The sequence below is a fragment of the Neofelis nebulosa genome, chromosome 8 (genome assembly GCF_028018385.1).
Source record: "Neofelis nebulosa isolate mNeoNeb1 chromosome 8, mNeoNeb1.pri, whole genome shotgun sequence".
Classification (NCBI taxonomy): domain Eukaryota; kingdom Metazoa; phylum Chordata; class Mammalia; order Carnivora; family Felidae; genus Neofelis; species Neofelis nebulosa.
In genome coordinates, this window is record NC_080789.1 from 115,697,512 (window position 1) to 115,755,808 (window position 58,297).

Genomic DNA, 58,297 nt, shown 5'->3' on the forward strand with positions numbered 1-58,297 from the left:
CGATTCTGTGTCTCCCTCTCTCTCTGCCCCTCCCCCGTTCATGCTCTGTCTCTCTCTGTCTCAAAAATAAAAAAATGTTAAAAAAAATTAAAAAAAAAAAAAAAAAAAGGTAATTTGCCAAAGACCACCAGGCCTGAACCCAGATTCAGTATTGGTCTCTAAGAACAGCAAATGCCTGGAGAGCGGCTCTCAGATGGCGACCCCAATAAATGAAGCCACCATTCTGGCTTTTCTAATGCACACAAACTGCATCAAGGAACAATGCAGTGTTGCAACACATACCCCACCAAACATATACCTGTGTGCCTTTTTGTGATGTGCAAACTGTGCTTAGGAACCTGAGAGACATAGGAACTAATTGTGCTGGACGCTTGATATTAGTCGCACACCTTCTGTAACAGCTCGGTAATAGCACATGATTACTCCGTTCTTACACACAAAAAAACTGAGGCTCATAAAACAGGTCATTAAGCTGCAAGAAACGGCAAACCATGAGTTCCAACCCTGGTTGGTCTGATCTGATTCAAAGTCTTGGCTTACTGTAGGGCCCATTGCCTGCCCCTGCCTCTGTTTCCCCAAATGCCATGTGCAAAAATGCCACTTCTCCTTTGATCCTTGATGAGGCTGCTATATGAAGCCTATGAAGCATCTTAAACCCTTCAGAGGAAAAGAACGTTAAAAACATAAAGCCATGTGGAATGAGGCCAAAGAACCAAAGGATGACCACCTGGTTTGATCTGGGATCCCATGAGAACTGAGGAATGAATGTCAAAGAACAGACCTTTCTCTCTGGCACCCATGGGTGTCACAAAAATTGTGGAAACGCTAGATAAATCCCAGGTTTTTGTAACCACAGCATTTAAGTGCTACAGTGGGGCCCGCCATTGTGGTGGTTACAGTGCTAACGCCAGTGCCCATAAAGGAGCTCTGAGCACAGGCGGGAGTGGGGCATGGAAAGCCCTTTCCTCCTATCCTAGGATCCACAGTTCCAAGCACAGCACACTGTGAGCACTGCACTGACCAGTGAATGTAACACTTGGAGCTCCTAGGGGAACCCTCAATGAACTGCTTTAGAACTTATACCTTCCATTTCTCAGATCCCTCAGAGCAGTTCCAGGAGTTGTGTCCTAAAACCTTTATTGCCCCAAGGGGCGCCTGGGTGGCTCAGTCGGTTAAGCGTCTGACTTTTAAGCTCAGGTCATGATCTCACGGTGCATGAGTCCAAACCCTGCGTCAGGCTCTGTGCTGACAGCTCAGAGCCTGGAGCCTGCTTTGGATTCTGTGTCTCCCTCTCTCTCTCTGTCCCTCCCCCATTTGTGCTCTCTCTCTCTCTCTCTCTCTCTCTCTCAAAAATAAGTAAACATTAAAAAAATATTAAAACATTTACCACCCCTTCAAAGAGAATTTTTATGCTCCTCTTTTTCTAATAAAGCTCCAATTCTTCCCCCTTCTTTTGGTTTCCTATTCCCCTTCTATACTGATATTATTAATGCTGGTCTTTTTAATTTCTTACCTATGCCGTGCTCTGTCTCCCCCATCACCAAGCCTTTGCACAAGCTGTTTGCTCTGCCTGGAACACTGGGAATACCTGCCTGCCCCCAGGTCCTCTCCTTGGCTTTGACTTCCAGGCAGTTTTTCTAGTTTAGTTAAGTCACTTCTGAGAAGGCCTTTTGACTTCCTTAGGGAGTTGGGCCTCTGTTATGGAGCTCTGCTATAGCTCTGTATGGTTCTTTAACTTACATGACTATATGATTATTTATTGTCTGTCTCTTCCTTTAGACTCATAAGGGCAGGTACCACATCTTCACTGGTTGCTGCTTAAACTCTAAACAATGCTTGGCACAGAGCAGATGCTCAGTAAGCGTCTGATGAACAAATGAGTGAATCTCTCCTAAAGAAAGAAGACCTAACTCAGACTAATGCCATCCCAATGATAACAATAAAATATCCTCAGATTTATGCAGCTCTTCAGAGTTTAAAAAGTGTTTCCAACAGCTTTATGAGAACAAATCTAATAATCTAGATCAAATGAGTCAATTCCTTTAAAGACACAATTTGCCAAAAGTAATACAAGAAGAAGTAGACAATCTAACTAATCTAATCTAATCTAGATAGACAATCTAACTATCTATTAAAGATAGTGAGTCAATAATTCATAACCTCCCAAAACAGAAAGCACCAGGCCCAGGTGGGTTCACTGCTGAATTCCACAAAACATGAGGAAGAAATAATACCAATTCTCTATAATCTCTTCAGAGGATAGAAACCGATGGGATGCTCCCTAACTCATTCTATGATATCAGCATTACTCTAATACCAAAACCAGACAAAGACATCATAAGAGAAAAAAAATCACAGACCAATATCTCTCATGAACATAACAAACAAAATATTAGCAAATCAAGCCCACCAGTGTATAAGAGGAATTGTAACACACCATTACCAAGTGGGATTTATCCTAGCTATGCAAGGCTGGTTCAACAACCAAAAATAAATTAACGTAATTCAGCACATCAACGGGATAAAAAAGAGAATTTTCATAATTGTATCACTACATGCAGAAAAATCATTTCAAAAAATCCAACGCCCATTTAAGATTTAAAAAAAACTCTCAGTAAACTAGGAACAGGGGTAACTTCCTTAACTTGATAAAGACTATCTACAAAAAAACAATCCTTACATCATAATTAATGGTCATAAACAAAAAGAAGCTTATTTGCTAAGATCAGGAACAAGGCAAGGATGTATTCCCTCACCACATTGTCACAGTATCATAGTGGAAGTCCTAGCTAATGCAAGAAGACAAGAAAAGAAAATAAAAGGCATAAAGAAATAAATAGAAAGAATAGAAATAAAACTATCTTTGTTTTCACATGACATTATCATTTATCAGAAAACGTAAAAGAATCAACAAAAAACTCTTGGAACTAAAAAGCGAATATAATAAGTTGCAGGATATAAATTTCATATAAAAATGTATTGTTTTCTTATATACCAGCAATGAACAAGTGGGATTTTATATTAAAACACAATACCGGGGCGCCTGGGTGGCGCAGTCGGTTAAGCGTCCGACTTCAGCCAGGTCACGATCTCCCGGTCTGTGGGTTCGAGCCCCGCGTCAGGCTCTGGGCTGATGGCTCGGAGCCTGGAGCTTGTTTCCGATTCTGTGTCTCCCTCTCTCTCTGCCCCTCCCCTGTTCATGCTCTCTCTCTGTCCCAAAAATAAATAAAAAACGTTGAAAAAAAAAATTTAAAAAAAAAAAAAAAAAAAAAAAAAAAAAAAAAAAAACACAATACCATTCACATTAGTACACACTCCCAAAGTTTTTATACAAAATATGTCTGAGATTTATATGAGGAAAACTACAAAACTTTGCTAAAAAAAATCAAAGAACAAGATAAATGGAGAGATATTCCATGTTCACGAATAGGAAGAATCAGTATTGTTAAGATGGCAGTTCTTTTCAACTTGATCTACAAATTCAATGCAATCTCAATCAAAATCCCAGCCAGTTGTTTTGTGGATATCAAAAAACCAATCCTAAAGTTTATATAGAAAAGGAAAAGATGAGGAATAGCCAAAACAATACTGAAGGAAAAGACGAAAGTTGGAAGACTAATCCTGCACAACTTCACTATTTACTATAAAGCTACAATAATCAATTCGGTGTGATATTGGCAAAAGAATAGCCAAATAAATCGGTGGAACAGAATAGAGAGCCCAGAAATAGGCCCACCTAAATACAGTCAAATGATCTTTGACAAAAGAACAAAGGCAGTACAAAATAGCAAACACAAATACTTTTTTTCCCCCCAAAAAATGGTGCCGGAACAACTGGACATTCACATGCAAAAAAAAGTGAATCTAAGCACAGACCTTACACCCTTCACAAAAATTAACTCAAAGTGGCTTATAAACCCCAATGTAAAATACAAAACTATAAAATTCCTAGAAGATAACATAGTAGAAACCCTAGATGAACTTGTTATGGCAATGACTTTTTTGATATAACACCAAAGGCGCAATCCATGATACAAAGAATTTATAAGCTGAACTTTATTAAAATTGAAAACTTCTGCTCTGCAAAAGACAATGTCAAGAAAATGAAAAGACAAGCTACAAAAGAGGAGAAATATTTGCCAGACACACATCTGATAAGACACATTTGGACTGGTATCCAAAATATACAAAGAACTCTTAAAACTCAGCAATAAGAAAACAAACAACCCAATTAAAAATGGGCAAAAGGTCTTAACAGACCCCTCATCAAATAACATATACAGGTGGTAGACAAACATATGGAAAGATGCTCCACATCATATGTCATCAGGGAAATGTAAACTAAAATAACAATGAGAGGGGTGCCCGGGTGGCTCCCTCAGTTGAGCATCTGACTTCGGCTCATGTCATGATCTCACAGCTCGTGGGTTCGAGCCCCGCGTCGGGCTCTGTGCTGACAGCTCAGAGCCTGGAGCCTGCTTCGGATTCTGTGTCTCCCTCGCTCTCTACCCCTTCCCCGCTCATGCTCTGTCTCTCTCTGTCTCTCAAAAATGAATAAACATTAAAAAACAATAAAAAACAATAACAATGAGATACCACTACATGCCTATTAGAATGGCCCAACAGCAAAACCACTGAGAACACTAAGTGTTGACAAGGATGCAGAACAACAGGAGCTCTCATTCACTGCTTGTAGAAATGAAACCTGGCACACTTGGGAAGGCACCATGGCAGTTTCTTACAAAGTTAAACATATTCTTACCATATGATCCAGCAATTATGCTCTTAGGAGCTGAAAACTTGTTTCCACATAAAAACCTTCACGTGGATGTTTATAGCAGTTTTATTCATAATTGCCCAAACCTGGAAGCAATCAAAATATCCTTCGGTAGGTGAATGCATAAACGAATTGTGGTACATCCAGACAATGCAGCATTATTCAGCAGTAGAAAAACAAAATTGATCTATCAAGCCACTAAAAGACACATGGAGGACACTCAAATGCATATTACTAAGTGAAAGAAGCTAATCTTAAAAGGCTACATACCGTATTATTTCAGTTATATGACATTCTGGAAAAGGCAAAGCTATGGACACAGTACGATGATCAGTGGTTGCCAGGGATTGAAATGGGGAGAGATGAACTGACAGAGTGCACTGAATTTTTAGGACAGTGAAAATATTGTGTTTGATACTATACATTTTTTTTAACGTTTATTTATTACTGAGAGACAGAGAGAGACAGAGCATGAGCAGGGGAGGGGCAGAGAGAGGAGGAGACACAGAATCTGAAGCAGGCTCCAGGCTCTGAGCTGTCAGCACAGAGCCCGACGCGGGGCTCGAACTCGCAAACCGACCAAGATCGTGACCTGAGCGGAAGTCAGACGCTTAACCCACTGAGCCACCCAGGCGCCCTTATATTTGATACTATAGTGACAGTTCCATGTTGTTATACACTTTCCAAATCCATAGAAAGTACAACACCAAGAATGAACCCTAATGTGAACCATGAACTTTAGGCAATAATGATGTGTCAGTGTAGGTTCATGATTTGTAATAAATAGATCACTCTGATGTGGGATGTGGATAATGGGGAAGGCTATACATGTGTGGGGGCAGGGAATATATGGGAACTCTTTATATTTTCTCAGTTTTGCTGTGAACCTAAAACTGCTCTAAAAATAGCCTTTTTTTAAAAAAAAGTGCTTTTGCATACATTATTTTTATAACCCTGTAAAATGTCTGTTTCTTATAGAAGGCTTTTTTTTTTTTTAAATCTTTTAAATACTCATTCTTATGAGTATATTTTTGCTCCGTAAGTGGTAGCAATTCCACACTCGTGTCTCCCTATAATTTTTCTTTCAGATAACTAACATTTATTTGGCCTTAATGGTATACTAGGCACTTTACCTAAGTCTTATTAAAAACTCAAAAAAAAAGGTCTTATGATCTCAACTTCACCTTCTGGCTGGGCAACCCCAGGGCAAGATGCTGGCTTCTCCATTTGTCCCCCAGTGCTCCCCCTTCCAGCCCTTCCACATGGCCTCTATTTCTACACCTGATCCTGATGCCCCTCTCTCTTGCCTTCTAGCTTCTGTCTCCTGTCTCAGCAGAGTGCTCATACCTTGAGATCTAGCACAGGAGACGTCCCAGCTCTGATACTGGCCTGGCTCTCCTCTCAGACCTCCCTCCCAGTCCTCAGGGAGCTTGAGGCAAGGAGCTGCACCGCCCCCCAGTCCCCTCCCTACCACCGGCCCCTCTCCATTGGCTTCATTTAGCCCTTTCTGAAAGCAAATCTGACCCCGGAGTACTTTCCTCACTAGAGTCAAGTAAGCCACACATTGAGCAATTCAAGAGGGCGCCGCAAGGCAGGACTGGGAAAGCAGAAAGAGGAATGTGGGTCATGAGTTTGAAATGAGCTGCTGATGGGGGTCCACTCCCAGAAAACAAGAAGGACTTTGCTAAACTGCTGCCAGATTCAGAGCCTGTTTCCTCCCCAAGTGGATGCTAACTGAAAATATACTGGCTATCAGAAGGGACAGGAAAAACAAAGCAAAACAAATGCCCAGCATGGGTGTTAGACCCTAGAGGCAGGAGCTGGCCAGTCTATGTCAGATGGCCAGAACGCACACAACTCCAACTCACAAACTCAAGATTTGCCCGGGCTGAGGGTGATGAAAATGCAGTGGGTCCTGGGCTTAAGAACTACTCCTACCTTCATGAAAAGTTGGGGGCAAGAGTGGGAGACCTGGGAGGGGAGGGGAGAGGAGGGGAGGGGAGGGGAAGGGAAGGGAGGGGAGGGGAGGGGAGGGGGAGGGGAGAGGAGGGGAGGGGAGGGGAAGGGAAGGGAGGGGAGGGGAGGGGAGGGGAAGGGAGGAGGCCTCTGAGGCCACAGGCTGAAAGGGAGTCTGGCGCTTTCCAGGACTGGCTGGGAGGCTCACATTTAAAATCTACTACATCATTTATATGCTTGGATAGTAAATTTATCTCTTTCCTTCTTTTTTTGTTGTTGTTGTTTTTTTTTTTCAGGGTGGGAGAAGTGGGAAGAGAAGGGAGGCCAGTAATAAATAATCTGATGCCCTGATAATATTTGACAACACTTGAATTAGGTGTCTGCACTGTATTGGAAGAAAATATTTGGCTATTGGATTAAAACCTAAAAACCCTTAGAACAATAATAAATAAAGTACAATGCTGACAACCCAAAGCACAGCGAATGAGTATCCCAGGGGAGGCCTGAACACTTGATCCAGAACTGCAAATGCAAGCTTGAAATCTCTTTGAAGTTTTATGCTTCGTCTTTGAAATTCATCCAAATGCATCCAGTGGGCATTCTTCCCATTAATGTTTATTTTAATATGAAAATAATATTCTTTCTCCTCCAAAATTTCAAATAAAACCCAGTGTTCCAGAAAGGTGTGGCAGGGAACACATAGCCCAGTTTCATATGTCCAGGGGTATAAATAATCAGGTATCCAAAATCTGTGTACATTTAGAGCAACCGTTGGCTGATGATCTTGCTGCCCTGTGTGACAAAGGCAGGAAGTGCAGATCTCAGGCTCTGGGTGGCAAAGGGACAGCAGAGAACCTCTCTCCAAAAGCGTATGGTAGAGACACTACACAGCACCTTTCATAAGTCACAATAGGGAAGAAGCATTGTATCTGGGAGTACACACACAGGAGTCTCCTGGGGTGCTAATATCCTTGGGGTCCTTGTTATGGTCCGCATTAGTTTAGGTAGGTGAGCCTGCGCTACCAAAACAGACACAAACGTGCAATGGCTCTACACAACAGAAATAGAACATTCCTGAAGGTTCGGGTAGGGGGTTCTGCTCCATGGAGACATACAAGAATCCAGGCTGAGTGTGGCTCTGCCACCTTTAACACGTGACTTCCAAGGCCACCTGGGGGTTGCCACCTCAGTGACCCAGAAGAGGAAAAGAGCACGTCGTCTGTTGGAGAAAGGAATGCAAAGTTTTTATAGGCGAGGCCTGAAAGGACACCCACATACTCCTGCTCATATTCCACTCATTGTCCCTCAGTCATATGATCAGAGTGAATTGCCAGGGGCCTGGGAAAGGGAATCTATGTATGTTCAGGAAGAAAAGGGGAACAGATTTTGTAGAATAGCACTTAAAAAAAAATGTTTATTTATTTTTGAAAGAGAGAGAGAGCAGGGGAGGGGCAGAGAGAGAGAAGGGGGACAGAGGATCCGAAGCAGGCTCCACGCTGTCAGTGACCAGAGCCAGACATGGGGCTCGAACTCATGAAACATGAGATCATGACCCCAGCCAGTCGGATGCTTAGCTAACTGAATCACCCAGGTGCCCCTAGAATAGCACGTTTTGCCACAACACCCGCGAAGCTGTGTCCATTAATTTCAGATAGATTATGTAATGAGATAGTTGCTACATGGGGCACCAGCACATTTCTGGGTGATTCTAGACCCTCTTCAATATTCTAGCTATGCTAAGGAGATTCTGCCCCGAATCAATGAGCTATAAGAAAGTTTACTGGCACTTTTTCAGAATATTAGTTTTTCCAAAGCTTTGATCTGATCAGTTAATTCCAGTTAATTCTGCAATGCAATTAACAAAAATACTTGTCACATTAAGACCTAATTTTTTTTCCTAAAACTGTCTTCATTTTAACCTTTTAAGGTCAACTCCCAATAAGCATTTCTCTGGAGCTCAGGAAGTACCTATGAGACCAATTCAAAATAGCAAATAATCCCATATTCCTTTACTTATGATCTTTTCTCACACTAAGTTTGCCTTCCTCACCTCATTGGTTGGAGTATGGCTTGTGTGGTTTGTGGCTATGCAAGTTAAAATAACCATGTGCAAAAACCTTTTTTCTTTTTGCAAAGTACAGTTACCCCTTGAGCAATACAGTTTTGAGCTGTGTGGGTCTGCTCATACATGGATTTCAATAAATGCAGTGCAGTACTGAAAATATATTTTCTCTTCCTTGTAATTTTCTTAATAACATTTTAATTCTCTAGATCGCTTTGTTATAAGAAAACCGTATATAATACGGATAACATAAATATATGTGTTAATCAGCTGTTTATGTTCTCAGAAAGACTTCTGGTCGACAGTAGGCTACTGGTACTTAAGTTTGGGGGGAGTCAAAAGTTACACACGGATTTCCAACAGTGACCGTGGTCAGTGTCCCTAAGCCCCATGTTGTTCAAACGTACATAACAAATATGTGGGTCAAATGTATAACAACAGCATGACAGATTAATGACAGATCTTTCTCTGCAATGGAACCCTTTGTACTCAGAGTCAGAGCCAGGACTAATGAGACCTGTTAGAGCAACCCCTGACCAGGTGAGTGTCCTCTACCTGCATTTATCAAGCAGTGTCCTTCACCAGGCAGATTATATAAGCTCCCCTGCCCAAGGCCTAGGGACACCTTGGATTTGCACAGTTTCCTCACGGGAATCGGTTTCCGGAAGGATAGCACTCCTTTCAAAGAGCTGGAGCTCAGAAGAGTCTGTCTTGTCACTGCTTTTTCCTTCCTCCTAGCAACTTAGCACCACAGAAAGTCCTGAGTGGCATCTTTTGATCTTCATTCAAGGCTACCACGTTGTACAACTCCAGAGTACGCGATTTGCTCTCCGTGCCGTGGTAAGGGCCCTCTTCATCATAAAAATTCCAAAAGACGGCATGTGAATTCGGGCTTTCTGGTCTTTGGAGGGCATGCACAGGTGGTTCTTCGAGCTCCAGTTACATCCAACAGGTAAAGTGCTGTCAGCTGCAACTGAACAGTAAATGAGGGGACTTCCATTTTTAACGAAATGGTTTAGAAACCAAGCCATTTAAAATATTTGGTAATGCCAGACAAAAGAGGACAAATATGATTTTAAATGCAGCTTGAAAAAAAAAAGCAAAGGAAATCCCAGAAGTCAGAAATGAAGAGTAAATAAGTAGAACCAAAGCAATGAGCGTGTGAGCTGACGCCGTGACTTCCCCAGAGGAAGAGTTGTCAGTCTCCATAAACTCGAGGCTTGAATTTCAATACTCCTGCCAAAACGGGAGGCAGAGTTTGGGTCCCATAAGAGTAAGGAAGATCAAGACTCTTATAGCAAGTGGGGGCCCTTAAAGAACAACACCCTCAATAAAAGATGAAACTAGATAAATATCCACACAAGATCACAGAGACGGGGGTGTGGGGGGGGGGAGGAGGGAAGGAGAAGGAGGGAGGCTGGGGGGGAGCGTGTAAAGCTTGTGTGTCCCTTACTGCCCTGGCAATCAGAAAAACAAAATCCTTCCTGGGAATTCATTACTTATTCTTCAGGCAGATTTTTTGGATTCTACTTCACACTAACAGCATGGTTCAGGAAAACCCAACTGAAGAAAAAAATACGAAAATTGTTCTAGCCAATAACCCCCCAGGGAACTGAATTCAGGCTGCACAATATTTTCATTTAAAAAAAAGTTTTTAATGTTTATTTATTTTTGAGAGAGAGAGAGAGAGAGAGAGAGACAGAGCATGAGTGGGGGAGGGGCAGAGGGAGAGAAGGAGACACAGAATCTGAAGCAGGCTCCAGGCTCTGAGCTGTCAGCGCAGAGCCTGACGTGGGGCTCAAACTCACATGAGATAATGACCTGAGCTGAAGTCGGACACTTAACGGGACACTTAACTGACTGAGCCACTCAGGCTCCCCCTTGGCTACAGAATATTTCAGAGGATGAGCTCACAATCAGAACTTGTAAAATGCTTGAGGAAATAATCTTCTATGGTTAAGAGCCAGCAGACATAATGAGCAAAAGTATTACAACCCAAGAACTTCAGGTAATTGGATAATCTTATACATTAAAAAATAAGAATATTTGACATAAACAAAACATAAGAAAAGAATAAAACATTATCAAAACTGAAAAATAACCAAATAAAAATTTTAGAAATAAAAATCTAGTAATTGAAATTAAAAACTCAGAGGCTAGGTTTCATCTGATTAAACACAGCCGATCAGAGAATCTGTGGACTGGAAAGCAAATGTAAGGAAATTATGCAAATACACAGATTGAGAGATGAAAAATATCGGGGGTGCCTGGGTGGCTCAGTCGGTTAAGCATGCGACTTCTGCTCAGGTCATGATCTCCCAGTTCATGAGTTGGAACACTGTGCTCAGCTCTGTGCTGCAGCTTGGAGCCTCGAACCTGCTTCAGATTCTATGTCTCCCTCACTCTCTGCCCCTCCCCTGCTCACACTCTGTCTCTCTCTGTCTCTCTCTCTTTCAAACATAAATAAACATTAAAAATATTTTTTAATGATGAAAAAATCAAAGAGAAGTTAAGAGATATTCAAATAAAATTAAAACAACCAAATATATCTAATAGAAGTTTCAGAAAGAAGCAAGAGACTGAGAAGAACCATATTCATTGAGAGAAAGGCTGAATATTTTCCAGAATTCATAAAAAAAAAAAAAACCATGAATCTGTAGATATAAGTGCAAATATTCTAAGCGAAATAAAACAAGTCCACACTTGAACACATCATGGTAAAACTACAAATCAGAAGGCAAAGAGAAAATCTTAACACAACCAGTGAGATCATCCTTTAGACTAAGAGCAGATATACTATAATAGTACAATAAAAAACAAGGTAATGGAATAATAGCTTCAAAATGCTGATAAAATGTAACTCCCAATTTTTTACATCGATTGAAACGTTCAAGAGTGAGAATGAATTCAAAACATTTTCAGGCAAACCAAGACAGAGAGCAGTGATTTCATTAACTCTCACTGAACGGATCACTAAAGGATTTTCTTCAAGAAGTAATCAACCCCAGAAGAAACGAATATGATGTAAGATATAACGATAAGCAATGATATTGGTAAGCATGCAGGTAAACCTAAACAAGAATCAGCTGTATAAAAAACAAAGACAGATTTTAGGAAAGAGGCATAGAGAGTGGAACAAAGTACTAAACAATGACGTTGGATTGAGGAGAGTCAGGGGAGTGAGAAAGTGAAACATTCCAAGGACCATGAATGATGCAAGAAGGCAGGAAGAATGAGCACAGACTTTGTTAACTGAGGTACACGTTCAAAATTGAAAGGTAATCACTAAAAGAATAGAAATAGATTGTGTTACTTCTAAAGCAATAGCAGCAAAATAGGAAAGGGAATTAAGAAAACTCAATCATTCCAGCAGAAAGCAGGAAAAACTCGTAAAAACAAATTTACATATAACATGTACATATATTGTAAGCCGAAAACACAAAATAATATGGTGGGAATAAAGATTTCAAGTCACAGTAAATATGGGATATATAAAATACGAATTAAAATATAACAATAAGTAAATATGAATGGATTAAACTTAGATTTAATTCAATCCATGGAAAAAGATGCAACCCACAAAAGAGTCAATACAACTTACTATAAACATATGGAAAGAATTCTCAGCTTCGCTAGTAAAGAAAAAATGCATTCACATATGGATTTTAAAATGACAATCCTTACTGCTGAAGGGAGTGGGTAAATTGACATTCTTTTAAACTGTTGACTGTAAATGAATTGGAACAAATTTTCCGGAGTACAGTTTGTGACATATACCAAAAGGCTTACAAGTACACACACCTACCAATCACACTTTGAGGAAATAATCAGACAATGTGTGCAAAAATTATCTACAAGGATGTTCTCATGAATTATGTATAATATCCAAAAAGTGAAATCTAAATATCCAACAATTAAGAATTGTTACATTACTACCCCTTTGGCAGCTACTACTACTAGTAATAAAAGATCATACTTATTAAGAGTTTACTATGGGGGTGCCTGAATGGCTCAGTCAGTTGAGCGCCCGACTCTTGATTCTGGCTCAGGTCACGGTCCCAGGGTCATGAGATTGAGCCCCACATAGGGCACTGTGCTGAGCGAGGAGCCTGCTAACGATTTTCCCTCTGCCCCTCCCCCGCCTGAGCACATCTCTCTCTCTCTCTCTCTCTCTCTCTCTCTCTCTCTCTCTCTCTCTCTCTCTCTCAAAGAAAAAAAAGAGAGAAAGAGTTTACTGTGTGCCAGGCATTGTTCTAAATGCCTTACCAGCACTTTTAATCTTCATTGTAACTACATGGGCTAGGTCTTTTTATCATCCTCATTTTATAGATATGGAAACCCAGGCACAGATAATTAATTTAGCGACTTGCCTAAAGTCACTCAGCAATCAAAGAGCCTCCCTCTTTTTAAATTTCTTTTTCTTCCTTTTTTTTTTTTTTAGAAAAAGGTTTTAATTTTAGTGGTTTGTCCCTTCCAACTTGAAAAATGACTTTTTGGGACACTCATCACAGTTGAAGCCAAAGGCCATGGGCAGAGATGACAACGGTGAAAATTTGGTAATCACCGCCACGGCATGCATGGAAGCTCTCTGGGTTCCATTCCTTAGTCTAAACCTGGCTTCTCTATTTTCATCTCCTGTGTTTAATCTTACATCATTCTGCTGATTAACTTTTTATAGAAGACAAAAGGAAATTGGAAAACAGGTAAGATTATGCATCAGGTGTGACAGCGCATCTAAGGAGTGAACATTGCCTGGGGCAGATTTTCCATAAATGGCCACCACCATGTTTTTCTACCTCAATCGTTCTTCCAGAACCTTGCCAATTTCCCTATTAAGAGGAGAAATCCATGTCCTCTCTTCATGAATTTGGGTGGGTTCTCCAGAGCCACCATGGCACATGTTTGTTACATTATGTGGTCAGTAAAACACGTGTTCTAGGGAATATTTTATTTTAATAACGCTAACCATACGAAACAGCATATATCCTAATATTGTGAACACACACACATATGTATGTTAGTACAAAAATCATTCATACACAGGCATATTTAGCTGCAGGAACAAGCAGGGATGCATTATACAGTGAAATATTAGCGATCTATAATCTCAGGATTATAGAAAACTGTTTTTGCTTACTCTTCATATTTCTACAAGGAACATATATTTCTCATGCAATTTGAAACCAAAGAAGAGTAATTCCGAAGATAAAGATATCGATGCAGCTGATGGGGTGGGTGGGGGTCGGAGAGAGAAGACATCTGCCTGTCCAGTAGGAAGCTTCTTTGTTTCTGAGGCTTCCTGGTCCCGCCTAACCTGTTGCCACACTTCCCCAGCACCCAAGCCAGCCTCGTTCTTTCCTATCACCCCCACCCCAGCATCTCCAGCTGTGTGACTTGGCAGCTGTCATCCTGGGTCAGCTGCCGAGCCTCTCGTAGGTCCAATCCAAGAAGACACGAAATTACTTGGGGAGTCACAGGGGTATTTCCTTTATGTCGTCAGAGGAAATGGGCCCAGGTGTAAACAGTCCACAGTGGGAGACAATAGCAATTCATTAAATACAGTCAACAAACGTGTGTTGAACTCCTACCACATGACTGACACCACCTTTCAGGTTGAGCAACCTTGAATTCAAGGAAGTACCCTACATCAGCCTCTTCTAATGCACTCCTCTGATGCTTTTTTTTTTTTTTTTTTTGTTTGTTTTTTAAATTTTTTTTTTCAACGTTTTTTATTTATTTTTGGGACAGAGAGAGACAGAGCATGAACGGGGGAGGGGCAGAGAGAGAGGGAGACACAGAATCGGAAACAGGCTCCAGGCTCCGAGCCATCAGCCCAGAGCCTGACGCGGGGCTCGAACTCACGGACCGCGAGATCGTGACCTGGCTGAAGTCGGACGCTTAACCCACTGCGCCACCCAGGCGCCCCGCTTTTTGTTTTTTAATAAAGATCACAACAATAAAGTTGCCTTTGACATAGATAAATACCATTATCTCCTTCTTTGGCAAGAGTATAAAAGTTCTATGTCTGAGAGTAAGACATCTCTGATCCATAGATAAGCTCGCGCATGCTAACAAATGGCCAAGTAATTATTTGACTGCAACTCATTTCGATTCTTAATTAAGTTCCTCCGTCTTTAATTAAGGTCTACAGCACCTATTCCTATCACTAAAATGGAATAAAGTCTGGGGCACATAGAAACTGTTCACCTACAGTTTTATTTTCTAGTCTTAGTTTTGTTTTTGTTTTTGTTTTTTAATGTAAATTCAAGTTAGTTAACATTCAGCGCAGTCTTGGCTTCAGGAGTAGAACCTAGTGATTCATCTCCTACATATGACACCCTGTACCTATCCCAAAAAGTGCCCTCTTTAATGTCCATCACCCATTTAACCTACCCCCTACCCGCCTCCCCCTCCAGCAACCCTCAGTGTGTTCTCTGTATTTAAGAGTCTCTTATGGTTTGCCTCCTTCTCTGTTTTTGTCTTATTTTCCCTTCCCTTCCCCTGTGTTCCTCTGTTGAGTTTCTCAAATTCCACATATGAGTGAAACCGTAGGATGTCTAGTCTCACTTTTTCAGCAGTGAACTGTTAGTGTCGTTTGGATGGAAATACCTTGTATAATGGAAGTTTAGAAAATGCTTCCTGCTGAAAGCACATTTTTCATCTCCCACTCACCCGAGTCTGAACTGGCAGCCTGAAGGAGGCTGACAGACCTTTCGGCTTCAACCACACACACCCTCAGCCTGTTTGGATGCAAACCTGAGGACGTTCTTCAGAGCATCACACTTTTTTTTTTTTTAAACCTTTTCTGGCTCATCCAGGACCTCATAGCAGTTCTTACAAAAGCAGTGGATGGATCAAGAGCATCCACAGCTCTTTACAATCGGGGTTCTTCTCCTGGAATTAAAATGCTTCTCTTAAAATGGAGTTTAGCTTTTCGGCTGGTATGAATTCTATCACTCTTAATTGCTGAGATGCTAGGCAGACCTCATTTAGTAAAGCAGCGAAGCATTTCGACAAGAAACCAATCCGAGAAGATGCAAACAAATCTATTAAATTTTTCCCCTTTTCCTTTGGCCTGTGTCCCACACTAATTTTTAAATACTATTTGTTTATATTTATTGGCTGATTTCATTTAATTAATTTAGAAAGCATCTAAGTCATCGTAAACTTTACTTTGTGAGAACCCCAAACACTGGTCTAAACTAAACTAACATAACTGAGTAGATTATTGCTTTTCTGGGGTTTTTTTTTGGGGGGGCGGAAGAATGGGGTTCCCTATAGTGATTAAAGATTCATATAAAGTGGTTTTAACTAAAAAAAAAAATGTATATATATATATATATATATACTTTTTTTTTTTTTCTTACACAGCAAATACTGAATGAAGCCCCATAAAGTCAAGTCCCCTACAGCATTTAACTGGGCTAAAGGATCAAGGAGCTTGATCACTGCTGACGTCTGTCTCCCTGTCTACATTAATCCATCATATAAAGAAAGAGCCATCCTGCTCGCTGTGGGCTAAGGGTCCGTTCCCTCACAGCTAGAAGCCTAGTAAGCATCAGGTCACAAATGTAACGGGACTGGGGGGCTTATGCATGTATTTCAGTTCTCACGAGGGGACCATGGTGCTCAATTATTTTCTGACCTCTAGTGTCCGAGGCAAAGAGATCTCTCCTCTCTGAGAAAAGTGGGTAACAAGTTTGTTTTCTGAAAGTTCACATTGTTCTCCCCAGAGACGTTAGCAAGCGCCAGCGCTAGTCTCCACCCTGTTTACCTCCTCCAGATACACAAGGGTAGACGGGTTGCATGGTACCGTGAGCAGGCGCGGTGGGTTGGGTCCCATGTGCAGTTCCCAACGCAACATCCCTTGCGTCAAAAGTGAGGTGTGGCCTGCCATGGCACATGGGATCTCAGGATCGTGACCAGAACTGTTCTTTGTCATCACAGAGGCAGCGTTAAGATCGAGAACTGGACTTTTAACATCTGGGTAGGACAGTCTGGGAAACTGAGCCACAGCACCCTGATAGCAAATCACTTACCTCAGATCATCAGCTGAATTCAGGACACTGAGAGAGGTTTTTATTTTCAGTTAGGGTGGGTTCCAATTGCAGAACCTTCTGCGGATGTCGAGCCATTCCTACCCTGACCCTCCCCAGCTCAGGAAGTTGTCCTGACATGAATGTCAGGGGGAAAATGCTCATGAATTTTCAAGTAAAAATTGCTCAGCCTAAAATGTTTTAGGCAGCAGGGCTCTCTATAAAGAGACTGGAAGGAAATACATTAACAAGGGGGTAGCTCTGGGTTGGATCTTATGAGTGACTTTTTTTCTCCTACTTCTGTAATGTGTTTTCAATTTTCAAAACTGTCTACAGTGAGCATGTATTACATGTATAATTTTTAAAAACTAACTTAAAGGGCACATGGCAAACTATAAGAAAAAGGCAACGGCTCTTCCTACAGACCCTCAAAATGCCCAGGTCTCGAGAAGCCAGACTTCTTGTGGCCTATTCCTCGAAAGATTTTCTAGAGCCTTTCAGAAACTCCAAAAGCCTCTGGAGCGCATTTGTCTAAAACCCTTTTGTACCGACCCCCACTCCCAGGGTGGTAATCCGTTACCTAGGGAAGCAGTAGGTAAAGGAAAGACTACCTTCACTCTCTAAAAATATATAGTTCATAAGACACTGTGTGATAGATATACAGCTCTCGAATCTTCTTCGTTAACCAATACAATGGACAAAAAAAAAAACAACAAAAAACAGTGAGCTCCCTCTGCAGGTCAATGATAGCATTAACTCTCCAGCTTTCCGTTCTTGGCCTCCTTGAAAGAATCTGAGACTCTGGTCAACAAAGCTGTGGTTATCTTATTTATTATTAATTAATTAATTTATTTATTAATGTTTATTTATTTTTGATATATAGAGAGACACAGAGCGTGAGCAGGGCAGGGGTAGAGAGAGGGGAAGACACAGAATCTGAAGTAGGCTCCAGGCTCTGAGCTGTCAGCACAGAGCCCGACGTGGGGCTCGAACTCACAAACTGTGAGATCATGACCTGAGCCGAAGTCGGTCGCCTAACCAGCTGAGCCACCCAGGCACCCCAAAGCTGTGGTTATTTTAGAATGAAATGAAATAGACTGATGCCAAACAACAACGAAGACAAAAATATGAAAAATCTTTCTCTTGTGCATTCTATGGCAACAGAGCAAAACAGCATTTAAACACGTATAGGAAATAGGGCCAGCTCTTGTCATTTCAGTTCCATGAAAAAAATTCAGTAGGGGGTGATTTAAATAGAATTACCAATTAGAAAGCGAAAATCAGGCCTGCAAGAAAACCTTTCCACCTCTTACGGACAAAGGCCTCCGTCATGGTCTCAAGCCGCTTCGCAGAAAAGGAATCGGTAAGACAGAAGTGGCCGAATCATGTGGAATCCTTTTCTCTTTCTTTCACCCGTAAATTTTAGCCAGCTCTTTGAGAGCGTGGCATCACTCTCCTCCAATAAAATGACAGTTGTGCTAGGTCATATCTTGAGATTCCACTAAGCACTAACAGAGAAAAACAAACCCATGATAGCAATAAGGTATCCCAAGGTATACTAAAGAACTGAATTATATTAAAAGGGGTATATCTTCAAGCTCATTTCAGCGGAAGCATTAGAGGTGATAATTTATATAAAGTACATAACACACAGAAGGTACTCAACAAATAGTTGTTGAGTAAGCATTGCCGTCTGGGATGGGAACTCTGTCTCTGGTCACAGTGGCTGGCCTCAACACCTCTGGCCCCTTCTCTCCCTAGAAGACATCCTTCAGAAACTCAGCAAGGCCTCGGTCTGGCCTTCCTCACTATTCTTTCAATACATCTGAATCCTACATTAAACATGACTTTGGATCAAACTCAAATGATGACCTGTATATTCAGAAAATTGAGGGGCGCCTGGATGGCTCAGTCAGTTAAGTGTCGGACTTTGGCTCAGATCATGATCTCACAGCTCATGAGTTCAAGCCCCATGTTGGGCTCTGTGCTGACAGCTCAGAGCCCGGGGCCTGCTTTGGATTCTGTGTGTGTGTGTGTCTCTCTCTCTCTGCCCCTCCCCCGCTCCTGCTCTGTCTCTGTCTCTCAAAAATAAATAAACATTAAAAAAAATTTGTTTAAATAAAAGAAAATTGAAACCCTTCTCTTATGGAGTTCACGCTAAGAAAATTGAGAGGGGGGAAATGCCTTTGAGAGAGTGTCTACAAGACTTAAAAAACGAAAACCAAACACATCAACCCAGACTCGAGAGACACTTTATGCAGGAAGTAACACAATTGGTTAGAGGCCAAGCGAGCCCCACTGCACTCTAGACCAGGGTCCCCACAGACGGGCCAGTCTATGAACTACGTATTTGTGGCCCATGGCAAGGAAGTACAGAAATGGAAAGTGAGAGTATGCGATATTATGTCTACTGAATATGACACTTAAAAATTAAGCTTGCACTTTACATTTCCGTTTTTATTTTATTTTTACCCTTCCCTTCCGGTAGTGCTTTATTTTACTTTACAAGCGCGTCCATCCAAAATAGATTGGAAATTTTAAAAACAGAAACATTGGTCCTACACTAGGTGAAGTTTGAGAAGCACTGTTCTCGTCTGTATTTTCTTCTAGCCGGAGAGTATGAAGTGCCACTGGATCCACGTGCCACTAACCACATATGGTTATGAAGCACTGGAAACGTGGCCGGTCTAAATGGGGATGTATTGTAAGGATAAGACACACACGGGATTTCAGGTCCTAGTAAAAAAAAAAAAAAAAAAGTGTACAATATCTCAATGTTTTAAAAAGGTGTTGAAATGATAATATTTTGGACCTATTGGGCTAAAAATATATTATGAAAATGAATTTGATATGTTTCTTTTTAATTTTTTTTTAAAGTTATTTTTTTCTTTTTCTTTTTCTTTTTTTTTTTTTTTTGAGACAGAGGGAGACAGAGCATGAATGGGGGAGGGGCAGAGAGAGAGGGAGACACAGAATCGGAAGCAGGCTCCAGGCTCTGAGCCATCAGCCCAGAGCCCGACGCGGGGCTCGAACTCACAGACCGTGAGATCGTGACCTGAGCTGAAGTCGGACGCTTAACCGACTGAGCCACCCAGACGCCCTATGTTTCTTTTTAATTTTTAATGTGACTACTAGAAAATGTAAAGGTAAATACATGTGGCTTGTGCTTGTGATTCACAGATTTCCATACTTCTATCGGGTAAGTGCTGAGTGTTGCTTTAGACTTTCCTCCTCCTGCTATCTTCAAACCAGTTTTGTGGTGTCCCATCTTATCATTACGTAGTCAGCTCGAATGAACCCCTCCGGTAAAGCCTTTCATGAGCCATAAAAAAGCTCCCAACACACCCGCCTCTTCCACTGTGCACATATAGTGCTTAGTACAGACCCTCGTCTATAGATACATACATACATATATGGTGATGTGCTAACAGTGAAAACAGTTGAGTGGATAACTTAGATTTGGTGGTCAGGAATGGCCTTTCTGAGGTGATATTTAAGCTGAAAGATGACCAGAAGGCGTGAGATCCACAAAACTCCAGATGAATATATTAGGCAGAGAAAACAGTTCATGCAAGTTTCCTAAATAGAAACAAGTTTGGTATTTTGAAGTAAGGAAAATGGCAGCAATAAGAAGAGGAATTGAAGAAGAATTTCTGTTTCAAGCAATATGGTAGAGAGCCTGAACAGCCCTTTCAACTGAAAAATTTAACTCTCGGTAAAATTAAGGATTCTTTTAAATGAGTGAAAGTATTCATCAAAAGTAAAAAAATCTATAATGAAACAGGCATTTAACCTGAATGTTTTTCCTGAGCCTTAGAGACTTGAATTTCTGCTTCAGTGACCATATGGGCCTGGGGGACAGGAGATATAATGGTTAATTTTACATGTCAGTGTGGCTGAACCACATTGCCCAGATATTTGGTCAATCATTATTGTGGATGTTTCTGTTAGGATGTTTTTGGATGAGATTTACATTTACATCAGTGGACTATGGGTAAACCAGATTGGCCTCTACAATGTGGGTGGGCCTCATCCAATCAGTTGAAGGCCTGAATAAAACAAGAGGTTGACCTCCCTCAAGTAGAAGGTAATTCTGCCATTAGACTGCCTTTAGACTTCATCTGCCACATCAACTCTTTCTGATTTTTTCAGAAGACTGCCTTTGGAATTGAATGGTAATCTTTTCCTGAGTCTCCAATCTGCTGGGTTAGCGCATCAGATTTTGGACTCATCAAGCCTTCACACACACACACACCGCACACACACACACACACACACACACACACACACACACACACATCCTGTTGGTTCTGTTTTCCTGGAGAACCCCAACTAATACCAAAGGTAAAACCTAAATGGAGAGTCTAGTAGGAAACCCATTACATAAACCTGAAATCTCAGAGAGGGCTTATAACCTCAATATGCAGACAATCAAGAAACAAACTCACTATAAAAAATTAATTCAACTTTGACACCAGGTGGTAGTGGTGAAAAAAAAAGTAACCAGAGAAATCACAATCATAAATCACTTCTTGTATGGGTTTGCAATCCAAATTCATATCACTCATATGATCCAAAGAAACCTTTAAGGGCAGATTTTTTTTCATGAGTAATTTTTAAAGTTTCTCATAAATGTCAATACAGTAAAATTCAGTCTTTGTGATATATAGGCCTACAGGTATAGTGTTATCCACAACTATAACCATGATACTAAGAAGTTCTATCCCCCCCTCCAAAAAAAATTCCTTTGTAGTGAAACACTTCCCCCAGCCACCAAATACTTACAACCACTGATTTATTCTCCATTGAGATAGCTTTGCCTTCTCTGGAATATCATACAAACTGAATAATAATAGAGTATGGAATCTTTTTGATAATCCATCATCTTTGATGATTACTATCATTCATTCCAGTTAGGCAATTCATTTTAAAGATTCTCAAAATATTTTAAATATTAAAATGCATTTGAGATTCATACATGTTGTTACATCTATCAGTCGCTCATTGTTTAGTATTATTCCACTGTATGAATGTACATACACTTGTTTATCCACTCACCAGCTAAAGGGTAATCGGGTTTTCAGGTTCTGGTGATTATGAACAAAGCTAGTTCTAGTTCTCTAATTCCTCAAAGATGAGGAATCTTTGCCCGCACTGGATATTCTTTGATTTTTTAAAAAATAAACCATTCTTGGGGTACCTGGGTGGCTCAGTCAGTTAAGTTTCTGACTCTTGATTTTGGCTCAGGTCATAATCTCAGGGTTAATGAGTTGGAGCCCCAACTCGGGCTCTGTGCTAACAACACAGAGCTTGCTTAGGATTCTCTCTCTCCCTCTCTCTCTGCCCCTCCCCTGCCTGCTCTCTCTCTCTCTCTCTCTCTCTCAAAACAAATTAACATTTAAAATAAAAAAACATTCTTTTTTTCAAAGTGCCACAAAATTTAATAAACAGGCAACTTCATTTTTAATAACATTCTTAAATCTGTAGATCATGATCATAGTAGATAAACATTTAAAAACGTTTATTTTATTAGTGAAATTAGATTTTTACATAAAAAGTCAAATATATAATTTTATTTTCAATAAAAACTAGGGGTACCTGACTGGCTTAGTTGGTGGAGCATGCAACTCTTAATCTTGGAGTTGTGAGTTCGAGCCCCACATTGAGTGTAGAGATTACTTAAAAATAAAATCTTTAAAACACACACACACACACACACACACACACACACACACACACACACAAATAAGCAATTAAAAACTGTTTTTATTTACTGTGGAAAAATAAGAACCATTTTGATAAATGAAAAAATTAATGTGAACAAGACAGAATGATTTCCTTTTTATTTGCTTGGTTGTCTCTATTTTTATTCTTACAAGTTAAGAAAGTCAGACTGATTTTATTTGCTTCATTGTCTAATATTGTGTCTATTGAAACAAATGTGGATAAATTGGTATCTGCTGAAACATAAATGATAAGATTCTTAAAGATGGAATAGAACATTAAGCTGGGTGTTCAATATTTTGAAAGCTGAATAAACAAAACTAATTGGAGTTTGTGGTAACAGAGAGTTTGTCATTTTTCTTCTTTTGCCCATATGAAAATACATTAACAGAAAATTACCAATGGAAAAACATTTTTAAATTTATGTTACATTCCTATCAACTTTAACAATAATGCTTAATCAGCAATCACATTAATTTCTTTCACTCAGTATTAATACTTTGTATAGAATTAGAGGCCGACTGATAATTTACATTCAAACATTTTGAAACACAGAGTTTTAAATGCCACATAAAAATTATATAAGATAGTACTTTAAAAAATGTTTATTTAGGGGCACGTGGGTGGCTCAGTCAGTTGAGCGTCTGACTTTGGCTCAGGTCATGGTCTCACCGTCCGTGAGTTCAAGCCCCGCGTTGGGCTCTGTGCTGACAGCTCGGAGCCTGGAAACTGCTTCGGATTCTGTGTCTCCCTCTTTCTCTGCCCCTCCCCTGCCCATGCTCTGTCTCTCTCTGTCTCAAAAATAAATAAAAACATTAACAACATTTTTTAAAATAAATTTTAAAAACTGTTTACTTACAGGGCGCCTGGGTGGCTCAGTTAGTTGAGTGTCTGACTTTGGCTCAGGTCATGGTCTCACAGCTTGTGAGTTCGAGCCCCGTATCGGGCTGTGTGCTGACAACTCAGAGCCTGGGGCCTGCTTCAGATTCTGTGTCTCCCTCTCTTTATGCCCCTAACCCACTCACATTCTGTCTCTGTCTCTCCCAAAAATAAATAAACATTAAAAAAATATATTAAAAATGTTTATTTACTTATTTTTTGATAGAGACAGAGTATGGGTGCATGAACGCCCACACAAGCCGGGGTTGGAGGGGGGAGCACAGGGAGAGAGAGGGAGCGAGAGAATCCCAAGCAGCCTCTGCATTGTCAGTACTTAATGTGGGACTTGATCCCTCAAATTGTGAGATCATAACCTGAGCTGTAATCAAGAGTTGAATGCCACCCTGTAATTTTTTGATATTTGAGATTTAACTTACTATTATTTTCAAAATAAATTTCTTTTTGATATATAATAAATTGTTGCTTAAAACTCATTTGGTTGAAATTATTACTCCAAGGAATTATTTCAGTTACTTTTTACTATAAATAGTCTTTAGAAAACAAGAATACCTATTTTCCTATAGGGATTTTCATTTAAAAAAAAAAAAGTTGCAACGCGTTTAAAAATCCTCCTACAACAAAGAATTAATTGCCAGAGTGACCACTTTTATAAAAAATAACATTTAGAAATGCAAATTGGGTTAAAGAGAAATACTTGTATTATATTTTTTAGTTATTCTAATGTTATAATGCAACTTATACCTATTAAGAAGTAGCTTTTATTATTATTATTTTTTTTTTTTTGTCTCACTCTTGTTAGCATGTTGTTTTAGAATAGAGCACAGCAATGTATGGGCTCCTCTGGTATTCTTCTGCACCTATGAAGGCTTCCCTGAAATCCCTCAATCACATAAAAGTTCACTTTTATACCAGAAATAAGAACAAGAGCTTAGTTATAAATTTGTTTTGCAAATTTCTCAATTTTAGGATTAAAACATCCTCTACTAATTTCAAAATACACGATTTTTGAGGAGAGAGTAAAGTTGGCAGAGGCAGTATGGAGACCCTGAGCTTGTCTCATCCCTAAAACACAGCTAGATCAGCATCAGGCCATTTTGAACACCGAGGAAATTGATCTGAGGATTAACGCAACAATCTGCATAATATGAACCACAGAACTCGGCAGGTATGCAGTGCCGAGAGGTGAATCCGGAGAGAGAAAAGCCATGGAATGGGTAGCGAATCGTTTTTGCGGCGAGAGGGCAGAGAGAGAAAAAGGACGGGGGAGAGTGTGGTGCATCGGGATTGTGCAAGAAAAGCACTCCCCTGAAAGTAGCTGGAGAGAAAGAGAAAGAGTGAAAACACTAGCAGGGGATTGGACAAGAAATCTGCTCCCCAAAACCATTGATGGGGAGAAAGGAGAGGGTTTCAATACCATCAAGATTCTATAAACGGTGGAGCACAGTCTAAAGTTCCAGAGCTCATTGCCTGGTGGTGCTCTGGTGAGGAAGTAGGACGAATCCCTAGAAGCAGGCAGCGGGTATGAGGGGTCCATGTGCCACATGGGGAGAAGTGGTTCCCCTGCTTGGAGTGCATTTCATAGAGGCCATATGGCCTCTCCACAGGCAAAGGTCCCAGCAGACCCCAGAGAGCAGCTATTTGCAGGTATTGGGACAAAGATGTCAAAGTGCAGCAAAACCTGGCACCTTCTGTGTGTTGTGATTTGCCATAATGTCTGAACCTCTGCCGCTGCACAATTGCACAAACGTTTTCTGCGGCAAGCCAGCACCTGGCCATTGCTCAGCGAGACCCTCCCCCAGAGAGCTGGCACAGGTCCAAGCCACAGGGGTCTCTGAAGTGTGGGGTTTTTGAAACACAACCCTATGTGAGATAAAACTCTGGAGGGAGGTGCTGCTCGTCAGGCAGACAACTTGGGCCACACACAGGGGAGAGGTGGGTAGTGGACAGAGGCCCGAGACAAAGGAGAGGTGCTTGACCAACGATGGGTAAGAGTGCGAAATTCTTGCACCAAAGACTAGGGAGCTGGATGAAGCTATTCTCACCTCTCCCGTGCGGGTGCATGTGCGCAGGCACACGGATCCACCCCAGTAAGCTAATCAGCGCCACCTAGTGGATAACGGAGCCATTACATCCTGCCCAACTGCACCCTCCAAGTACACCCCCAAGAAGACCAACACAAATATTTCCACCTGCTTAATATAGGGAGTATAGAGTGCTTCATAGTTTCAGTTCTAGCGGAAACTGGATGTAACTTCATTCGGGTTTCATTCTGTTTTCTGGTTTATTTATCAGTTCGTTTTCTTTGCTTCTGTTTTTGCTTAAATTGTTTTATTTTTTCTTTCTCTTTCTTGGATAGAGAAAGAAAATTTTATTTTTATTTTTTTACTTTATTTTTAATTTTATATTTTATTTTGCTTTATCCTGTTTCCTTATATAAATTTTTTAATTTATAAAATTCTTTCTTACCTTTTTTTTTTCCTTTCCCTTTTTTCTCTATTTTATCAAGCTTCTTTCAATAAGCAAACCGAAACACACCTTGGATCTAGCTTCCTTTATTTGATTTTGTTTTGTTTTTAATTTTTTTAATTTTAATTTTTAATTTTATTAATTTTCTTCTTCTTCCAAAATGACAAGATGAAGGAATTCACTCCCAAAAAAAAGAGAACAGGAAGAGGGGCGCCTGGGTGGCTCCGTCAGTTAAGCTTCCAACTTCAGCTCAGGTCATGATCTCATGGTCTATGGTCTCAAGCCCCACATCAGGCTCTGTGCTGACAGCTCAGAGCCTGGAGCCTGCTTTGGGTTCTGTGTCTCCCTCTCTCTCTGTCCCTCCCCTGCTTGCCCTCTGTCTCTTTCTCTCTCAAAAATAAAGATTAAAAAAATTTTTTTTAAATCTTCAATCTCATGTTGGAACATAAAAGTGATCTCTGGTTTCTTCTTCCCAGTGTGAGATGACTCATCATCACTATCATCTTTTCTTGCTTTCTTCTTGATTTTTAAAATTGTGTACTTTCTGGCATTGCTGCTACCTCCTCTCACACTTCCATTCCCCTCTGTTGCTTTTCTCTTTCATCTTTTTTTATCCTTTGTACTTGTATTAATGCATTCTAAAATGGAGACTTGTTTCAGATCTTCTTCAGTGATTAAGTGAACAGATTATTTTTCAGTTCCTTTTCAGCTTCCTGGTGCATCAGTTCACTGAATAGTTCTATGCAGTTATTCAGAAATTTTCCACTGACTACAATGGTGTCACTAAAGACTACAGCTGAAACCTGCTTGCAGAATGCTCTCATCACCCTGTTGAAGCAATATCACAGCATCCTCAACTGATAAAGAACTGAGAAACAGGGGTACAATATCAACCATGTTCCAGAGCTAATGGTTTCCTCTACTGATGCTTCCACGTGATCTGCAAATCATTGGCCACACAGCTGCTTTCGAAGACAAGACTTGTGTAGGTCTTCTATCTTTTCTTTATGTAGGTCACAGCATCTGGGATTCCAAGTCTGGACAAAGCATCAAATTCTAGATAGCCATTCTGCCTGATGTGTTCTGGAGTGAATGTCAGGAATGAACACTGCCTCGTCCTGTCTTCCACCAACCACAGAGCCCCATAAACACCCATTGTTAACAAGTTCCTCAAACACAGAGTAAAGTAGCTGCTCTTGACATCCGGATTTTAAAATCAGAGAATTCACTGCTGTAGGCTGGGTAATAGCACTGAACAGTCCACGATGCGTGCTTTATGTCAAGCTATAAAAGCTTCAGTAAATATTGCTCCTCTGTTATTAAGAGAGCCATGTGGCCATTAATAAGTCTATCTAGTCTTTGAGTTACTGCCTGTGTCAGAAAGTTTCCAAAAGATCATAGGTTTTACACAGTTGGGATATGGTGACTTGATCACTTTCTTGCAATTTGTCATTTACCTCCTATAACAGATACAAATAGTTCTCATCTATCAGTTATCCCAATATGAGCTGAACGTGCTTTTCTGATTTAACAATGTCACCAATTCTATTTTCAGCAAGAATCAGATCCACATTGATTACCTGTTGCAGATCAACGTTTACTCAACAGCCTCAGACACATAGCTCATCTCTCATTTCTTTGCTAATTTGAGCTGTAATAATATATTCCTTTCCATCGAGTGTGCAAACTACTTCCAGCTCTTTCTGAGCAATCAATTTATTTACAATCTCAATGCAGTTCCACTCTGACAACCTCTGCATAACTGTGGTGAGCTGTGCCCACTGGAAGTCAGCTGCCAACCACCACAGGTGTCCTTTCCCTACTTACCCAGCCACCAAAGAACTGCCCACACGTCAGCCTAAAAAATAAACCATTCTAATTAATGAGTAGTGATATCCAATGTGTTTTTAACTTTGCATTTTCCTAAAGACTAAGGATGCTGAACATCTTATTTGCTAACTGTACACTTTCTTTGATGAAATATCCATTCAAATCTTTTGCCAACTTGTTTTTTGAGTTGTTTTCTTATTGCTGAGTTTTGAGAGTATACATATTCTGGATACTATTTATCTGTCAGATATGTGATTTACAAATATTTTCTCCCAGTCCGTGGCTTGTCTTTTCTTCCTCTTAATAGCATAGTTTTCAATTTTGATAAAGTCTGACTTATCCTATTTTCCTATGGATAATGTTTTTGTTGTCATGTCTAAGAACTCTTTTCCTTATTCAAGGTCACAAAGATTTTCTTATATGCTTTCTTCTAGAAGTTTTATACTTTTATGCTTTACATTTAGGTCTATGATCCATTCTGAATTAAAAATCTAAACTATAATTGACAAATTGCTGGAGCCTCAATGTGGACAAAACTGAGAATTTAAAACTCCATAGGAATCCAGTCATCGAAGAAGCCCCTCACATCTTGGTGATTTTTTAACCTCCAGGAAACTCTACAGGTTCTTGTAGGGAATATCAAAGGAAAAAAACCCTCCTGTTTCTGACAGGGATGAGGGAAGGGAGATAGGGAGAGAAAGAATCCCATTTTTCTGGTGTATTTTGAAATACACCAGAGCATTCTGTTGTTCATAATAAGCCCTGCCCCCAAAAGAAACTATTTTAACAAAGGCTAACCTGTTGGAGATTTTATCTGAACATAACCGACCTGAGGGAAGGGAAATATCCAACTCCACCTGGCCCTAACCTTCTATGTGAGACAAGAGAAATATCCAAATTGAGCCCTCCTATAGCATTCCATGTAAAGATGGGAAATACACAACTCTAGCCTTCCCAAGCCATCTTGTGTCATCTAAAGTGGGAAGGGAAATCTGAGAAGCACTTGTGAAGTTCACAGTCCAGGGCCACGGTTTACTAAAAGAGACTTAATCATAACACTCTCCAACACTTTCCCTCCTTCTATATTTTATCACTACATTACTAAAGGACTATTTACCAGAGTTCCTTTCACTCAGTACATCATGTCTGGCTTTTGACAAAAAAGTACAAGGCATACTAACAGCCAAAAAACTGTTTTGAGGGGCACCTGCGTGGCTCAGTTGGTTAAACATCCAAGTCTTGATCTTGGCTCAGGTCATGATCTCATGGTTCTTGAGGCTGAGCCTTACATCGGTGCTCCCTTGCGTCTATGCTGTCAGCATAGAGCCTGCTTGGGATTCTTTCTCTCCCTATCTCTCTTCCCGCCCCTACTCCTCCCTCAAAATAAACAAACTTAAAAAACAGTTTTGATTAAGTTCATACCTATCCTTGATAAAAATTCTTGGCAAACGAGGAATACAATGGAACTTCCTTCACCTGATAAGGAGCATTATCTTACTTGATAAGGTAATCAAGTAAGATTCCAACTGATTCCCAATCAGTTGGGAATACAATTTCATATAAAACAATGTTTTTAAATTTTTTTAACATTTATTCATTTTTTTGAGAGGCAGAGAGAGACAGTATGAGCAGGAGAAGGACAGAGAGAGAGACAGAATCTGAAGCAGGCTTTAGGCTCTGAGCTGTCAGCACAGAACCCAACATGGGGCTCGAACCTACAAATAGCGAGATCATGACCAGAGCCAAAGTCAGACACTTAACCAACTGAGCCACCTAGGTGCCCCTCATATAAAACAGTTTTATAAAAGCAGCAAAAAATGTAACATATATATGACTAAATATTATAAAAACCTTGAACAGAGAAAATCATTTATTTTTATTGAAATATTAAAGAACACTTAAATAGATACACACTGTTCTTTGATGCAAGGGCTCAATATCCTAAAGATGTCAGTGATTCCCCCAACTTATATACAGATTCAGTGCAATTCTGATAAAAATCTTCACAGGGCTTATTATGGGATTTGAGATGATCCTTAAAATTATATGCAAGAGCAAAAGGCCAAAAAGAGTCAAGACCTCTTGAGGAACAAAAAGCTGGAAGAGTATAGTTCTGATGGATTTTTGATATTTGATATTTGATATTTGATTGCTGTTAAGCCTCATGCCCTCTTCTTCACTTTGGGTTCCATATCTGGACAAGTTGATGAGAAAAGTTCAGCACTTCCTCCTTTAATGCTGGAAGGAGACTCAAACAAGGCATGCCCCTTTCCTAGCCACCGCAGCCCTACCCCCAATCCACAATAAAAAAAAAAAACCCAGGCCAATCTCATTTCCTTGGTCTATGAAAGCCACTGCAGACCTGCTTGGGGCTTGGGGCGGGGGGGGGGGGGGGGCGCGCTGCCCTCCTCTCCTCAAAGATCTCATATAAGGTAAGTAATAAATCTTGTTCTACCTTCTGAGGATGTGTGGGTGACATCATGTGGCTGGACATCTGAACCTAACTTTGGGTGAGCAGAGTCCATCTGCCTCTGCAGGTGACCAAACAGCAAGGATGCCTGATGATATATCAAGATGTACTGAAAGTAGCACAGATAAGTGTTTCTGCATAAATGATTCTGTTATGTGGGAACCATGACTCCTGGAGTTGTGTGATGTGGCCCTGGGTAATATGGGTAGACAGGGACCTGATTACATAGAGTTTTGAAAGTCAAGGTAAGGAGTTTGGATTTTATCTTCAGAGTAATGAGAAACCATTTGGGAGGGGTTTATTATTATTATTATTATTATTATTATTATTATTATTATTCTTTTATTTTGAGAGAGAGAGAGAGCATGCATGAGTGGGGGGCAGAGGAGCAGAGGGAGAGAGAGAATCTTAAGCAGGCTCCACACTCAGCATAGAGCCCAACACAGGGCTCAATCCCATGACCTGGGATCACGACCCAAGTCGAAATCAAGAGTTGGACACTCAACCAACTGAGCCACTCACATACCCCACCATTGGAGAGTTTTACACAGGGAAGAAACCTGATCTGATTTTTAACTTTTTAAAGATCCATCTAACTGCTATGGACTAGGTTGTGTCCTCCCCACCACCCCAAATTCATATTGAAGCCCTACCCCTCAAGGTGACAGTATTTGGAGATATGACCTTTACATAATTAGTATTAAATTAGAATTAAATTTCTGTTGTTGAAGCTTTCCAGGCTGTGATATTTTGTTATAGCAGTCCTAGCAGACTAATATACTAACAAACTATTGTGGTAAGCAGAAAGGGGGAAATCAATATTGGAAGTGAGGAGAGGGGTAAGAAGATGATGGCAGTTGGGTACCTGGGTGGCTCAGTCAGTTGAGTGTCTGACTTCACCTCAGGTCATGATGTCATAGTTTGTGAGTTTGAGCCCTGCATCGGGCTCGTTGCTGTCAGCTCAGAGCCTGCTTCAGATCCTCTGTCCCCCTCTCTCTGCCCCTCCCTGGTCATGCTTTCTCTCTCAAAAATGAATAAACTGAAGAAATAAAAGAAGATGAGCGCAGCTTGAGCTAGGGCATAAGCAGTAGGGACAATGGGAAGCACACACATCTGAAGTCTCCTCCGTAGAGCAGCCCACAGGGCATGCCAATGGATTGGAGGTGGAGGATGAGAAAAATAAAGGAATCAAATTCTGTGTATATATATATATATACATCTATATATATATATATATATGTATAGATGTATATATATATATATGCATGCAGGTAAATAACTCAGGCCAACTTTCCATTTTTAGTCTGGACTTGAAGCAAAATCACTTGACTGAAAAACAGAAATAGCTTGAAGAGGAATTAGAAGGTACTTTCAGAGATAAAGGACAGAGATGTTATATATTAGTTTATCATTTTGTGATATTTTCTAATGTATGTTTTTACGATACAACAGGATCCTACAATCTCAGAGTACATTAAGGCAACAGCACCTGAAAGAGATAGAAGCCATCTCCCCCTAACTCCCAAACAAGGCCTCACCTACGTTTCCTCCACGCAGTCACCAGTGACTGATTCCCTTAGAATGCACATTCTGACACAGGTCTATATTGCTCTTAAGTCATTTGGGCACATACGAGAATGATGATCATTTCAAAGAACTTCCAGAAATCTCTGTGAAGCTGTTACTTGGGAACCTAAATGACAGCCTTAATTTTGCCATAAATTTTCAGAGAATGCCAGCCCTTTTAAGAATAAAATTTCTGGGGCGCCTGGGTGGCTCAGTTGGTTAAGCGTCTGACTTCAGCTCAGGTCATGATCTCACGGTCTAAGAGTTCGAGCCCCATGTCAGGCTCTGTCCTGACCGCTCAGAGCCTGGAGCCTGTTTCAAATTCTGTGTCTCCCTCTCTCTCTGACCCTCCCCCATTCATGCTCTGTCTCTCTCTGTCTCAAAAATAAATAAATGTTAAGAAAAATTAAAAAAAAAAATAAAATAAAATTTCTAGTTCACCAAAGCAGCACAGCCTGCTTTAATGGCAGAGGAAAACAGAAGTGCTTAGTTTTTACACAGAAAAAATTTTTTCTTATTATCAAAAGTTTGCTTTTGTTTTGGGCATGTTTAATAACTTTTGTAATGTGACACTACACAATTAACCCTCCATATGCATTTATGCATTCTGTAACTGACTGGCCTTCTCTGCCCAGAATAAGAATATGTGTTCTTTTAAGTATAATTCTCTTTCCTCCTGGCTAGGAGGAATAAAGCTACAACAGAAGAGTATCGAGGCTGGGGGAAGAGATGTACTAGGATACTCTTAAATGAAGCAATCTGCCATTCTTCGGTTATATGTCTGATTTGGCTCAGAATTCATTCACTCATCCATCCATGCACCATTCTAAAATCACCCAATGAAAATTGGAATAGTAGCTTCCATTTATCCATATACTGTCATGGATTCTGACCTATTGACCAATATCCAGCCTTACTCTCTGCCACAAAGTTAAGCTGTCAAAAAGCACAAAATACCATTCTGTAGGGATATACTACATTACAACTCTTATTAGCAAATATTCTATTAAATTCATTTCTAATGTTTTCCTATCCAAGACTAATTCTGTAATTTTTTTTCTTAATCACACCCATAAACTCTATATTGGTTAATATGTATTCCAAGAAATAGACATTAATAAATATTATGTCAAAAATGTATTATGGCCTATTGATACAGAACCTAATATTATTACTTCATGAGGTGTGAAGCATTATTTTTTCTGGTGTCACATCTAGAGTATATGTAATCTTGCTATTCATCCTAACGGCAACTTATATGGGCAAAATTAAAACAATATCCAGTATTGTTCTTGTATTCTTTTTTCATATAAATGTTAGTGAGCCATCAAATTTCTACTTTTCCATCACTGAAGGCTAAAGCCTCCTGACATTTAAATGAGTAGACTAATCAAAAGCAACTTTTAGAGGAAGAGATCAAGCATAGACATAGATGCACAAAATTATTTTGATTAAACCAAAAATATATATAAAATGTCCAAATTTGGGAGTCTTCTGCTATTTAAATTAATGCTTTTAGATCAAAGTGTCTTATTTTTTAAAGTAAACTTAGTACCACATTTCCAGCTGTTCTGTTTCCAGGTCAGTAAGTAGATGCCTGATGAAGCTTTGTAACTGCTGTGGTTAATATAAGTTTTAATATGTTATAAGTTAAAATGTTATAAGTTAATATAAGTTCATGTGATGAACTTATAACATGTGTGGCCTAGTATACACAACAGGTGTTTTCTTGAGACATGAAAAATAGCCTACTGGCAATGAATACTCATCAAGACATTCAAAATTAATTTTTTTCCTCTTACTCTTAAATAAAAAAAGACGATTACTTTATTCATTAAGATCAGTCAAAGCACTGTTATTTTATACTATACTAAAAAAAAAACTGGAATGCCTTTTCCACTAACATATTTCTCATCATTAAAGTGATTTTTTTTTTTTTGGGCCAAAGAAATACTTTTGTCTTGAACAATTGTAAGGTTATCAATATTAGGCCAGCTTATACGGTGAAGTTTACTAATAAAATCCAAATTTAATGGGTGAAAAAATTATAACCCTAACCTATTATGTGACTTTTATAAATGAATAAATCTTAATTAGTAATGGCATCTGCCTCCAGCCAAGATGGAATAGCAGGGATTGGACTTGTAGTGCCACTTAAAATAACTAAAATATCAGACAAACAACAACAGAAAACCAGTTTTCATGACTTTGAATCTAAAGGCAAAAAGAAGTGAGCCCTGAGAGACAGGAAAGAAATGAAATGATCCCTAAATTTTTCCCAGCTTACTGCCTTGAGAGTTACCAGTGAAAGTTCTAGGAAGGGGAAGCCAGGCAGAAACAAGAGGACTTCATGAATCAAAGCATTACAGTTTGCAATGCAGAATACTTAGGATGGTGGTACATAGATAAATAAATACAGTTAGATCTTGTTTCTTAATCGATTCTGCCATCTCTGCCTTTTAATGTTCATTTAAAGCAATTACTGATAAAGTACTTACTTCTGCCATTTTGACGTGTGTGTGTGTGTGTGTGTGTCTGTGTCTGTGTGTGTCTGTGCATTTATATGTCATATCTTTTGTTCAATTCTTCCATTACTGCCTTCTTTTGGTTTTTTTGTTCTAGGATACAATTTTTACTGAATTCTTACTTACTTTTCCGTATACCTTTTAGTTATTTTCTCAGTGGTTATCCTGGAGTTTAAAAGTAACACTTTAAGAATAGAACAATCTCCCACAGGGGGATAGGGAAGTGGTGAGTGACAGCCAAACTATGCAGTTGAATGAGACTCAGCTGAAGACACCCATTTCTCCCCATCAACACCCACAGTACTAAGGTGGGAGCTCTATAGCAGGGGGAGGGAGCATACTGAGAAAGAGGCAGATATGAATTTCAAAGGGTTAGACTATACTTAGCAGAAAGTCCACCCATAAGCCTCTGGGAGTACCACCCCTGAAGATCTCCCTCCTAGTCCAGGGGTGCCCCAATGCACGAAGTGCTAAACCCACATCTCTCCCCACTCTGCTACAAGCTCTTTATGAATGATCAGGAGTGTGCTTGGGAGAACAAGATCCAGTAAATAGGGAACTGGCTAAAAAAACAGGCCAAGATTGGTGGACTAGGGACAGACCACAAACTTGAACTATACTGCCACCTGATGGAAAAGAAGGCAGGTTTCCAATATTTAGCAAGGTAGAATTAAAAGAACCAGAGTAGATATAAGAGCTTAAAAATTCATCCACAAGAGGGAACAAGAAAAATGAAGCAGAGACACTTTCATGAAGACCGAGAAGAAGAAAGAAGAAAAAAATCCTCATTTAATAACAACACCATAGAACATAACACTCCATCTGCTGAAGGAAAGGAGTTAAAGGTGTCTATGACTTCAAATTCAGAAGCGTAAGCACATACCTGCAAAGAATATGAAAAATCAAGGTAACATGGCATTACAAAAAGAAAAGGAGAATTCTCAAGCAAACAAACACTCCCTCTTAGGTATTTGGACTTTTTTCTGTTGTAAACCTTCAAATAATGTCTATCTTCCCCCCACCCTCCACCCCACCCAAAACATGTTAAGTTCTATGACAGCAGGAGTCGTGTTGCTTTTGTCACCATTATATCCCCAGTACCTACAACAGTATGTGATGCATAGCTATGTAAAAATGAAATAAAAAACTGAAATTATCTTTAATATATATGGATATATAATTAAAACTAATTTCCTTTTTCTCTTAGCTTTTTTTATTAAATTTTTTTTTTCCAACGTTTTTTATTTATTTTTGGGACAGAGAGAGACAGAGCATGAACGGGGGAGGGGCAGAGAGAGAGGGAGACACAGAATCGGAAACAGGCTCCAGGCTCCGAGCCATCAGCCCAGAGCCTGACGCGGGGCTCGAACTCACGGACCACAAGATCGTGACCTGGCTGAAGTCGGACGCTTAACCGACTGCGCCACCCAGGCGCCCCTCTCTTAGCTTTTTAATGTGGCTATTAGAAAATATTAAGGGGAAGTAGATGGGGGGACGAGTAAAATAAGCGATGGGGATTAAGGAGTACACTTGTGATGAGCAAAGGATGATGTATGGAAGTGCTGAATCACTATATTCTACACCTGAAACTACTATAACACTGTGTGTTATCTATGCTTGAATTAGAATAAAAAATAAATTAGAAAATATTAAATAATCTGAATTATTTTTGAAGGTTGTTATGAAGAATCTCAGCAAGCTACAAGGAAACTCAGAAAAACAATTCTATGAAATAAGGAATAAAGTATATTAACAAAGTGATTTCTTTAACAAAGATAGTAAAATTATTTAAAAGAACCAAATAACAATTCTGGAGCTGAAGAATTCCATGAATGGAATGAAGAACATAATATAGAGTGCCTGTAGCAGGGCAGACCAGAAAGAAGAAAGAAGAAATGACTTGGAGAATAGGCATTTTGAAATAACACAAATAGAAGGGGAAAAAAGGAACTAAGATTTTAAAAGAGTAAAGAAAGCCTACAAATGTTATGGGATTACATCAGAAAGACAAATATAATAATAATATGGATTCCAGAAGGAGAAGAGGAAGGAGGTGGGCAGAGAGCCTATTTAAAGAAATAACAGCTGAGGGGACTTCCGGGGAAGATAGCAGACTAGGAGGATTCTAAGCTCACCTTCTCCCACAAATACAACTATATAACACCCACATCAGTGTAAATAACCCAGAAAACAACCTAAAGATTCACAGAACAGATTCTCCACAGCTAAATGTAGGGAAGAGGCCACATCTCACAGGGCAGGAAGGGTGGAGATGTGGTGAGTAGCTAAATGGTCCTATGAGAGTGTCCGCAGGAGGGAGGGATGCTGCAGGCTCAGAAAGGGGAGAGGAGCAACCCCACACTAGGCACCTCAGGCACAGGGGACCGGCTCGGGGAAGGTGAATCCCCATAACATTTGCCTTTGAAAACCAGAGGGTCCTAATCAGCAGTGGGGCTCAACACCTGGAACTTTAAAAATCAGCAGGCTTAGCTCCAGGAAAACTGGAAAGTCAGAGTCCCTGCCCTTGAAGAGACAGCATAACAAACAACTTCACTAAGATACAGCAGTAGAACCAGCAGTTTGAAAAGCACCTGGGGTATATGGGAAGGAGATTTATTTACTAATCTCAGAGTGTGTGCTGGAGGGGCAAGGATCTTTGGGAGACCTCTCTGAGAACAAAAGAGTTGGTGGGTGCCATTTTCCTCCCCTACCCAACCCTGGCCTAGATACATGGAACACTTTCCACCTAGCTTGCCAACAGTGTAGCCCACCCCCACTTGTTTCTGCATATCTTCCCCCTCCAACTCTGACTGTCTCAGCAGGAGTTTTCCAGGTGGCTACAGGTCCAGTCTCACAAGGCACCAGGGCTCACCTTGCTGGCACAGCACATCCCACCCCTGCATTCTCTTGCAGACCTACCCCCTCCAATATGCCTTTGGCCGGAGCCTGTCCAAAGCAATGCCACAAGACTGGCAGTGTGCAAGCAGCCCTAAATAGGGGCCAGCACGACTCCAAAGTGACTCCTACCCCGGGGAGAGGAGAAGATAACCATACACATCAGTCCAACTTTGGCCCCAGCAGTGGGCTTGGGGGCAGACATCAGGTCTGACTGCAGGACCTGCCCACCAACAAAAGCTTCTCGAGGGACAGCACAGGGAAAGCACCGTGCAGTTCAGTGCTACTGAATCATTGGCAAACACCTGGTCTAACTCAACAAAAGCCTGAAGTGGCCCCAGACTGGTCCACTAATGACAGAGGGACCAAACACTGCCCACAACAGGCAAAGAGAGACATTGCAGCTAACTGAACTTCATGAAGGCAAATGCAGCTCAGTCACAACACTGGGCACACAGGACACACACAGGAGAAGCCCCTGAAGCACCAGGTTCTGGTGAAGGGGACATTACACTATAGGCACTACAGGAACTCTTCTCCATAATGCCACTGCTTCTTTTTTATGAATTTATCTATTTTGTTGATCTTTTTAAAGAACCAGCTCCTGGTTCGATTGATCTATTGTTTCTTTAGTTCTTATTTCATCTATTTCTATGCTGATCTTTATCATTTTCTTCCTTCTACTGGTTCTGGGTTTTGTTTGTTTTTCTTTTTCCAGCTCCCTTGGGTGTAAGTTTAGGTTGTTTTTCTGAGATTTTTCTTGCTTCTTGAGGTGGGCCTGTATTACTATAAAATTCCCACTTAGAACAGCTTTTGTTGCATCCCAAAGATTTTGGACTGTTGTGTTTCCTTTTTACATTTTCTTCATGTATTTTTGTACTTTCTGTTTGATTTTTGGCTGACTCATTCGTTAATAGCATGTTATTTCACCTTCATATATTCGTATTCTTTCCAGATTTTTCTCTTGTGGTTGATTTCTAGTTTCATAGTGTTGTGGTCAGAAAAGATACGCGGTATGACTAAGAACTTTTTGAATTTGTTGAGACTTGTTTGGTGGCCTAATATGTGATCTATTCTGGAGAATGTTCCATGTGTCCTTGAAAAGAGTTTGTATTCTGCTGTTTTAGGATGGAATGTTCTGAACATGTCTATTCAATCCATCTGGTGTAATGGGTTGTTCAAAGCCACAGTTTCTTTGTTGATCTTGTTTGGATGATCTATCTATTGATGTAAGTAGGGTGTTACAGTCCCCTGCTACTATTATATTACTACTGATCACTTCCTTTATGTTTGTTATTAGCTGCTTTATGTATTTGGGTGCTTCCATGTCAGGTGCATAAATATTTACAGTTTTTGTATCTTCTTGTTGGGTTGCTCCCTTTATGAATACATACTGTCCTTCTTTGTCTCTTGTTACAGTCTTTGTTTAAATGAATGTCTATTTTATCTGATATAAGTATTGCTACCCTGGCTTTCTTTTCACTTCCATTTGCATGGTAAATGCTTTTCTATCCTTTCACTTTCAATCTGCATGTGTCTTTAGATCTGAAATGAGTCTCTTGTAGGCAGCATATAGATGGGTCTTGCTTTCATATCCATTCAATCACTTTATATCTTTTTTTTTTCTTTTTTTTTTTTAGAAAGTGAGAGAGAACGTGCAAGTTGGGGAGGGCACAGGGAGAGGGAGAGAGAATCTTAAGCAGGCTCCATGCTCAGTGTGGAGCCTGATGCAGGGCTTGATCTCACAACCCTTGAGATCACAACCTGAGCTGAAATCAAGCGTCGGATACTTAACTGATTGAGCCACCCAGGCACTCCCAATCACCTTATATCTCTTGATGGGAACACTGAGTCCATTTACATTCAAAATACATATAGGTATGTACTTATTGCAATTTTTTACTTGTTTTATAGTTGTTTTTGTATTTCTTCTCTATTACTTTATTCTCTTGCTCTCTCTTGTCAGTGTTTGCTGGCTCTCTTCAGTGATATACTTGGATTACTTTTTATTGATTTTTTGCATATCTATCACTGGTTTTTTATTTGTGGTTATCATTAGGTTTATGTATGACATCTTATACATTTAACAATCTATGTTAATTTGATGGTTGCTTAAGTTTGGGCCCATTCTTTACTCCTCTCCCCCCACATTTTAGGTATATGGTTTCATAATTTACATCCTTTTATTTTGTGAATTTGACTGATTTTTATAGATACACTTATTTTTACTGCTTTTGTGCTTTCTACTTTGCTTGCTCCTACTTATGGTCTTTCCTTTCCACTCAAAGAGTTCCCTTCAACATTTTTCAGTGACATGAAAACATAGGAAAGTACTCAACACACTGGTAAAAGTGAAAAACATACAGTAAGACTGAGAAAAATGTAACTCTATATTAGATAGTGTATTACCACTGAACTGTAGTTACAAATGCTAAAGGAAAATAGTAGTGAAATTAAATATAGCTACTATAAATTGTTAACAAAACACAACATGAAAAGAGGTAAATCGTGACATTATTAATACAAAAGGGAGGAGTAAAAAGTTGAAGCCTTTATAGGCAATTGAAGATAAGTTCCTATCGACCTAAAATGGACTGTCTTATCTATACAATGTTTTATGTAAATTCCATGGTAATCGCAAAGCAAAAACTTAGAGGAGATCCACAATAGACATAGAAAGGGGAAAGAGCATACATACCACCATGGAAAACCAATTAACAAATGTGGGCAGAAACAGAGAAAAAGAAACAATGGAAATATGAAATACCCAGAAAGCAGTTAATAAAATGACATTATCAAGTCCTTACACATCAATAATTACTCTAAGAGTAAATAGATTGAATTCATTTATCAAAAGGCACAAAGTGGCTGGATGGTTTTAAAAATATGAAGACCCAACTATAAGGGACCCACTTCAGAATTAAAGAGGCATTTAGACTCAAGTGAAAAAATGGAAACAGATACTCCATGAACAATAGAACAAAAACAAGAAAATACCTAGTAATAAATTTAACCAAAGAAGTGAAAGATCTATACAATGAAAACAGTAACACTTTACTGAAAGAAACTGAAGAAAGCAAAACAAATGCAAGGACATCCTGTGTTCATGCTGGAAAAGTTAATACTGTTAAAATGTCCATGCCAGCCAAAAACATCTATAGATTCAATACAATCCCTATAAAAATCTCAATGGTAATTTCCACAGAAAAAAAAAAAATCCTAAAATTCATACGGAACCACAAAAGACCCCAAAGAATCATAAGGAAAAAAAACTGCAAACATCACACTTCCTGATTTCAAACTGTACTACAAAGCTATAATAATTGAAACAGCATGGTCCTGGCATAAAAACAGACAGACCAATGGAACCAAACAGAGGGACCATAATGAAACCTCTACATATACAGCCAACTAATATTGATAAGGGAGCCAAGAACATCTAATTTCCAATAACTGATCCCAAAGAAATAGATTGCCTGAGAAAGAATTCAAAATAATTGATTTAAAGAAGCTCAGTAAGCTACAAGCGTCCATGGATACAAGGGTTCAGGGAAAGACAACTGAATGAAATCAGGAAAACAATACATGAACAAAATAAGTTCATCAAAGAGAGAGAAGTCCTAAAAAAGAACTAAGCAAAAATTCTAGAGATGAATGAAACAAAAATGCAGTACAGCTCTTCAACAGCAGAGTGAAGCAAACAGAAGAGAGAATCAGTGAACTCAAGGACATATTTGAAATTATCCAGTCAGAGGAGAAGAAAAAAAAAAGTTAAAAGGGGGAAGAAAGACTATAGGATTTATTAGTAAGAAAATCAACATACAAATTATAGGAGTCCCACAATGAGAAGAGAGAAAAAGGGCAGCAGCTTATTATAGAAATAATGACCAAAAAAAAAAAACAAAAAAAAACAAAAAAAAACAAAAAAAAAGCCCCAATCTGGGGAAGAAAACAGACATCTAGATTCAATAAGTCCAAAAGCTGCCAAACAGGTGGGACACAAAGAGCTCTACATTGAAACACATCATAATTAAATTGTCAAAAGTCAAAGACAAAGAGAAAATGTTAAAAGCAGCAAGAGAAGAAATGGCTCATCACATACAAGGGAACCCTGTCTCCATGAGACTATCAGCAGGTCTATCAATAGAAATCTTGTAGGCCGGGAGAGAGGACGAAGATATTCAGAGTACTTGGCAAAGCTATCTTTTACTAAAGATTTTTTTAAGTTTATTTATTTTGAAAGAGAGAATGAGAGAGCATGAGTGGCGGAGGGACAGACAAAGAGGGAGAGAGAGAGTCCCAAGCAGGCTCCATACTCTCAGTGCAGAGCCCAACACAGGCCTCGATCCCGCGGCTATAAGATCATGACCTGAGCTGAAAGCAAAAGTTGGACGCTTAACTGACTGAGTCACCCAAGTCTCCCAGCAAAGCTATCTTTTAAAAATAAAAAAGAGAGGGGCACCTAGGTGGAAGAGTTGGTTAAGCATTCGACTTCGGCTCAGGTCATGATTTTGCAGTTTGTGAATTCAAGCCTCATGTCAGGCTCTGTGCTGACAGCTCAGAGCCTGAAGCCTGCTTTGGGTTCTGTGTCTCCCCCTCTCTCTGCCCCTCCCATGCTCATGCTCTGTCTCTCTCTGTCTCTCAATAATAAATAAATGTTAAAAAATACTTTTTTTAAATAAAAATAAAGAAGAGGGGGCTCAGTCAGTTAAGTGGCCGACTTTGGCTCAGGTCATGATCTCATGGTCTGTGGGTTCAAGCCCCGTTTCTGCTTCAGATTCTGTGTCTCACTCTCTCTCTGCCCCTCCCCTGCTCATGTTCTGTCTCTCTCTCTCAAAAATAAACATTTAAAAAAAAAAGAAACATTGTTTAAAAAAGATAAAGAAATAAAGAAGAGATGTTCTTCCCAAGCCAACAAAACTGAGGAAGTCTGTCACCATTAGACCTGCCTTACAAGAAATGCTTAAGAGAGTTCTTCAAATTGAAGTGAAAACACACTAAACAGCAACGTGAAAACATATGAAAGCATAAATCTCACTGGTAAAGGTAATCATGTGAACAAATACAGAGTATTGTAACTCTGAAATGATAGTATATAAATTACATTTGACCCAAATATAAAAGTTTAAAGATAATAATATGTTAACAAATATGGAATATAAGAAGAAGCAACCTCTGAGTAGAACACAGAATGTGGTGAGAGGAGAGTATAGAGTTTTTGTATAAAACTTAAAACAGATGATTATAATGACAAGATATTTTATGCAAGCCTTGAGGTAGCCACTAAGAAAAAAATTACCTATAATATATACACAAAAGATAAAGAGAAATGAATCAAGTCACCACACCCATCATCATCATCATCATCATCATCATCATCATCATCATCAAACAACACAGGAAACTACCAAGAGAGGAAGAGAGGAACAAAATATCTCTAAAACAGAAAACAATTAATAAAATGGCAACAGTAAGTTTCCACTTATCAAGAATCACTTTAAATGTAAATGGATAAAACTCCTCAACGAAAAGGCATTTAGAGTAGCTGAATGGATAAAAAAACAAACAAAAAAGACCCAGTGCTATGCAGTCTATCAGAGACTGACTTCAGATTTAAGGACACATAGAAGCTAAAAATGAAGAGGTTTAAGATATCCTATGCAAATGGTAATCAAAAGAAAGCAGAAGTTGCTATATTTACATCAGACTTGGTCAAAAACTGTCTCTAGGGACAAAAAGGGTCCATTCAACAAGAAGGTATAACAATTATAAATATATACACACCCAACATCAGAGCTCCTAAATATAATATATACACACCCAACATCAGAGCTCCTAAATGCATACAGCAAATATTGACAGATCTTAAGAGAGAAATGAACAGCCATACAGTTAACAATAGGAAACTCCAATCCCTTACTTTGAACAATGAAGCAAACTTCCATACAGAAAATCAATTATAAGACAGTTGACTTGAATAACATTATAGACCAAATAGACCCAAGGGACAGAACTTCCTACCTAAAAGCAGCAGAACACACATTCTTCTCAAGTGCACACAGAACATTCTTGAGGATAGATCACAGGTTAGGTCACAAAACAAGTTTTAACAAATTTAAGAACATCAAAATCATTCCAAGTATATTTTCTCACTACAATTTAATAAAACTAGAAATGAAAATAGGAAAAGTTGAAAATACATGGAAACTAAATAATATACTCTTGAACAACCATTAGGTCAGAGAGGAAATAAAAAAGGAATTTAAACTGTATCTCAAGACCAAAGAAAATTAAAGCATAACATATGAAAGTATAGGGTGTACACCAAAAAGTACTAAGAAGAAATTGTATAGCAATAAATGCCCACATTAAAAAAGAAAGGTCTCAAATAAACAATCTAATTCTACACCTCAAGGAACTAGAAAAAGAACAATATACTAAACCCAAAATTACAAGAAGGAATAATAAACATGAAAGCAGAATTAAATCAAAAGAGAATGGAAAGACAATAGAAAAAAATTAACAAAAATAAGATTTTATTTTTTGAAAAGAATGAAATCAATGATCCTTTAGCTAGGTAAGTAAAAAAAGAGAGAAGACTCAAATAAAATCACAAATGAAAGAGGAGACATTACAATGGATGCCTCAGGAAAAAATATGATCATAGAAAACTATTATAAACAATTATATGCCAACCAATTAGATAATCTATAAGAAATGGGTAAATTCCTAGAAACATAAGGCCTATCAAAACTGAGCCAAGAAGAAACAAGAAAGCCTGAAAAGACCGATAAAAATTAAGGAGACTTGAGGAGCACCCAGGTGGCTCAGTTGGTTAAGTGTCCAACTCTTGATTTCAGTTCAAGTCATGATCTCAACGTTGGTGAGATCAAACCCTGAGTCCGGCTCTATGCTGACAGCATGGAGCCTGCTTGGGATTCTCTCTCTCCCTCTCTCTCTGCCCCTTCCCTGCTTGCATGTGCGCTCTCTCTCTCTCTCTCTCAAAGTAAATAAATAATCATTAAAAAAAAAAAAAAACCCAAGGAGATTGAATCAGTAATCAAAAAGCCTCCCAAGAAAGAAAAGCCTAGGACCAGATGGTTTCATATGTGAATTCTACCAAATATTCAAAGAAGATTAATACCAATCCTTGTTAAATTCTTCCGAAATATAGAAGGAGGGAATACCTAACTTATTTTATAAAGCCAGCATCATCCTGACACTAAAGTCAAACCAAACCAAAAAATCACAAGAAAACTATGGGCCAATATCCCTGATGAACACAGATGCAAAACTCCTTAATAAAATAATAACAAACCAAATTCAATAGTATATTAAATGGATCATATACAATGACCAAGTGGGACTTATGCCTCACATTCAAGATTGATTCAACATATGAAAATCAATGAGATATACCATATTAATAGAATGAAAGAAAAAGGCCACATGATCATCCAAGAGACAAAGAAAAATCATTTGACAAAAGTCAATATCCATTCATGATAAAAACTCTCACCATAATAGGTATAGAGAAATTTACCTCAACACAATAAAGCCATATATGAAAATCTTGCAGCGAACATCATAATCAATGTGGAAAAGCTGGAAGTTCTTCCTCTAAGACCTCGTACAAGGCAAGGATGCCCCCTCTCACTACTTCATAGCACTGCAAGTCCTAGCAGTGCTAATTAGACCAATTAGACAAGAAAAAGAAGGAAAGGTATCTGAATCTGAAAAGAACTAAAATTATGTTTGCAGATGACATGATCATAGATGTAGGAAACCCCAAAGACTCTATAATAACAACAACAAAAACTGTGAGAATGAATAAAGCAATTCAGTAAAGTTGTGGGCTACAAAATCAACATACCAAATTCAGTCACATTTCTCTATATAAACAATGAACTGTCTGACAAGAACATCAAGAAAACAATATCATTACAATAACAACAAAAAGAATAAAATACTTACAAGTAAACTTAACAAAGAGATGAACACTTGTACACTGAAAATTATAAAACATTAATGAAGGAAATTAAAGAAGACACAGATAAATGGAAAGACATCCTATATTCATGGATTGAAAAAATTAATATTATTAAAATGTCCATAGTACCCAATGTGCTCTAAAGAATCAATGCAATTCTTATCGAAATGCCAGTTCCATTCTTTCCAGAAATAGAAAAAAAAAAATCCAATTCATATTAAACCACAAAAGACCCTGTATAGCCAATGCAATCTTTGAGGAAAACAAAACAATAACAACAACAACAACAACACAAAGAGGGAGGCACAGTTCCAGACTTCAAAATACATTATGAAGCTATGGTAATCAAAACAGTATTGCACTGTCATGAAAACAAAAAAAACAGACCACTGTAACAGAATACAGAGCCTAGAAATAAATACACACATATGGTCAACTGATCTTCAATAAATAAATGTGCTAAGAAGGGACAGTTGGGGGGCTCAGTTCGTTAAGTGTCTGACTCTTGATTTCAGCTCAGGTCATGACCTCAAAGTTTGTGGGATTGAGCCCCATGTCAGGCTCTGCACAGAATGCACAGAGCCTGCTTGGGATTCTCTCCACTCCCCCCATCCCTTCCCTATTCACGCTCTCTCTCTCTCAAAATAAATAAGTAAACAATAAAAATACGTGTGCCAAGAACATACAATGTGGAAAGGATAGCTTCTTTAATAAACAGCGCTGGGAAAACTGGATATCCACATCCAGAAGGATGAAAGTGGATCCTTATATCACACCATACACAAAAATCAACTCAAAGTGGATTAAAGATTTAAATGTAAGTCCTGAAACCATGAAACTAGGAAAAACAGGGAAAAATCTTCTTGACATTGATCTGGGCAATGGTTTCTTGGAAATGTTCCACAGGCAACAAGAGCAAAAAGAGACAAGTGGGATTACATCAAACTAAATATGTCTGCACAGAAAAGGAAACAATCAGTGAAGTGGAACAGCAGCCTATGGAATGGAAGACAAAATTTGCAAACCATATCCAATACAGAGTTAATATCCAAAGTTTATGGGAACTCATAAAATTCAATAGCAAAATTAAAAATGGGCAAAGGACCTGAATAGGCACTTCTCAAAAGAAAACATACAGAGTCAACACGTATATGAAAAGATGCTCATCACTAACCATCAGACAAATGCAGCTCAAAACCACAATGAAATATCATCTCACACCTGTTAGAATGGCTTTTAGCAAAAACAAAACATAATCAGTGTTGGAGATGATGTGGAGAAAGGGGATCCCTTGTACACTGATGGGAATATAAACTGGTACAGCCATTATGTAAAACAGTATGAAGGCTCCTCAAAAATTAAGTAAAACTACCTTATGATCCAGCAATCCCACTTCTGGGTATATATCTAAAGGAAATGAAATCAGTATCTCAGAGAGATAACTGTGCTCTCACATTCACTGCAGCACTATTCACAATAGCCTAGATACAGAAACAACCTAAATGTCCATCGACAGATGAATCATAAAGTACAACACACACACACACACACACACACACACACACACACACAAAGTGATATTATTCAACCTTAATAAAAGGAAATCCTGCCATTTGTGATAGCATAGATTAATGTGGAGGACACTTCACTAAGTGAAATAAGCCAGAGAGAAAGACAAATACTGCACGATCTCATGTATATATGAAATCTAAAATATTCCACCTCATAGAAGCAGAGAATAGAATGGTAGTTCTCAAGAGCTGGATGGAGTGGAAAATGGGGAGATGTTCAAAGGGTACAAAATTTCAGTTATACAGGATCAATAAATTATGAAGATACAGTGTATATTGATGTGACTATAATTTTTGTTTTTTTCAACGTTTTTTATTTATTTTTGGGACAGAGAGAGACATAGCATGAACGGGGGAGGGGCAGAGAGAGAGGGAGACACAGAATCGGAAACAGGCTCCAGGCTCTGAGCCATCAGCCCAGAGCCCGACGCGGGGCTCGAACTCACGGACCGCGAGATCGTGACCTGGCTGAAGTCGGACGCTTAACCGACTGCGCCACCCAGGCGCCCCGATGTGACTATAATTAATACTGAGCTATATACTTGAAATTTGCTGGAAGAGTAGATCTTAAATGTCCTCACCACAGAAAAAGAAGTTAGGAAGGAAGGAAGGAAGGAAGGAAGGAAGGAAGGAAGGAAGGAAGGAAGGAAGGAAGGAAGGAAGGAAGGAAGAGAGGGAGAGAGGGAGGGAGGAAGGGTAATTTAGTGAGGTGATATGTTGATTACCTTGATTTTGGTAATTATTTCAATGTATATGCATATCAAAACATCAAATTGTACACCTTAATTATATATATGACTTCTATTTATCAATTATATCTCAATAAAGCTGAGTTGTAAAGAAAAAAACTGTTTAAAAAGAAAAGAAAAAAATGAAAAGGTTATACTAAAGGGACTTCACCAGGAATATGGGTGCAACTTCAAGCATAAAACCAGATTGTACATTCAAATTACTCACCAAAATTTTTTTAAATATAAATATGGCATGTAAACTCATGGAAAGATGTTAAACATTAGTTAATAAGAAAATACAAACTAACATAAAAATAGGATCTGATCATTTGTAATAAAATATCTGACTCCAGTTTTGATGTTTGATTGCTAACAGCTTTCAAGTCCATCTTTTCCTCTTCCCTTTCTGCCCCCCAACTGGGAAAGTGGACTTAAAAATACACACACACACACACACACACACACACACACACACACACACGGGTGCTCCTAGCTTTAATGCCAGCAGGAAGTTTAAACCACACAACCACAGCCCATGCAAAGGAACCTTCAACCCAATCCCACCCCTTAATCTCCACTAAAACCCCAAGCCACTCTCCTTTCCTTGCTCTCTCAAGCCAATTTCAGAGCAGTTTGGGAAGCCTGCCTTGGTCTCCTCAGAAGGTCTTATTATATGATAAACCTTTTCATGCCACCTTGGTGTGTCTGTGTGTGGCATCAGTCTTGAAATCCAAGCCAAATTTTAACGGGGGTGGGGAGGTTCCATCCTACCTATACCAGGTGGCCAACACACCATTAGAATGGCTAAAATTAGAAAGCCTGACTATATTCAATGTTGGTGAGGATGAGGAGGAAGTGGAAACAATACACATATGAGAAAGTAATATACAACTGCTTTGGAAAATAATTTGTCAGTTTCTTAAAAAGCCAAACAGACATTGACCATATGACCCAGCAATTCTACTCTTAGGTATTTGTCCAAGAGAAAAGAAAGCATATGCTCTAATAAAGATTAATACATGGAATGTTCATAGCAACTTTATTTATAACAGCCAAAAGCTAGAAATGGCCCAAATAGTTCATAAAATACTATTCAGTAATTTAAAAAAAAAAACTGAACTGGTAATAAATGTAATAATATGGCTGAATCTCAAAATAATTATGCAGATTAAAAGAAGACAAGAATACAAACTGTATTGTCCCATTTATATAATTTCTATTTGCAAGTATCAACAGTGATAGAAAGCAGTAAGTAGTTGCCGGGGAGCCCAGGTTGGAAACGGAACAAAGGTGCTGGGTGGGGGGGGGGGGCGGGGGGGTGGAGACACAGGAGGAAGGGATTACAAGGATGCAACATGAAACTTTCAGAGATGACAAATATATCCAGTATCTTGATTTCGGTGATGAGTGCACAACTAAGTCAAAACTTATAAAGTTTTACACCTAGGTATGTGCAGTGACTTTATATGGAAATTGAACTTGGTGTTTAGGGTTTTTTTTTTAAAGACTGGAAAATTTCACCTTGAGTACTTGTTGACAGAAAAGGGCCCTAAGGATTGTGCTTGGGGCATTTCTCAGATCTCCTCCTAACCATCATTCTGGGTATGCTCTTCGATTTTCTGTTTTTGTTCTTTTCCTGAGTCCTGTGTTCCTCTTTTTTGGTTTGCCCCCTCATGTTACAGAAGACACCCTTCAGTGATACTGTGAGAAAGGGCATTTCTGGGGCACCTGAGTGGCTCCATCAGTTAAGCATCTTGAGTCTTCAGTCTTGAGTTTGCTTCAGGTCATGATCTCAAGGTTGTGAGACCGAGCCCCAAGTTGGGCTCTGTATTGAGGCATGGAGCCTGCATAAGATTCTCTCTCCCTCTTCCCCTCTCCCCACCCCCAAAAAAGGGCATTTCTGGGGGCGCCTGGGTGGCTCAGTCGGTTAAGTGTCCGACTTCGGTTCAAGTCATGATCTGACGGCCCGTGAGTTCGACCCCCACATTGGGCTCTGTGCTGACAGCTTGGAGCCTGGAGCCTGCTTCATGTTCTATGTCTCCCTCTCTCTCTGCCCCTCCCCTGCTCATGCTGTCTCTGTCTCTCAAAAATAATAAACATTTTTTTTTTAAAAAAGGGGGAATTTCGTAAAATTACCTGAGGAGTATTCCTATGACAGTTTGGCTAGGCATAGAATTTCAGGTCAGAATTCCTTTTCCATCAGAACTTGGAAGGCACTGGCCATTACCTTGTTTTCCTTGTTGCTGTTTCAAAGTTATTAATATTCCTTTGTATGTTGACATTGTTTTTTGTACATGATCTTTCTTTTTATTCACTCCCTCCATGTCTCTGGGGGGCTGTGGGATTTTCTAATCGTTTCCAGCAAAGTTTATAATGTGCTTTAGTATGAGTTTATTTATCCCCTGTTCTGGTCACTCACTTCAACCTGAAAACTCATATCCTTCAACTCTGGCAAATTTTCGTAATGACTTTTTCCCTCTTTTCTTTTCTTTTCTCTCAATGGAAGTCCTAATGTTCACATTTCAAACCTACTGCTTTGTTCCTTTAATTTTTTCTTTCTTTCTTTCTTGCTTTCTACCTCCTATTATATCTTTCTATTATATCTATCCTATTTTTATCTTTCTGAGCAATTTCCTTACCTTTATCTACCAACCCTTATATTGAGTTTTAAATTTCTATTATATGTCAATTTCTAAGATTTTTTTGAGTGTTTGTATGTATATGTATCATTCTGTTCTTTCATTCACTTGCTTCTCCAAGCATATTAGGGAGAGTTTCTATCTTTAAGGTATTTCTTCCTTCTCCTGGATAGTGTGTTCTGTAATCACTGTTTTGGTTTCTCCCTGTTAAGTGCTTCTCACATATCTTGTGTAATATTTTTCTATTGCTGCTCAGATTACTGCAAACTTACTGGCTTAAAACAGTGCCATTCTGGAGGTCAGAAATCCTAACGTCGGGGTGTCAGCAGTGCTGCATTCCTTGTGGAGGCTCTGAAAGACAATCCGTTTCCTTGTCCTTTCCAGCTTCTAGAGGCTACTCACAGCCCATGGCTCATGGCCCCTTCCTCCATCTTCAAAGCCAGCAGAGTATTATCTTCAATAGCTCTGATTCCATCAACGCATCTTCTTCCCTCCGTCTGACCCTTCTGTCTCCCTCAAGCAAGCACCCTTGTGATTATAATGGGCCTACCCAGATAATCCAGGGTAATCTTCCCATCTCAAGACCTTTAACCGCATCTGCAAAGTCCCTTTGGCACGTAAAGGAACATTATCAGTCTCTGGAGGCTAGAATGCAGACACAGTTGGGGCCATTACTCAGCCTGCCACATCTGGTAACCTTCACCCTTTCACAGCCAGTCCTGAACTTAGATACTTACAGTATTAAGATAGATAGTGCCTAAACTTGCACAAAGAAAGAGGTTTTCCCAAATATATTCATCTTCTGTTACTGCATAACAAACAAGCACCAATTGAATGGTTTAAAACCATATATTTATTTTCACGGTTTCTGTGGCCAGGGGGTCGGAGGCAGATTTAACGGGTCTTCTGCTCAGGGTCTCAGAAGGTTCAATAAAATTAAGGCCTTGGCCAGGATGCAGTCTTACCTGAGCCTTCGGATCCTCTTAAAAGCTTATTCTTTTCAGCTGAACGGAGGTCCTGATTTCTTGCTGGCTGTTGGCAGCGATAGCTTTCAGCTCTACGAAGTCACTCTTAGGTGCCAGCCACGTGGTCCCCCAGAACACAGCAGCCTACTCCTTCAAAGCCAGCAGGCGTCTATATCTCCGATAGGCCGAGGAAACTCAGATCACATACTACAATCACAGGAATGGTTCAACCATCACCTTTGCCATTTAATGGAACCGCATCAAGAGAGTGACTATTGGTCCGATTACACTCAAGGGCAGGAGGTTACACGGGGTGTGTACTCCAGGGGTGGGAATCCTGGAACTGTAACAGAATTCTGCCTACCTTGTCTAATTTGAAGCTTTTAGAGAAAGAGGTTTAAAGATTTAAATGGAAGCTGAGCTCATATTTTTCTTGATACTATTTGTGTATCTTAATACATTTAAAATCATGGGCTAAGATGTGTGTGTGGTGGCGCTTGGGGGAGAAATTAATTAACTGATTACCCAATATATGCCAGGTACCGTGCCTTTACTTGTAAGTAAAGATTCCTTTACTTTATAGTTACCCTATATCAGAGAAAAGAATAGCATTTGAACCACAGAGGTACTAAAAAAAGCATGTAGCCAAATCAATTATCAGTGTGTTCTTTAGGCTTTTAAGTACAGATAAGAAAACTGGACAATGATCGCAACCGTCATTGAGTTGAAAGGCTAAACGAGTATTTCCTAATTTTCCTAAACGAGTGAATGAGAATGCTTTTAATGGTTTTGGAAAACAAATACTCTACACTTCCCAGTGTAATGGACTTTTTTTTACAAAGCAAAACAGATTTTAGTTGCATAGAATTTAAAACAGACGGCAGCTTATGTAACTAAGTTTAATGGCCTAAAATATTTTCTCCTAAGTCATGCTGGACATATTTTATTAATCTGTGAACAGAATTTATTCCAGGATGGCACTGTACATATTTAATCATAGTCAAATCTTTCTTCATCTAGAAGATCAAATACAGCTAATATTGCTTAGAAAATAAAAACTACAAAGGACTTTAGAATTAAGAAACATTTTAAACCACATTTAAATTCAAATATTGCTAAACACAACTTTCATCCTGAAGCATCAAGGAGAAGTCTGAAGTACTGTCTTTGTTCAGAGCAATCAAGGTAAAAACATCAAATGATTTCACTTTTCAAAACAGTTTTATTATATATTTAAAGACCTGAAAGTTTCTGGCAATATAGCAATGTTAGAATATATGGAGCAAATTATAACAAAGTTGAAAACGAACTCAAAATTTTAAAAAATTTCTTTTAATGTTTTATTTATTTTTGAGAGAGAGAGAGAGACAGAGAGAGAGAGGGAGACACGGAATCCGAAGCAGGCTCCAGGCTCGGAGCTGTCAGCACAGACCCGGACACAGGGCTCAAACCCTTGAAGTGAGAGATCATGACCTGAGCCAAAGTTGGATGCTCAACCGACTGAGCCACCCAGGCGCCCCAATGACAGTTATTTTTAACTATTTCTCTGTCACCTAAACAAATCCAGGCTGATAACATAGCTGAAATACTACAAATATGAAATGGCCAAACATCAGAGAAATAACTGACTCATAATACAGAAAACCTAAATTATTTCACTGATGTAAAAATGCACTGAAGTTTTTGTGTTCATGAATAAGAGATCATGATAATAACATATGCTTAAAGTTCAAAAGAAAATTTCTTATAAAATCATAAAAATTTTAAGAAGCATTTTGGCCAAAAATACTTCATTCTTGGTCTCAACCCAGAGAAATATTTTGGAAAACTGGAAGAAAAACTGTATTTCATAGTTGTTTGAGGTGTCTCAATATGGTTGGAAAAAGAAGATATTTTCCCCATTCTTATTTGGGCATTTTGCACGCATTCACACATGGCATAAATTTAAACTTTGAACTGGCATGCACAAAACCCTCTATGAGGAAATCACAGTCTAGAAATAAAAGCAATTTCTGATTTTTGAGACAGTACACGAAACAACATTGGCAGGGCCCTGTTTCCTCAGTAGTGAATTAGGCATTCATTCCAGCCAGGTATTCAGTTACCTAAAGACCCACTCAACAGATGTTGGTGAGAGACTGCATCTGAAAGCTCCTTATAAGGAAGCAAATGAAATGAATAGTATACATCATTTGTATAAGGTTAAAAATAGACACACACACACACACACACACACACACACACACACTATATGGGAATGAGAAGCTGGAATCACAAAGAACTCAATGGGTTCCAGTAATGGCAGACTAGGTAATAAAGACCAACTCTCTGAACACTAGAAAAGGTGGGCAAAACCAACAGCAGTTACTTGAAAGCATCCAAATGCCAACATGGCAATGAAAAATCACAGGTCAGTGGAGAAGTAAACTTTCACAAGGGAAGCCTAGCATTTGGGGCTGCTGTTCCCACAGGGACAGCTGCTGATGAGGTAACTCAGAGCTCAGCAGAGCTTTCAAAAATCTCACAGGAAAGGGGACAAAAACTGAAGTTCAGGGTTTTCCAAGGAGAAAGGACTCTCCTAAAGGTTTGTGGCTTTGGACGGAGACACACTCTGAGAGTAAAGAGTAACTAGAATCAGGAACTGAATCCGACTTCAAAATCTCAAGCCCTTTCTTGATTAAGGGGATTCAGGATCCGAAGTACCCCTACCTGCCTTCTGAAAGCAACACTAAATCAGTTCTGAAGGAAGATTAACATCATCCTCCCAGAGATAATCTCTGCTCTCTTTCACATACCGTGTCAACACACAAAATAACAACTCCATGTACTAGGAGAGAGATCAACATCATGAAAAACAGGCCCACAGGGGAGCAGATAATCCAGTTATCACACACAGACTTTAAAGCAACTGTTTAAAACAAGAAAATCAGACAAACTTGAGAATTTTGTCCAAAAGTTAACAAAAACAATTTTTTAAGTACCAAGAAGAAATTCTAGAACCAGAAAACAAATAAAAAAACAAATGAAGAGGGGGAAAAAGGATAAAAAAATAGAGAAAAGAAAATATGGCTGAAAGTTTTCTGTTTTCTAAAACTGGTACACTTTTAGGTCATTAAGTGATGCTGCTCTCTCTCTCAAAATAAATAACTAAAAAACAAACAAACAAACAAACAAAAAACCACCTCTGTACTATTCCAAAATATCTGTAGAGTCAAAATAACCACACACATATAATTTAATATTAATTTACCATAACATGTATGGTTTTAAATCCTAATCATTTGAAAATTAATGGTTTCAGTGGGTACACAGAAGAAGGAATTCATTAGGTTAAAAAACAAGCTAATAGATTATTGCATTAAATTAGGAGAGAAGAAATACAGACATGAACTAAACTAATGGCAATGGAAATAGAAAAAGATCAGTCAAACAAAGGGGAAGGGGAAAAGAACGAGTCTACAAGGATCCCAAAGTTTGAGCTTCAGTGGCAGACAAAATAATGACACCAACAACAGAAATGGGCAAATTATGAGGTAAGCCAATTTTAAGGAAGAAGATACTTTAACAACGCAGGCTGACTTGGAGGTGAAGAATGATAGTTAGGGCACAAAGTCCAGTGCACAATAAAGATGAGGTTCTAGAGGGTGGGACAAAGTGTTAAAAGAGAAATGATTTGAGGGTCATATGCCCAGAAGTGATGACAAAGCTATGGAAATCAATGTTATCTGAAAACTGTTTATTTGAATCCATCTTACTAGTTCACAAAAGATAAAAAAAACTAAGTGCCACTGCTCACCATTATTCTAAGTGTAGTTAATTCTTAAAAAAAGAAAAAAAAAAAGGTTGATCAATCAAATATAAAAATATGCAAAAAGTGCTTTCGTTCTCTTTTTAAAAAACTCAATTACATAAAGTTGAAGGAAACCAGTCAATACTGACAAGTGAATTTTATAACCACTAACACCAAGAAATCAAGCAGGGAAACTCCAAAGACATTTACTGCTGGGACTATTAGAGAATGGGAAAGATGGGAGCATGAAGGGACTTTACCACGTAATTAATAAACAGCCCCTCTACATCACCAAAATTGTTAATAATGAAGAATAACAAGGAGAAGCTTGTGCTAGTTTTATATTCATAGGTGTATTTACAGAATCACAAAAACACATTTTAGATGGAACAAAACAAATAAATAAAACAGGCTTTGAGTTTCAAATTCTATCTCACATCAGCCAGCTTCATAACGCACCTTTTTTACTGTTAGTTTTGGGGAAGAGAATATGTCAATATGCTACTTTACACCACGCTCCAAGTCCATGTGTAACCTCAGCAAGGATTATTTAAAACCCTAATCATTAGGCTGCACTAATCTAAGCCGAGTACCAGTAACTTTGTAACAGGAAAAGCTTCAAAAACATAAGACGTTCATTGTACCTAACAATTTAACAAATTAAAGAATTTTGGTAACACAGAACATAATACAGACCTGATCTGTAATCTTTCTGTTAATTTGAGCCATTTTATTTGACAGTATCCATTGAAGTTTTCAATGTGCCATAATGTAAAATAAACCAGAAAAAATAACCATCTGTAACTTATATTTATACCTATTCTAAATTAGGTATTTTACCATACTCTATTGTCTTCATAGAATATTCACTGTTCAAGTTGAATCTTTCCGATACTCTCTTTTAAGATGTTTCAGCACTACATTCTAACAGCTTAGTAAGAAACTCTACCACAGGGGGGAAAAAGTTTAAATGCGTATATCTAAGAGTAGACAGAAAAAGTGAGTAACACCTTTAATCTAGCTTTGACTCCACAGAGTTCTTAAAGGCGGGTGGGACCCACATGCTACAGATAATGTAAGAATATTTAAAATATGAACAGTATATTTTTAAATAATTTGTGGTGACTTTATATATCCTGTATTATACATATTACAGATTCAAGAGTCTATCTAAAATAGACATTTTCTGGGAGTTGCTCCATGGGAATTCCAGAAGAACATTGTAATGTTTATATTCTTTGGAATACGTATCCACACATAATTGAATTCTGCATGGAACCAAAATAAGCTTTTCAAGTATCTAAAATAAATTTTCCAACATCACCCCAAGCTGAAAAGTAATTTTTGGTCATGCTGTCATTCCAAGTATGTATTGTAAAGTATTTCTCATTAATAGGGCTTTACGTGAAATTGGGTGTCATGACCTGATTATTTCCTGATGATAACTTTAAACTACTTAAACCTTACTTCCTTATTGAATATTAAGAAGAAAAACTCCTCTGAGGTATAGGGGAGTCAGCTTCTGGACCTTTGTGGAAAATTTAACAGCCAAATTTTATCTAACTTAAGGAAGAGACCCACGGAAACTCAAATTTGCAAAAAGGAGTGGTGATCCAAAACCACTTATCACCAGATTGTCGAAATGCACTGCCTTTCTATTATTCTCTTACACAGAAACCTTCAACAGCTTACCACTGAAAATACACTGAACTTCCATAACTTTGCCTTTCACAGTCCTTCACAATCTCACGCAACCTTAACTCTTCTGAGTATCATGGTAAAAACTGTAACCCAGCCGGTCCAAACCGGTTCTCCAATACACTTCCCACTTTCTGACTCTTATTTAACTGTCATCTTTTTTCAGGACAATAAGCCCTGTGTCCCTCTCTCAGTCTACCTATCTTTCCTTCAAGGTCTACCTACGCTATTCATCAATAAAGCCTTTTCTGATCGCCTCAGGCAAAAACGATTTATTCGTTTCTATGGCATTTTGCATGTTCCACTCCTACCCCGTTTCCTGAAGGGACTGGACAGAGACACAATGACAGCTACTCACCAACTGAATGCCAAACTTTGGAGAGTGGAAAGTTGCTACCTGGACAAGCTGTGACCGCTTGACTGCTCCTTCTGCTGGCTTTGCTGCAGATGTTCACCGTGTTGGATTAAACTACACATGCAAATGTAGCCTTTCCCTACTGTGGCACCAACAGGCTGCAAGGAATTGAATAGAGCTGTATTTTAAAGGTTGAGGAATTGCCAGGAACACGACATAGCTTGAAACCATCTAATTCTGTTCTCACCTGACAACAGTCCTTGAGCCAAAGAAGAGAGAGGCAAGGAGTAACTGACAGCAAGAAGGAAGTCCTACTGACTTCAACTGTATTTTCTCTTCTCTTCTATGATCACTTAGAGGCTTTGTGCCTCTAAGATTGCAGATGGATACCAGTGGGCCATAAAATCCAGAAAAATGTAGAACTGAAATTAATCTGGTCTAGGTGGGCTCATATCAAGTCTTTCACATACTGAACAAAACTTTTTCCTTACCTTATTGCTGCAATCAGTTTAATTAAGCAATGGCAATGGTAAGCAACTGAAGATTATCTCTACAATCTAATAAAACTATTTTTTAAAAATTTGGGAGGCGATACAGAGAAGTTATGAGAAAACATTAAATTTGTTTGTAGTATATTCAGTTAACTAGAATTAAAAGTTTGTATTAGAAGATCTTTGTAGATTAAAATTTCCCACATAATTAAATCTGCTCCTGAAAGGTAATACAAACTTACAGTGTCAGAGTTGTTCTATAGATTACAAAAAAAGAAAAAGAAAATGTTAACACGTATTTTACGTGCCTCAATGATCATTTTAGACTTTAAAAAAAAAAATGTCTAATGTCCAACCTTACAAAGAAAATGTCCAAATATCTGTGAACAGAAAATCACTTCATTTGGAAACTCTAAACCAAATATGCTTTTTAAACCTCTTTTTAATTCTTAGTACAGATTTCTTGCCCAACAGAGTAAACCTAACTGAAGAACAAATGAAAACTAGCTTTTAAAAGAACTGTATACAAGAACACTGCATATGTATACAAGAACACTGACACCTGTTTGTTGGTTTCAGATGTGAAATCAAAACAGCAGAGCCATGAGGGTGCAGAACTTACTTGCTCCGTGACAATTCTATTAGTGAGTTCCCCAAACAGGTTAGAGTTTCTGACCTAAAATTTAGATGGGCAACCATTTTGAAAAGCACCACAAACTGTAAATCTGATTTCTGAATAGCAAGAATTACACATCGCAAACATGAAAAAGTAACAGCTAAAGAAAAGTGACAGGTATGATGTGCCAGGCTCTTGACCTAGCACTTTCCTACGTACTTCACTCAAAACAATGTGTGAAGTA

At 39.0% G+C, this 58,297-nt stretch overlaps 1 pseudogene; it reads right to left on the reverse strand.

Annotated features, from left to right (window-relative positions):
- Positions 1-26,039: 26,039 nt before the first annotated feature.
- On the reverse strand, positions 26,040-37,215 carry LOC131483910 (E3 UFM1-protein ligase 1-like; annotated as a pseudogene).
- Between the last annotated feature and the right edge of the window lie 21,082 nt (positions 37,216-58,297).